We start from the raw sequence: 72,089 nt of genomic DNA, 5'->3' as shown, positions 1-72,089 counted from the left end.
CTTCTTATCTAGTCTTGGACGGGAGACTAAGACTAGTTTAGGTAACCTTTTGATAATGCTGCCCCAAAGCCTCCTTCCTGAAAAGCCGGAGCACATAGACCCTGTAGCTGTCAAGCAACAAATTAAGGACGCAAGAACCTGCTCAGAAGAAATCAGATGCATTGCACAGCATCTGCATTCAGGACCACCTCAAGGTGCCTTACACAAACAGGGTACTGGCACAGACTGCCTAGAAAAGCTGCAGATGCCCCATCCTGGAGGGGCTCAAGGCCAGTGTGGATGAGGTGCTGGGCAGCCTGAGCTGATGCAGCAACCAGCTCACGTCAGGGGTTTGGGAATGGGTGGGCTTTAAAATCCCTCCCAACTTAAGCCATTCTACAATTACACAGGGCCAGCAGGAATATTCTGCAAAGAGGATAACAATTTCACACAAACTCAAGTATGAGAAGAGATCCAAGAACCAGACCACTAGCTATCTGCCAATCTAAGAGAATTCCCCAAAAACATTGGTCAAAAATTGTGCTATGCTCAACAAAGGACACATATTTCTTTGGGTTGAAAAAAAATATTTACATAAAATTCAGCCTCCAAGCTCTATCAGCACTGGCACTGAGATTCATAAAAAACAGATACTTTATGATGAAGATATCCTTGCAGTAATACCTTGGTGGTTGTTGTGCTTTTTATTATTTTTAAGGCACTGAAGCCTTGCCTGATAACTCCTCCTCACAGAGACAGCTTGCTGTATATCAGGCCTGGGCTGCAAGCCATCCGAGTGGTTAGTGGTTACATAACATTCTAATTCAGTCATAGAATCTCTCCCTCCCTGCGTCAGTATTATGACAATTTCATACAGTGGGTTTCCCTACCACTCATTAAAACAGAGCTTCGTGTATACAAAAGCTGCTCTGAAAGCAATGCCTCCTATGCTGGCCCACAGTGTCAGAGGTAGATGTTGGTGGTACAACAGCAGAGGTTGAACTTTCCCACCAATACTCCATTACATGTCACTGCCATGTAACAAATGGCAGCAGAGGGGCAGTCTGATAGAATGGCATCTGACACAGAAGTGTGTATGGAGCAAAGGAATGGCCTCGAATTCCTCCAACCAAAAAAAAAATGGCACCCACTGACACTCATGACACATGCTGAGTGTTTCTGGAGAGCAAACAGCAGATGTGAGCACAGTGAAGCAGTGGGGGGTGCATTTCATCAGTGACTACAGTGACAACAAATCACCTATGCTGATTTTTATTAGCACAGCATGAAGGCTCATGTTCATCACTGACAAAAATGTATAGCTAATGATGATTGTGTTGAAAAAAATGTTTTGAGAATTTACTCTCTCAAACAGCATTCTTGTGCTTTTTGTATTGGTTGTAATTTCCATGGAAATAAATAGAAAACATTATTTTTGGAGTATCCTTTGTGCCTTGCTTGTAAACTCACTGATACTGAAGCACTTCCTTCTAAGAAAGTTCATGAATAAAATATGAAGATTATACGTTTATGAGTCTTTGATGTATTTTCAAGTATTAGGAACTCAATCAGTTGAGTTCTCTGTTTGATGTTGCAACTGAGCATTTTCTTCCTCAAAAAGGAAACTGCCTGTCCTTTCAAAGGATGACTTGCTTAAAGATTTAGTATTTATTTCACCATTATTCTTGATAATTATTTAGAAATCAGAGGCTAAAACAAAAGTCAGGAAGGGAATGGTATCTATTTAGTAAAGCTAATTTTGGGATAATCACGAGTTTACAAATCTACAAGGACCCTCTGATATATGCCATTTTACAGGTATTGAAAGCAGTGCAATTCAACACCAATCTGGAACAACACAAGATGAACAAGGATGAGGCTCATGCAATGCATGGCAAACATCATCCCAAGGAAGGGCTCTACCTCTGAACTTATGGAAAAGTTAATTGAAAGAGGAGCAGAAAGACGCAGGAAAATCGCTAAGTCCTGTCCCTGCTTGAACAGAACTATCGCCTTTCATACTCTCTTGTGCTCACAGTGTGTTATGCTGCTTAGTTTTCTCAGATTTCAGGAATGAGATGTGACTGTTCAGAGCCCGAGCTGCTCCCTCAGCTTAAACACCATCTTCCTTGAAGTATGTGAATGCCTTGCAGTGACATACATCAAGTAGTATCGTGGAGCTCAGAGAATACTTTACCCAAAGGGATCCTATGCAGCCATCTTAAGAACAATAGTAAAAATCAATTTTTTTTAATTTCCTTTATGCAGACATCCTTGTCTGTCAGGTTTTCTTGAAGAATGCTTCTGTTCTACACAGTTTGCTTATACAGAAATCTTAATCTCTGTCAGTTGCTTAATTCAATTAACTTGGGCAGTTTCTGTAGCTGTGGTCTTCTGTAGCAGTGACATGACTCCAGTATATTCTAATTGAGTCCAACCTAGCATTAAAATAGCTTGTAATAAGCTGCACTACTTTCAAGACAACAGAGCTAAAAAAAAAAAAATAATTAGCAAATCCTGAGACATCGACTTCTGCTGGACTTCGAGTCTTCAGCACAGCTGCCACTGCTACCAAATGAGGTAGCTTTGTGCTACCAAATTTCAGAATAACATCCCTTTTGCCTGTAAGATGGTTAATGGAAGCTGCAAGAGAAGAGAAAAGAAATCCCACAAATCTAATCTGAGCACCTACAACCAAGGCTTTGTAAGTCAAAATGGCCAAACACATCTTGACTCCAAAGGTGAGGTTACGCTTTCACACACCTACACGCAGTAATTCGGCACACTTCTTCCTAATCAGCTCAATAAAGATGGGTTTGTCAAAATGGCTGCGAATGCAAGTCTCCTAGGTTAGGAGTCTCCTAACAACACATATACTCAACTGCAGAGCAATGCACCATCTCACAGAAGGTCAGCCTCTCAGTCCCCAGACTGCTGTGACAATACAGTGCCTAAAACAGCACAGAAAACAACCCTTGCAGTACACTCCAGATCCAATAGGCTAATGTCTGTTCACCAGGGCAAGCCTTCTCACACCCTCATCTTCTTTAGTTTTCCTGCACTTGCATCTTAGCAACACAGTTAGTGGGCACTGTTGAGATGGCTGGACTAGATGATCTCAGAGGTCTTTTCCGACCTTCGATATTCCATCAAACTCAGTTTCAGGAACTCACAGGTTCTCAGACCTTACACCAACACTGTGTATTTTGTTGAACTTGGCTCTTCCTCAGTCAAATGGAAATATAAAATAAAGCAAACCTTTGGGTACACTGAAGAAACTTAGATCAATCTAGTATTAGAATGTTAAAATGTAACTTTTATTTTTTTAAGCATCCCCAGCAAGAGAAAAAATTATTGCAGCTTAAAAGGCATTCACAGTATTTGTAACAGGCTGTAGGTGTGAAAACCACAAGGGAGATCATCAGCTCCACAACAAATACTTGAATAGTTCAATTAGCAAAGAGGATGTTGCATTTCTGACCCATTTCTGCTTCTTCTGTGAAGGTGGGTGCCAAACTGCACTGTGCAAATAGCACACTGATCATTCTTACGCGACCAAAAATAATTTAGAATGTTTAACAGACCTCGGTGTTCTACATTTTATCAGTAGTTAAAAAAAAAAAAAAAAAAAGATTTTAAGTACATGATATTAAGCAAATAATAAATAAAACTAAAGACTGCTAAAAGATTATTTTCATAAGTTTTAAGCATTGTAATAGTCTAGATATTTTGGTAACGACTCTTAAGACAATTTTCTTAACTCTTTGGATCAGTTTAAAGGAACACACACATGTAAATCTCTTCAGGCATAAATGCATTTAAAGTAGCTATTACAGCTTCTACGAATTGCTGTTATTTTACATGCACTTAGCTGAAAATAGTACTCAAAACATTGTCAGCTGAATCCCAAAAAAGCACTGGACTCCTGTTGCTGTGGCAACACATAGTTAATGGTCTGCCTGTCTGAGGCATTTTTTGCCCTCTAAAATATTGAATGGCTTAAATGTATTTAAGTCCAGCATTTAGACTGCTCTACCATGTCCCAGATGAAAGTTGGATTATTTCATTTCCACCTAGCGGAATCTCTTCTCTAAAAACCAACCTATTACTTAACATGCTCACTGAAAGCAAAAGGCTTTCCTGGTGCTAAGAAAAAGGACCGTTTGATGCTGCAGAACAGCACTACTAACAAAAACAAAGAAGTGGGTTTTGCCTTCACCATTTGCCACCACAACATCAGGAAGAGGCATTGCTCCAGGGAGCTGGAGACTTTCTGTTTGGGAAAGATAAATTAGGAAGTCCATTCTTATTTCATTTGTACTGAATCATTCCACTGACTTCCATTTACTTCTGAACAAGCAAGTTTTGGACACCCTCTCTGCTGTGCAGCAGAACACCCAGGTGTCAGCAGTGCTGCTCTAGCAGCTGCTTCCCTTCTTTTCACAGCAAAGCTTGCTGGGCAATGGTGCAAAACCAGAAAGATCTGTCCCCTTCAAAGAAGCACATCTTGCTTTCTGGCACCAGCACAGCCAGCTGGTATGAACAATATCATAGCAAGGAACAAGCAGAGCAACTATAGCAATAAGCAACAGCCTTAAATTGGACGTGAATGGCAGCTTCCTGAAAGATGAAAATGAAGAGCTATCATTTGATCAGAAATCAGCTCTATAGAGAAGGGAGGTCATCCCTCTACAAAGCGCTCATGGTGACCTTGACTTAGCTCTCACGTATCTGGAACAAGTAACGCCTAGGTGCATGCACAAAAAGCAAAGAAGGCTTCCAGAAAATAATTTGGAACACATACATGTTTTCACTAGGCAGAAATTTCCTTTCTGTTCGGACTAATGTCAGAGAAGGCTCCATCTCCAATGTAAACATTTCAAAGGGAAGAAAAAACTTCTCAATTTCACATCTTCTTACTCATTCAAAGCCATTTGTATATACCAATGATGAAGACAAGAAGTAATATCCACTGAGAACAGCAAGGGGATCTCGCACACTGTTTAATTTCCTTCTATCAATTGATCATGAAAACATCATTTCTTACGACAAAGAATGAAGCACGACAGGATTTTTTTTTAGTCTAATGTTACTAGTAAGCATCTGTTATAGAAAGCTCAAAATTGAAGGGAAAACATACTAACAAAATCAACTGAAATCATCTAGAAACGGGTCAATTTATGTGAATATCACTGTGTGGTAGAGGGAACAAATAGGAAAAAAAAAAATCCAGAGAAAAAAATCCACAGAAATACTCCAAATGAAAACAAACAAAAAAAGCCTTGAGGAAATCTTAGAATGAAACTCTCAGATTGAGTGTGCTGGAGAGAGCTCTGACATCTGCACCATTTAATTATTTCGCCTGCTGTTTGATTCTTCCTCTATTCAAGCACTGTTCTTCCCAGAAAATGGAAAGAAACAAGGCTGAATCAAATAACTGTTTCAACCATCCATTCATTCTCCTACCTGTAACAGCCTGCGAGCCACTGAAGTGTACTCAAGAAACATCGCCACCTATAACTGCTGTAAAATGGAGAAATTACCATAAAAATTGAGAACTATAGCTTGGATGCGTGTGTTTTTTTTTTTTCTCCCCTTTTTTATTTTTATTTTTCAAAGCAGTAGAGGCAATCATTCTGCTGAAGATGTCAGTATTGTAATAGTCCACTGATCCTACACTCTTCCTCAAAATACAAGTACTTTTCCTAAGACCTGGAAACCACATCATATTAGCCTGTAGCTGTCTCCTAACACCAAAGCTCCTTCTAGACTTTTCTGGGCTCCTCTCCAACTAATTAGCTCAACACAAATCATACCTGCCCCACCTGCTTGCTCCTCCTCAAGTCATTATCCAACATCCACCTCTGGCATTGTAGGCCAACAAATCTGCAAAATACTCCTATTGTCCAATGAGATTGTCAAGGCAGTGCTTATGAATTTTGGGGTACTTCAAGGGCACAACAAAAAAATATCATATTACAACCTACGTTCAAAAGGCAGAACTTTCCTGTTCTGACATCACTTTGACTTCCCTTCAAGAGAATTTTGTGTTCAAATGCTATCCAAATATTTATATTTTGCTTACACTGTTTAGTTAACATGAAATCACTACCAGCTTTTTTCAAATAATGAAGTCATTCAGAATAGATTTTCAATAAAGCTTAGCTTTCATTTTTATGCCTTCAAGAAGCTGCCTTTTTTTTTTTTTTTCCCCCCAATTGCATTGTTTATGGCAATCGTTAGAAGCTGCACACTTTTCAGAATCCAATCTTCGGTTTCACTGCTCCAATATTTCTACAGCTCACGTGCCCAGGGAGTAATATCGGTTTCCTCAAGTGAACATATGATCAACTATTTAACTCCAGTAGTAATATTACCTAGCAGTCTAAATTTTAACATTCTGAAAATAACAAGGCAAGCATTCTGTAACTTTCTTTTAGTACTGCAATAACAACTAGAAAAGGTATCAAACTCATAAGAATAGGTTGAGTTTTGTTTTGTTTTGTTTTTTTCTTTTTCCTTGAGTCTTTTCCCATCTCTTCTCCTGGGAAATTTTTCAGGTATCATTTAGGAATATTAATGAAAGACATAAGTTCTACAAGTGCACTGGGATTTAGAGATGGCAGTTATTTACTGATTTAGTTTCCTCCAACTCCAGTTTTGACAACCAAGATTTAACAATCCATTTTAGTGCCTGCAAAGAGTGCCTCCAGATTTTTGTCATTCTTCCTGCAGAACAGAGACTTGCTCTTAGGTGCCTTTCAAGACAGGTATAGGCATACTGGAGCACATCCAGCAAGGACCACACAGATGGACAGGGAACTGAAACACCTGAAATAACAGGAGAGTTTGAGAGAACTGGGTTGGTTTAGCCTGGAGAAGGTTTACACTCATGAACACTACTGTTATCCAGTAACAAAAAACAAAACGAGTTCCAATGGAAAAAGAGTAAAAAACTATTAAAACACAAGAACAAACTTTTGATAGTCAGGGTGACTGAAAACTGGAACATGCTGCCTAGAAAGACTGGGGAGTCTCTGTTCTTGGAGACAGCTGAAATCGAGTTAAGCAATCCCCAGATAACCCTTACAGCCTCAGCTGTTTGCCAGTTGTGGCTCATTGGCTATCCTGGCTATTTACTTCAACATCACCTGTTCCTCCACCCCAGGAAAACAAAACAAACACATAAATCACTATTTTTGATGAAAGACACCTTTTTCATGGTGAGAGAAATTACCTTCAGAAAAGTATCAAAAACTAATTTTCTTGAATCCAAAACCTGAAACATTCCTATTCTCAGAGTACAAAGAGAAAAGTCAGCAATAGGAAAAAAAAAAAAAAAAAAAAAAGCCAACAATGGAGAAGCTGATACTGTTTCCAGTAACAAAACCTATTTCCCTGCCTATTTGCATATTGGTGGGTCTACAGACATTTGCCATTCAACTCGTTTTAATCTTACATTTCACAATTTTCTCCCCGCTACAAATGAGAGAATCCCTTCAGAAAATTCTTTTTACAGACACCCAACCCACAGCGCTCATGCCCAAGAGCTCTGCTGCCTACTGAACATTGCATACAGGCAGGCTGTCAGACCTTACTCACAACTTTCTTCCCCCACAGCACCTTCAGACCAATTTGCTTTGCAGGAATAGCTAAGGCAGTACAAGACTCAATGATGACAATTTATCCCATTTCTGTCTATCCAGATGTGAGAGGTTTGGAATATATACTTGAAAAAGCAATATGCTCACGGGTGGAGAAGTATGAGACTGTTTTGTGATGCAAATTAAAAATTTCTTGAAATAGCATACTTCTTGTTCCAAGTTTTAGAATAGTAACCGCAGAAAATACAGAGAATTCAGACTTCTCAGTCTGTGCTAACCTGCATCTCATTTAACTCCCACTGCAATTCCTCCATAGCAGACAATTCATGTTTTGAAGCTGCAGTGTGATTTTTTTTTTTTTTAATAAATCTGAAACAGATACAATCTCACCCCCAAAACAATTTTTCCCTAGCAATTCCTCTCATTTACCACCTGTACCAGGTCAGTATTCAGACCACTCTGTTCTTAGTGTGTGCAATGCAAAATTGCTGAAAATTCTGATGCTGTTTCAGGTTCCATTATTTTCAGATCTCATTGTTTTCACTTTAAGCATCCAGGATTTTTATGCTCTTAGATGGCGTTGTCACAGAAACATTAAATTCTAGCTAGACAAGGATTAGATTCTTTGCTCTCTGTGCACACCTAATACTCTGTTGCTTTGGCATTTGTGAGGCTTTTGGGATCAGATTCTTAAAACCAGCTGCTGATAATTGCCTGGTTCCTAAAAAACTATGAATACTTACAATGGCATCATGTCTCTTGTGAAGCTTATGTAAATTCCTGCTCTAGCTGGCAGAAAACTAGTTGGTCCTTATGAAAGGACTTCCAATTCATCTTTTGATTCACATTGGAATTAGGTGATAAAGGCTTCTATCCACAATCTAAATCTTGTTCTCTCTTGCAAACACCAGACCATGTATCTTGTCAGTTCCAGATTGACTATTATAATTCCACACTGGCAGGTCTCCCAGACAGCTCTGTAACAAAATGTCAGTTGGCCCACTGCATTTCTACAGAGTTCGTCATCAGTCCAAAATGCCACCATTCTATTTCCTTCCTTCATTTACTGGTTTTCCTTCTCAAACTTTTAAATTAATTTTTAAAAACTAAAAGACAATCTCTATTCCACCAGAGCATAAAAACAGCTTGGAAATGAGTAATCCAAAACTACAGAGAGATACACTGAAGCCTGATGGTAATACAAAGCATACAAAGCGACCTGCAACAGCAAGTCCAGTAAAAAGTCTGACCTAAAAACAACATCTGGAGCACCACTGCAGTCAATCACTTGTTCTCATGTAAATTTTGTGCTATAATTTTTTAAAACACATTTGCTTTCCCCAAATCTACAGATGGGGAATGCTATTTGCAAGCACTTAGAATCCTTAAAAAGCAGAACGATAGAGCTAAAAGATGAGTTCTGAGGTGAACAAGACAGTGGGATAGCTCTCCGCTCAGAGCTCGAGTCCTCCCTACATTCCAACACACAAGCAAATGGTGTTTAAGTGAGAAGTGCCAGCTCAAACTCATCTTCAAACCTATTTGTACACAATTTTCACACACGAATGAACAGAAGTGGAAGGCAGTTGAAGCACACATGTAAGTTGAGGTGCTCATGTAGGCAAAGATTTTACAGTGCCGGGAACCTTCCCATCATCTGCTTCGGTGTCAAAAGATCCCTCCCATCTCCAAAGCAGGCCAAAGCCAAGCATTTCAGAAAAAAGTTACCTAACAGCATACTATGTATTAAAAGAATTTTTGCAGACATTCAACAAATTGCTGTTCAATACTCAGTTCAACAATGGTGCTTCTCCTTCCAATCCTTTCCAAGTAGTCCATTAGAAGCACTTCCTGGGTAGTAACAATCAGTACAGATTTCATCACTGTGTATCAACAGGTTTGAGTTGCCTCCTCTCCCAATATCCAAGTACTTACCTATTCACCTTGAGCTAGTAACATCATACAATGATTCATAAAATACATATCAGCATAAGCCGTGTGAATTTAACTATTCTAGTGTGCTGCAGTGGGTTTAACAGAAAAAGAATAAAGCTTGAAGAGAATAATCCTGTTTCTAAAGGTAGAATCACTTTCACTTTTCCAGTAGTTTAAGTGGTAGAATTGGTTATATCCTCAAGATACATATTCTTACAAAGAAAAAGAATACAAATATTAAGCAATAAAATTTTTATATTCACTTACTCACTTGTTTACAGAAAAATTTGAGCGAAAAATTTCTTCTGAAATCATTTTTGTTCCCCTCTTGTAAACAGTAAATAAAACACACAGTCAAATCAGTTAATAAATCAAATTGCTTTCATGCTGCCTTCCAGTCAATCTTACAAAGCTGTGGTTGAGGTGGGCGTCTGGTAGGCATGGGTTTGCACACCACAAACTGAAGGGACAGCTGCCACAGTACCAGAGCTCAAGGGCTCACTGATTTAAGTGTACTGCTCTGGGCAGAATGAGGCCAGCAGAGTTCTAAGTGCTGTCCCCAGGCTGGGTAACCTCTGGCATATGCACCCCCCAATTTCCTATAGAGCCCACTGACATTTCAGATGCATTTGTCTCCAATTCAGCTCCATCTAGCAGGGATGTTTTGAAACAGGTTTAGGGAGCTGCAGTCCAAACATCAGCTCATTCTTAATCCTGCATCTCGATGCTGTAGTTCCTGTGTCTCAGAGCGCTGGCTGAGGCACAGGTCATTTGTGTCATTCAGAAAGTATGAACTCTAACACAGCCTAATGTTAGAAAAGCCATTTGATCACAACGAAGATCAGAGAAAACAGCTCCATTTGGAACCTTTTGGGAATATTGAAGCATATTCCTAACAGAGACGTTCTCCTACGTCTTTTTGTCATCTCATCTGTAAGATGAAATCTCAAGTAAAAGGATAATTATAAGATTGCTTATTGTCAAGGGTAGGCAGGTGAAAAACATGTTCCCCCCTCCAAAAAAAAACAAATATTAAAATACAGAGAATTAAAAGTCAATATATCTGCTACCCTGATGGAATCAGTTCAATTAAGTGAAATAAGCATAACTGAAGACACAATAGACACATAAGTATAATATATGGCTTTTTTATGGGAAAAAGTCTTACCTCACAGATCCGCTAGCTTTTTTTGTTGCTGACATTTTTTAAACAAAGGTGTTGAACAAAAATGTGGAAGTCTTGCTAATAGAAGCATCTAGTCCAGAAAGCAACCCTAACAGTGGAGCAGAGCAAAACAGAAACAAACAACCAATGTCCACTCTCAGTTCACTTGAAATGGCTGCATCCCTGATTATCCCCTCGAGAGATTCCTATCCTGGTGCCTATTCCATAAGCCTTTGTGCTTTCCCACACCTACACACAGTATTGACTATAACTAACCCCCCCCAAAACGACATACTCAGGACACAGGCAACTTCTTGGTAGCATCACTGAGCCAAGAGGCGGGAGAGCCTACACTTCATCCATTTTTAAAACCCTTTACTCTGATCATTAACCATCTGAAGCAAACCAAAATATTTTACTGCTGCATGTGGATAAAGGGTTTGAATTGGGAATGAGAAATGCTGCACATGTGTTTTCACATGACAGTTATTACTGTAAGGTCACTTGAAGCAAACCAAATAAGTCAAGTGCTCACTGCTGGTGAGCTTTGTCTGATTTGATGTGTCCAACACAGTGCAATGGGAACAATTGCAGAGAGCTCAGCTACTGTCTCATCCACTTCGGTTCATGCCTGGGCTAGGTATTTGACTGTCATTGCCAATTTGTCTTGTCTTTTTTTTTTTTTTTTTCCCTCCTCCTATTGTCAAGAGGTCTGGAGTACATGAGAGTAAAATGCAAGCCCACCTATCCCAGTCCATCTGACCTGTTCTTCTGTATTAACAGAAAACACAACAGCAGATAAAGGGAACTAGGTACCACACATCAGCAGGCTATGCCAGCAAGCAGAGCATACAGCCCAAGGGACACAGCTTTAGTTCAAGTGTCCCATGTCCCTAAATGACTTCTTTTCATTTGGAAGGAAAATCCTTATGTATGTACTGGGATGAAGGAATAAAAAGCAGCTTCAGTGAGTCCCCAGCACAGGAAGATGATGAAGCACCATGAGCCAGAATACAGCTGCCCTGAAGCATGGGAACAGCCAGGAACACTCCAGATGGCCCAGAAGTCTATACAACACCGCAGAAGTTGCAGTGCATATCCTGGCACTTTCCAGAATGGGGCTGTAGGGTAAATGTGTCCCATGAATGAAGCAAGCTCTATCAACTACTGTGTTTCTATAGCAGCATCATTCAGTTTCTTTCAGCACTTACATGTTTATGCCTGTGCATATAAAATAATTATTACAGGCAGTTAAGAGCTACTGTTAAGGTTGCCTACAGTTTTCTGCTTCATACTGTTATTTACAAGAACAAAACTCACTAGCTTTACTTTAAAATGGCTGTCTAATGCAGGTGCATGCTGGAGTTTGTTCTCTGGGGGCCTTTGTAAGGGAGCTCTTCATTTTTGTCAAAGTAGCACCTGGAATTTGTTTAGGCTTAGTCAAAGGATACACTGTGAAAGTACCTAGGACCCCAGAGGTTTAGCAGTTTTATCCACAGCTGGTACCCAAGATCCATCTCTGGGAGCTCACTGCCAACACCAGCTGCTCCTAAGTGCCCTTCTTGCCCATAGCAAGCCTTCTCCCTGAAACTACGGCTACCCACACAGCAATAGCAGTCACCCTTCAATACTCCTGACTTGGTGAAAGATAAGTATAAGGGAGCAGTGCTGTGAGATCAGCTGGATGGGACAAGGTGTAAGTAGACAACTTCAAAGTTCTAACTGAACAAGGTTAGTTTTGAGAAGATCAGGGAATCTCAGATAAGGAAATGCAACTGCTATCTTCAACTGCCTATGTCTTTCTGACAGATATTGCAATTTTTAAGAACAAATCCATTTGTAAGTTTTAGGCTGAAATTCTAGGCTTACCTGAAAAACTAACCGATAAAGAAAAAAAGAAGTACATTACAGAAGTAATATACAAAGGGGAAGAAAAAAGAAAAAGATAGCCCAATGAAGAAACGACCGAAGTTTATAGTACATAAGTATTTAACCACGGAACAGGGTAGGACAAAGGCAAGCCCCACTAAATAAAGAACTTACAACACCGCTTCTAAAAGACTCAAATTGCATCTTCAAATTGCAAAATGCGTACTACTTTATTAACTGCAGCCTAACGAAGATGGAACCCGTATTCTGCAAATACATTATTTTATCTCTAAAATTTCACTTGCATTTACAGTTCTAACTCTAGACAAGCCCTGATATTCCCATCAGCTTGATGTTTCTTTAGCTCTTAGCAAGCCATCCTCTGGCTCTACTTCTTAAGAGAGCTGACCTCACCACAAGCCAAAGAAATCAACTCCCTCTCTCAGACCACTGCAGATTTTTACCTTACCAGATTTTGTGGAAAAAGTAGTTATTCTTCAAGTCAGCGGCAGAAGGATTCAAACAAGCAGGACCACTACTAGAAGTGCTAATTACAAGACTGAACTAAGAAGCAGCCACCTGCATGCCAGCACTGCTTGAGGAGACTGTGTGGGTAACTTCCACCAAAGAGCAATTCAGTTACTCTAAATCAAAGGTTTCTCGGGTAGCACGTTCTTCAGACAAAGTAAGATTTTTATGATTAAGTGCATTCTATTTGATTAATTGCCTTCATCTCAGACAATATGACATTATCGTGTCAACAGCAAAAGCTTTCAGGAAAACTCACTTTTCATGAAATAGATACATAAAAAACAAAGAGGTGCCCTTCCCATCTATGGCAGGACACTAACTAAAGAATGCTAAAAAAGATGCAATAAACACAAAGTAAACATTACAAACATATTAAACATTACAAGCATATTATAAGCATGTAACCTGAAAAGTATATATTGCTTGCATGAAATTAAACTGTGATACTAAGACAACCTAACTAGATTATCTAAAAGTGCACTAACCATTTAGCCCCATCTCTTAACTCACAGGAAGGAAACCAAATATAAAGAACCACTGGATTTTTATCAGAAATGAGTTCTGGTTTAATACTTCAAAATTCCCATATACTTGCTTTAGAGCTAAGTCTCTTGAACAGAACAGCCTGAACAGTTTAGCACTGATAAATACCTGGTGACACAAAGCACTGCTCTTTCCCAAGTCCTTGTTATCGCTACTGTAAGAAAAGAATGGATACCAACCGTACCCCACATTTGGGAATATCCAGGCCCACCCATGGGCTGGGCCAGCCAGACATCAGCAGACAACTCTAGGAGCTCCCAGCCAACAGCAAGTCACCATCCACACACACTCAAAAGCCAAATGTTTGATTAAAGATTCACAAACGAATAATTAAAAAACAAAAATTGAGAAAGGAATAACAAAAAGCAGCCTGCCCCAAACCATGTCTCCCTTACCTTGATGACGTAGCTATGTTCTACGCACACCACTCCACACGTTCCCTGCCAAAAAGAGAAGCAAGCCCCACCTGTTCTCTCACTAATTGAGAACAGCTGCAGTGTACCCACTCTGCTTCCTTGCCCCACTCCACCTCCAGCAGGGTGGCTTTTACAATTAAATTCCTTTTTCTTTACTCAAGTATTCCCATATCACATCAAGTGTGCTCATGACAACTACACAGATTACTCTGAAATTAATGCCTTCTATTCATTTCCATAAAAGCTACATGCTTCCCAACAAATTGAAGATTCATTCTTCTCTCTCGGTACCTTGGTGTTACAATCAGAAAGACTAACACAATAGAAGGGCAATACAGGAGCGTGACAGCAAAAGGATGAGCACAAACAAAACAGTGTTACAAAGGAAAAAGAAAGGTGCTCACCTAATCCTGAAGATCTAGGCTCCATAAAGGAGGGATCTCCAACCAGAGATCCTTCCCCAGTAGCATTCAGCCCTTGAATGGAGTCCAAGAGAGGTACAGCCTGGTTCCACCCCTTCCAGTCACAGCTGAATTGCCTTCACCTGTGCTACCAGGGCTGACCGAGTCCTTTCCCCAGGTGCTCAATCAGTGGTTCAGGGCGTGACTCAACAGTTTCCATACACTTAGCCTCTGCTTCCCTTGCAGGACACAATTGCTGGTTTGAACATGGTGTGTGCACACAACAGTTGTTGCACACAGCTCACAACTCCACTTGGAAAACCACAGCCTACCACCTACAACACAACAGATACCGCATATACCCTTCAGCAAACCCTGAGCACAACTCAAGCAGTAGACAAAGGAATGCAGCACGTGGCTGCTGGCCATGGCTAAGGGCCAGCTGCTACTTTTACCAACGCCAGATCCAAGTGCTGGGAAGCTGTACTGGACCCCACTGACACCCCAGGTGGGGATTAAGTGGACAGTTTTCAGACAGAAAACTCTTAGGAGATGTGGTTGGAGAGATTTTTAGGCTTTGGCAATTGTGGAACAAGGGGTACACTCAAAGAGTCAACAAAAAATTGGAAATAAATCCTGGATAATGAACATGACTATAGGTTGGCTAGCTGCTCCATAGTTCTGGGTGATGCATGGAAGGAAAATGATGGTCAAAAACCTTTCTCCGAACCAAATGTGTTCTTAACAGCCACTGCAGTCACTTGATAGTTGCCATGGCAATAATGCCATATCACCTTTTCTCACTCAAAGTTCCAGCAACAGAGAACAAACAATATGCTGCCTGAACCAGAATCAGAGCTAAAGCTGCAAAGCTGTACAGGAATCAAAAAGCCATTTACCTGAGCTCTGCTTTTTTCTATCACTTAAATTGCAAGTCAAACATTCAATAACTGTCTTTCTTAGCCTTGGAAAACAAAAAAGCTATTGATTTTCTGCACTTTTTCTTCTGTGCTGACTTCTTGCTCCCATTAAAAAGCCACCAGAAAAGCAAAAGGTTTCTCACTGAGTTTGTATCTAGTGAGAGTTTGCATGGAAGCATTAATGAAGAGTAATAAAAGACCAACAAATGATGTGTGACAGGACTTGCAAAATGTCAGCTCAAGTGACTTCTGCTACTTCTGTCTTCTCCCGGAAGGTGGAGCCAAATGACTAAGTGTCTGTAGCCCCACAAGCTGCCCAGCACTACTGGAGAAAACTCTTCCCAATAAAGATAAAATTAATCTCACTCTTCTGCTCCCATTGCCAAGGTTGGCTGGAAAGACAGTCAGGTTTCTTGCAGACTTTTTTTTTTTTTTTTTTTTTTTTGCATGTCACAGGTGTTTTATGCCCCTTTGAAAAGAAAGGAAGGCAACAAGATCAAGGTCAAAAAGCCTCACAAAGCTTCTTAAGGCAAATGAAAGGAAAAAGAAAAGTCTACACAGAAGAAAAGGAACCTTTACTTCTGACTGGCAGCATAAAGAACTCTTCATCAAATGAATTTCAAAGTTAAAAAAAAGGCAACAAAAAAACCCCACTAAAATATTACTGCCTCTTGGCTTGTATGTTAATTACAGTAACTAAAAACTGGGGGAAAAAAGCTGGAAGGGAATGCTCTTAGTATAGGTGCAAGAACTGATAGGCACACCTTGTCCTCAAAATCTGTGATCGCCTGCTGGGAGGAATTGAAAGGCAGGCTGTCTGGAATGGCATTTAGGTTTGACCTAAATCATCCATAAGTCATTCAGAAGGGCTTCTTTCACTTTGTACAACACGCAGTGACCTTGTTTCAGAGGCTAAGCAGCAAGAGATGAGCTGAGACTTGTGCAGGAAGCCAAGTGATGGCAACGCATCAGAAACACACTTTCCGAGCACCTCCTGCGGATTCACTGAAGAAATCCCCTATCTGACTAAAATTCATGTAAGGTCCAGATTGAGGCCCACCATTTTCAGAGGCAGATTTGCTACTGAATTCACTGATATCAGGCTGGGCCCTCATGGCCAGTTTACCTCTTATGGATTCTGTACTATTATGTTGTTCTCCTTGCAACAACTGTGTGCCAAATTTGCTCATCTCCTCTGGTAACATCAAGCAATTCAGGACAGTGTAAGGGAGCAAGAAATGCTCAAGGAACTGTGAAAGAACATCTAAGACTTGGTAACCTGGCCAATACAGTGTCAGATAAAATAATGCACACGGAGAAAAACAATAATCTTAATGTAACACAAAAACACTGATTATACATCAGACTCCGTTTTACACTCAAGTTTTGCAGCATATGGAAGAGCTCTAACTACATAGTAGGACAGTCGTGTAACTTTTTTACCTAGAAAGTTAGCAGATCTGCAATAATTGGACTGGTTGGGGGAAATAAAATACTAGGATGATGGTCTGGCCTTGGAGTCAACTGTACAGAGAGAAGTATGCTCCTCTAACAGCAAAGATCTCACAGTACCGATATATTCTCTAGAAAAAAGAAAAGATCTGCCTTCTATAAAATACGAGTATTTTATAGCAGAGTACAGATTTAAGACCTTTGTTTTACCAAAAATTCACCAGAAATGCAATTTGATAACTGAATTAACATTAAAATGGAAGCAGAGCAGATCAGTCATTTGATTCCCCACTACCCTTATCACCCCACTGGATATTTCTCACATTTTGCAGCAGCTTATTGCCAGTAAAATCTGTCATTTCAACTGTCAAAAACTATTTTCAAAATATTTTTCTTGCTTTTAAAATGCAAGCAAAATTTTTTTAAATGATATATTTTTTTTCCTAGAAGGAATCAGATTACCATTTTAAATCAGTTTTAATGACAGAAGAATTTCAATTAGATGACAACACAAAATTTATTTCCAACTATTTAGGGCCACAATTCATTGTTTAGAGACCGAAATCTTACTTGTTGCCCTACAAACAAACCAAGGGGTTGATGTCAATAACATTTCATTTGCTCTTGGAATTCAGAGCTTCAAGATAAGATCACATCACAGTTCAGGTAAGTTGCACCTTCATGATTTAATCAAAAATCATTATTTTGACTTTGTCACAAAATGTTCAAACTTTGTCACAAATTACGCAGATATTTCTTATTACAAGAGACTTAGAATTGAGCTTGAGGTTTGTACAGGAGATTCCCCATGCTCTGTATTAGCTGAAAAGGGCTGCAAAAGGATTAAAATTTGACAGTTGTCAAATATTGGTAGGATATTATCACATGGAGGTTTTAGATTTATAAAGAGGAAAAGACTAACAAATGAGCACAGTGAGTGAAAGCCCAGCTGCATCAATAATGATTCTCATTTGACTTAGATCCTCAGGCAGCATCTGAAGAACAGGACAACCTAAAGAAGACATTTATGTTGTTTAGCTGAGACACAGCCTTGACTGAACTGCACACCCATGGTCCCCCTTTGGGTTCATGGTACAGAGGAAGAAGGAAGCCTGTCAAAGAAAAGCTCTCTTTTGTTAAATGGAACAAATGCAAAACATGAACTCTGCTGAGCTTGGCATAGGCACATAGTTATTGATAAACCCAGACCAAAGACTGAAAGGATCCATTTTTGCCCAGTCATAGATGTATGTGAAAAAAAAAAATTGGGAAGGGAGAGAGCAGAGGAAACTGGGCAAAGAAGGAGAATGCCTGCTTGCCCATCTATCAGCATCTGTATGTCAGACGTGAAGCAGAAGTACACCACCCTTGCAGGAAACAGACACAATAGAGCAGAGAGTACAGAAACAGATTGATTTCTTGCTGAATTTGCAGATATGTTGTGTGACTAAGTTCAGGCTTTGTATTGCATTCTCCTTGGGCATATGGGATTTATAGTGACCCCAACCCTCAGATATGTACGTTGCTTCAAGAATAATAACTCCTATTTATTCCCAGGGAAAGAACAACTGATGTAAAGAGTTCAGTAACACTACTTGTTAGAGCAAATTCTCAGCTACAAAACACTACTCTTCAACGTAGTCACCACTTTCAGCTATACGTTTTCACCAGCAATGAACAGAAGCCTACATGCCATGCTCCTAAAAATCTGTATAATCTGCATGGCCATCCGGAATGCAGCTTATCTTTCATGTTGTTATCACTGCTGAAATGCACCAACCACTGCCTCACTGTGCTGATTTCCACTGTTTGATCTCCAGAAACAGTCAGCAAGCATCAATGAATGTCAATGGGTGCCTTTCTTTTTTTTTTTTTTTTTTTTTTTTTTTTTTTTTTTTTCATGGAAGAATTCACTGAAACCCCTTTGCTTCATTTGCCCTTCCACATTGGATGTCATTCCATCAGACTGCCCCTCTGCTACCATCTGTCACAAGGCAACAACATGTAAGGGAACAATATTGGGTACATTCAGCCTCTACTGCCACACTACCAACATCTGCCTCTGATATTTGTGGGCCAACATCATAAAATAGGAGGCATTGCTTTCAGAGCAGCCCTCGTATAATATAAATACGGCTGAGGAAATCCCAGGCATGACAGAATACAAGCAAATAAATTGAAGATGAATTTAAACAGTCTGACTCAGAAGCAAGTTTGGTTTGCTCCACACCTATGGGAAGAAGTAGAAATGAATATACTGCTCAACTTCATGGCTTCAGCCCGTTCAAGTCACAAATCAGGCAACTGGTAAAAGGAGGAATGTTTTTAAATGATAAGAATGGAGATCAGGTTAGATGTCAGGAGGAAATTCTTCACTCAGAGGGTGATAAGGCACTAGCACAGTCTGCCCAGAAAAGCTGTGAATGCCCCATCCCTGGAGGTGCCCAACGCCAGGTTGGATGGGGCCTTGGGCAGCCTGATGCAGTGGCTGGCAACCAGCCAACAGCAGGGGGTTGGAACTGAATGGGCTTTATGGTCCTTTCCAGCAAAACCATTTTGTGATTCTATCACTTTCAATCACAGTCCTATCCTTTCCAGCAGCTTAAGGATGGAGAATGACTTTTCAACAGGATTACATATGCATATATCTCACTGTCAAAACAAAAGCAAGCTCTTGAAACCTCTTGAACTCTTCTTTAAGAAAATACAAGCCAAAAGCTTACATTTATACTTGGAGAAGAATACATTTTAAGGAAAAACAAAGTATGCAAATGAGATTTAAAATCATTGGTGAGAATACTTACCACAACTTCTTTACTCCAATAGCTAGTTAACCACAGGGTTAAATTTTTATATCTGATCTCTACTCCAAATTTCAATTTCCAGATACTGGATTTTGTTATTTCCTGGGGTCAAGCTCAAAGCTGTCAATTATCAATGTTTTTGTTCCCCTCAGAGGTAATTATAGCCTACAAGGAAGTTGCTCATTTATCTTTGCTTTGATGAGACAAATACTGAAAGCTCCTGGAGTCTCTCCGTATAATGTATTTTTTTTTCCAGCCTGTTTAACTGTGTGTTTTCTTTAAACATTGTCCAGTTTCACAAAACTTCTTGCAATAAAGTTTAGAATTAGACTGGTTTCACATGAATGCAGCTGTGGGATTAGTGACATCTCACACATACAGTGGTACTCTAAAAATCACAGAGGCTGTTCACAAAAAAGGTTAAAGATAGCTTTTGCCCATTACTGCTATTTAGCTCCATTGGCAGAAGATGGCAAAGCATGTTCAAGAGAACTAGGTGAATAGTATGATTTTATGCATAGCTACTTTAAAGTAAAGTCATTCAGACTGGCAGGATTCCAGTTCAGCTCTTTCAAATCATCAGAAGGAGATCTGAAGAAGAAATGCTTGAGATTTATTGAAAAAAAAATAATAATAAAAATAAAAAATCCAACAGCTTCAAGTCAGTAGCAGTACACTCAGTACTCCTTCACTCCACCTCCTTTGCTAGTTTCATTGACATGCACCTTTCCCCTCAAGAAAAAGAGAGAACAATAAAAACACATTAAACCTGTATGTGGTAAATATCACTTCCTGTGAATGGAGGCAATGCCTTATGAATTCCTAAATGAAGAGTCACATAGCACATGTTTGGTTTCTATAATTGGCCCACTGCTGGTGCCCTTGATATGAAGTTGTAACGGAATATGGCGAGAGTAAGAGTTAAGAAAGCTTCCTCACAGAAGCGATGCTCAGAGTATGTATGCTCAGATCCACATCTGCATTATTCACAATTATAAGTCATAAGATAGCAAAGAATCTTCAGGACTTGCATTTAAACCACACCTTTATATGTCCTGTTTCAGTTTTAGAGATGAGATTATCTCAACATAGTCCGGGAAGAAATTTCAGCTTCACTTCTTATCTGAAGTTTTTGGTACAAGTTTTTAATGGCAAGATAAAAATGCCTTGCACACAGAGTGATTCTTTTCTGTCAGATCTGGGAGTTAGTGATAAATTCTGATGCAGCACTGTAAATAACTGTTTCCATTTAATGATGCTGAGCATGCTAGGCTATGTCAATCATCCCTTGGAAATGAAGAGGAGATGTGATTTGAAATGGCAAGCTGCGGGTGTCTAATCAATAATCCCATTATGTGTCAAGCAAACTAAATTTGATTATCACAGAGCAGCTACAGCTCCCCTTGGTGAAGTCACAACTCGGTTGCCAAATTCCCAGTTTCAAATCCATCAGGTTAAATCGGTGGAGAATTATTAAAGTTCCAAATGCAGAGATACCAAGACAGAGGGTACGTGAGAGACAGCAGTCCCATAACTGATGCCAACCACAGGAAATTCGACTCTAGTGGAAACAAGGCGAAAATTTTAGTGCTTCCTTCCAAAAATCCCTAGCCTTTCACCTGTCTTTAAGATATCAGTTTCTCCAGTCTTCTCAGTGGATCCTTTTGAGTTTTAGGTAGTTTCAGATCAAAGGTAGCCTTGTCACTAGATCTCTAACACCAGCAAGATCAGTTAGTCCTTTTAGTAGTGCTCTTCCTAGCACTCTATAGCACAGTCCATCTTGTAGATTGTTCCTTTTCATTGATATATCCACAAGGACCCATGCTCAGTCTAGCTCTTCAACCTTGCAACTCGACAACTAAGCGACCTGCAAATGAGTAAGCAGTAAATCAAAGGATATTGCAAGATCTAATAGCGTACTCCTACTAGGGACCTGTAAGATTTCATGACGTTGGCCCAGGCCACTTAAACTTTTCCTTGGTTTGGTCTGCACACTCACAAGAATGTCAGCTCAAAGCTATGTTCTGCTTACTTAGCATCTACATATATTCTAATAATGTGTTCTTCTCATTCAATATCTACATATACATTGATGACACTGGACCCCTTGGGAGATGCAAATGTAGCAGTTGTGTCAATGCCACTGTGATGCATTCATATACAAGTAGCAGCTCAGACCTGTTATGATTCCACTCAAGTCAGTACAAAAACAGATTTTGCTGCAAGCTACTATTTGTGGTGAATCTATATTAAAAATAATGCTACAAATTGCACAAAACAGTGTGCTTATAGCTCTAGGCTGGTTTCAATACACACATGGTTTCTTCGGAAGTGATAATAGAATTATTTTTTCTCCTCTTCTGTAGTGGCAACGTGGTGAGAGGTTTGTGAAGATCAAGGGATAAAATGGTCTCATTTACATTTCAGAGACTCCAGCTGGAAGTGTTTCCTGTCTGTGAAACAGCAACACTGTTTATAACCCTGAGATGAAGTTTTCTCATTCCTTATGTAAAGCATAAAGAAGTTCTGACCTGTATTTACAAAATTAATATTCTAATTAATGCTGAAAGTTTTACTTCAAGATAAAAAAAAAAAAAGTCTGTTAAATTAGATCCAAGATTTTAAAGCAGTGATGACTAACAGTTACTTTGGAATATACAAATCAATGCCTTTTGAGTCTTAAGTACCAGGGGAAAAAATAAATAAATAAATAAAGTGTTCAAAGATGCATTTTTGTAAAACAAGATTACAGGCAATGTTATCAAGCACCTGTCTTGGATCATGATACCATGGAGCTGAGGGTTAGATATCACACACGAGCAGGTCAGGGTTTTTAGGGAGCTCCGATTCCAGTTAGGTACCTACAGACAGGTTCTAAAGCACTTGGCAGAAGCCAGTCGCCTCTGTCAGTTTCCTCTGAAAAAAAAATCTAAAAATCCAAATCACCACCAGAGCTATTTACCAGCAAAGCAGGAACCTCAGGCATATTGGAGAAGCAAGCAGCCAGCCAGCAGTAGGGGCAATGCCACTCTCCCCTTCCTCAGAGTCCTCATAAAAATTCATGTTGTGGGTCTGCTGTGGTTTGAGACATGCAGTACCCTTTGACCCCTGTGCACCACAAAGCCCAACAAAAAGGTCTCAAACATAGCCAAAAAGGTGAGGCAGCCCAAGGAGGCAATAGAGCAGTGGTAAGGCCTTAGCTGTAATTCTCCCGTGACTTGTACCGCATTTCGTTCTTGCTACCATTTGTTGTTGTTTTTTAAATTATTTTTATTTAAAAATTCTCCCATCTCTCTTTTGCCTTCATCAGAAGAGACATTTTCTCTTATTACTTACAGAACTAAGGCCCCAGATTATTTCAGTTCCCGAAGACACCAGCTGCCCTCAGCAAAGCAGGCAGTTCACTTACGTCCTGATTGCAGGAGCTGATGTTACTTTTTATAACGAGGGATATAGAGAAAGTGCAGAATGTGTTTGTTACTTCATTCCTCTACCTTCCCCCTACAACCCTCTCAAACACTAAGTGCATCTCCTTTATCCCTTGTCATCTTCCTCTTCCCTAACAACCTAGTTGTAACAATCACAGCTAAACCTTAAAGATCTGAATAGGATTACATTCCGGTGACTCCAGTTTGGTGACATGGGACAGAATAGCACATACAAGTCTGAGAAAGGTAAGAGCTTAAGGAATTAAACCTTTGTTCTGCAGAAGGCAAAGAGCATCTGCTCTGCTGTGCTTTGGCAGAAAATACAGGTACCAATTTTAAAAGCCTGTACATACTGCACTTCCATAGCAGCATTCAGGGCATCACATACATCCTTTGCTGGTATAGAAAAGAGGGCAAGACCGGACATCTGCAAAGTTTGATATCATTGATATCAGTAAGAATCCAGATTTCATGCACATTTTTGTTTCACTGTTCTTTCTTATGTAGCAACTGCAAGCACTGATAGTGTTTTAATTTGGATTGGATTACTCAAAATTATCTTTTCAAAAAGCTCCAATTCCACCCTTCATAAGCAATGGCCCCATGTGATGGGCCTGTTAATGTTCCTGGAAATGTTGACTGAATAAACTTGATTTCAGGGCCAGTGAGATTCTAAGGATTCAAAGGAAATAAAAGCTGTATTTTCCTCATGCCACATTCATTACAAGGTTCTTCATTTAGTGAAGTACCATCCAGCTTGGAGTACAAGAGCAAACCTCCTGATGCTAACAGGATTATTCCAAGCTGGTAAGGCACATACTTATGCATCTTGCTGAACCTTAAATGAGACATGAGGTGATTGAAAATTCTCCAGAGAAAGCCCAGTTTGACCAGGTGGCTTTTAAAGTGAAGCCAGATTTCAACGCACACAGAGTTCTGCCTGCGCTTCAGGGCTGCATGAGGAAGGTCTGTCCCCACATAGGAAGTCATGCTAGAAAGAGCTTGTAGGCTCACTCGCTGAAGGGGAATGGCTGTTTATTGAACCATATAGAGTGCTTTCTGGAGAAAAAGCTAGCTGGGATGATTCTCCCATGCCATGCAATGTGAAGAACTTGGGAATGTTACTACACATCAGCTGCTACAGCTCCCATTCAGTTCCCTGCACATTCTCACCACTCCTTACAGACTGAAAACACTACACAGAAATCTTCAGAACAAATCAAATTGCAGAGCTGAAGCATGCTCACCTCATACCAGAGAATTCAGAATGACCTGCTGCACTTAACTTAAAGGAAGCCCGGAGCGATGTGAACGATATGCTCAGGCCCTGCAATGCTGCTCTGATCCTGCCAGCTCTCCCACTCTCCCACTGTGCTGCTGTGAATCAGAGAAAGCAGATGAGCATGAAGCTGTGATGGCTCTGATGAACATCCTGAGACTAAAGAAGTTTTGCTGCTGATTCATTGGCACTGCCCTAAGTTAAGCTAGGTATACGAGATGCGCTATACTTCAGGCTGAGGTTCTTTGCAGCATTACTGGTCAGTAAGGTCTGAAGGAAGGAATTGAATTATTGTTTTCAAAACAAACAAGCAAACCAAAAACAACAACATTTGGAACATCCTTATTTTATGTTTTGTATTCTTTCTCTGACATTTTCCATGCGCTGTACTCAGCTCTGCCAAAAAGATACTGGCAATCCACATCTCCAACAGGACAGTTACCTTACGTTTTAATATCCTTCTTAATTTAATAATTCTGTATTTTTAATGCCAGTTCTACTATTTCCAAGCAATGACTACAACACGTTTTCAGAAATTTCCATAAAGAACATTGCAGGTATAAGATTTACAAGCCATTCTATTTAGTATGCTTAGGAAACAGATAATCCTATTCATCTAGCTTTGCCTTATCAACTTAAATACGTTCTCACATACTAGGTATCTTTAGTATTTGAGCACTGAGCAGAGTACATACATTATTAATGCTTCTAGGAATAGACATAGCTCTTCATAAAATATAAGGAGTAAAATTTCAAGATGTGGCACAACTTGCTTTTAACAGCAGTGAAAAACCATACCCAGGAATCTAAAACAGCTTAATGCTCTACTGAATAGAAAGAAATACCAAGCTAAGCTGTACATAACATGACATTATCTCAAGCCGAACATTTTGAAGAAAGAAAGCTCTTTTTGAAAAAACTCTGTAGTTACAGCTAAACAAAACGTACAGTACCTACAAACACGATGGAAGCTCCCCAGTATGACATCTTACCTCCTCAGCGCACTTCCAGGTGAGTTACTCTGGCTAAATCCCACAATCACAAAGCTGAACTTTTGCACAGTGGAAGTTCTCTCAAGTGCAAGGGTAAATTTCTCAGAAGTGGAGGTCAGGCTTGTTCCTTATGCCGAAGGAAAGAAGCCGATGCCTTCTTATAGCACATTATTAAATTCTTAAAGAAAACGGAAGTGATGAACTCCAGAGTTCAAGGCAAGTGCATCTCCTGCTTGATGGCTTTTCTAACAATAATCATCCCAGTCATTCACCTTCTATTACAACTTCACCTACCAATGCCACCAATGCTGCTTTGCTTTTCCATTTAACAATCTGTATAGTACTTTCTCTGCCCTAGAAGCTGCTACCTTGTATCTCCTCTGCATTAAACACTTCCAATTTTATTCTGAGATTTCCAAGAATACATAGTGAGTTCTTTTGAGAATCAAATAGTTGGATTCCATAGCTGGTTTTAATACATTGAATGCACAGTACATATAATACTAAAATCCCTTTTTTAATGGGTAAGAAAGTTTAAAACCACACAGTTACAGCACTCTCATGAGTGAATCTCATGACTACCTTTCAGCAGCATTATTTACTGCTATGGGAACAATCTGATGTTTGTTGAAGTTGCGTGGAAAACAAGGCACAAATCAAATAAGTTGCTCAGTGAGCAGTAAAACTAATGGACATGGGTATCCTGTACCCATAGGCTGTGTGTCCAACAACAGCAACTCATGAGCTTTTTATATTTTCTCTTGGAGTATTCTGTGTGGAAGGAGTTATTATATGCCAGGGCTAATCTACAGCAAATATCACATAAGTTGCATTGGCCATTATGGGCAAGTCAGCAATCAATCTAGCAGCTGTCTAATGATCTTTAAGAGCCAAGTTTTGTGTCCTGCTTTCAGCAAGGGTACTAATCTGCATTGCTGACTTCTTCCAGCCACCAGAACACAAATGCATTAGATAGCCCTCTTTCCAATTTGAATAAGAGATTTCTGAAAGTACTGAAGGAATTGCATAATAATGTAATTACCTCAGTCAATCTTCCTGGAAGACAAGGCTACAAAAATTCACAAAAAAATACATCAGTTGCCTGACAACCCACTGACAACCATTTCCTTCTCCTATCAAACCAACCTATCATTCCTTCATCACCTACTAACAAACATACACACATCCATTTCTTCTGGAATTTTTACAGTTAAATCATGCCTTTTCATAGTAAATGAAAAGGAGAACAAGCATGAAAATGAGAAAAATGAAAGCCTCTGCTATGGATGCAGAAGAAGCAAAACAACCTGAATTCAGACAACTGCTCTGAACAGCTAAGAAACAGCTAAAGGACACAAGAAAAGCCTCCGGAGGGATCTCAAGATGGCATGAGGGAACATAAGTTCTGTAAAGGAGGTAATCCTCACTACCCAAACAAGTTCCTTGAGTACTTTTAGAAGCAAAGTCCAATTACTTGTTTTTTTTTTTTTTTTTGTCCCTCTACTTTCAGAAATGAGCCTTCAAGCATTGCCACCTCCTCAGGAAAGTGGGCTGCTTTGTTCAAGTTCTTAGCAGTGCATAGGTCCAAGCCATGAAGAAGAAACCAGTGCTTTGTTTCCTGGCAACTCATAACAGATGTCTGTAATAACACAGGGTAAAATTTTCCAAAGCACTTATCTACGTTTGCTGCTCAAGATCCATTTCCAGAAGTCACTTAGGAGTTTAAGTTCTACTGAAGATTCATGTTTGACTTAAGAAGGTCTTCAAACATTGTTTTATAATTTCAGACAGCATTTGAAACATGGGCTTTGAACTAGCCTGGAAACATAACTAAGGATATAATAGGATTTTCCAGAATACCTAATTTGTTTCTGTGCTTCAGCCATCTGCATACTTTATTTAAAACCCTTTTTCACCTGACTTCTTATTGGCAAAAGCACATCTGTAAACTGTGTTACCTTGTTCATAAAGTCCAGTAGAGATCATCTGTACTACAAACTTGGGTTAGATTTGACTATTTTGGATGAAAATAAGTGTGAAAGGAAGCTGAATAGGGTCTATTCTGACATGCCAGTATATGATAGCAGGCTCCAGGTAAAACAATCCATCAGGTCGTTGCTTGTGCCCATTTGCAGGGATTGAAGAGACAGTGATGAGTTTCCAAAACGCAGCATGAGGCTTTAAAGCTGTATACTGAGACAGCTGCAGGCATGCAGATATGTCAATTACTTTCCTTGACCAGCTTGTGAAACAAACCTTAATCCCTGAAGTGCTCTGACAGAATACCTACATGGTTCCTGCTACGGAGAAGACAGCCGGGAACATACCTTCCTACCCACCTGATTATTTATTGTATAATTGGCAGAGTGCAGCTATTGCAAGAATGGAAATGAGGAGTACGCAAATCAGCTAATCCATGAAAATACTTCTTTCCAACTACAAAATTATTTGTAATGCAATTTATTAGGCCGGCTGGAACAATCTACTCAGATTAGGAAGTTACAGGTCGGACTCGGTGACATGAAATACGGGCCAAGCTAAGCCAAGAGCAGGTGCTCCTGCATGTACCCCATACAGGAGCACCTAAGAACAAAGAATACCAAAGTATCTGATGCCTACCCCACCCAAGACCAAAGAAGCACTTGTTTTCCTATTTAACCATTTCTAATACTTGATCTAACAAGCAAAAAAAAAAACAAAGAGTTTTAACTCTATCAATACCTGCTATACTTTAAAATTAGTTTATCTCAGAATTTGAGGAAGATGGCAAAATAAACTTATTGGGATGGATGGCAATAGTGGACATATAGTTAAGAGAAAAACTACTGAGGGCTTCCCTCTGCTTGGCAACACAGACGGGTTGTGGAAGCAGCAACTGCTAAAATTCTTTTTCAATATACATAATGCTCCATCCATGGCCTTGTGTTTCTCAAGTAGCTTTTAAGAAGGAGTTAGCTTGTACATTTAAGGTCTAGATCTCCAAAAATATCCCAAGGGCAAAGGGGCTGGACACAGTCATGAGAATTTAATTAACAGCAGAGTGAAGGGGACAAAAAAACCCAACAACGTGATGCCAAGATATTTGCCAAGTGCCCAGTTGTAGTGAATGTTCCTTCTTTCTTGCTGAAGCTGATAAACACATAACAATGCACCATAAAAATGAGCAAATCTCCTTCCCTATCCAGTTTGACATCTACATGCAGCTGCAAAGATAGATAGTGAGAAGGCTTAGGCCTAGCTGGCAGGTCTTTCAGCTCTATATCTCTATTATATCAAATGCAAACAGCATCAGCTACTAGCTGTGCCAGTTCTTGGGAAATGCAAGTATTTGGATGTAGAAGAGAGATTGGATAAATCTAAGCCCAGACATGGCTAGAGAAATTACAAGGAAGCAGAGTGAAAGGAGCCAGAAATAAGTTTAACAGGCTTGCTTTCACTGTGTATCACCAGCTCTCACATTTATCTCTCCTTTTACACATGCCTGATCTCAAAATCACTGTAAGCTGCTTTATGGCCCCTTTATTAATGGGCCCCTCTCCCATATACAAAGAACCAAGACAGAGTAGACAAGAATAGCTGCCTACTTCTTATCTGAGACCAATTAAAAAACAATGACTTGTGCAATTGTACTTTCTTTGCAGCTGCTGGAACCAACACTTCCTACAGCACATGTCCCCAGACACAAGTCACCGTGAACAATTTGGGAAGAACAGAGTGCTTTTTTTTTTTTTTTTTTTTTGTCTTTGTATTTGAATTTAGGGTGGAACACATCTTTCATGGACTCCGTTCTCTTGGAGAGATCATGCTGCCCTCCATGACCAGGTCAAGGGGGTTAACCTAGAGAAGCTAGTACTGATTCTTCATACATCAGCTGTTGTTAGAAGAGACTTGCTGTAAATATCAAAGTTTCCTTGGCGGTGGGCTAATACCTATGAAACTCCCTGCTCAAGTTAGCTAGAAAGACCACAATGCTCAAGAAAAGCAATTCCTTTCAGAGCTCTCTCAAACTAAGAATTAAGAGCTAAAAAAAAAAAAAGACTATCCCCAAATCCAAATCCTTAAAGATGAGCTAAGACGGTGAGCAAAATAGTGAAGAATACTCACACGGAGGTTCTGTATGAATGGTCAGATATAACAGTGCTGTTAGGAGGGTACAGATAAAATTGACAAGTGTCTGTCTTCCATCCAGGCTGAAACTAGAAGTTTTGTTTTCTGATACCCTGAATAGAGCTATGAATAAACTATAAACATGATTTTACAAGTAATTTTTTTTTCAATGTTATTTCTTCCAGCTCCAAACTTTGACATCTATGTTAAGCCAGAGTCCACACATACACATACATAGTATGTTTGCATGCTTCACCCAGCACAGAACGTGGAATTCTGATTTCAGCGACAATTCTGCCTGCTTCAGTATGAGCCAATAAGTCTCAGAATTCCACACTTGCACAGCTATAGATCCAAGAAATGTGATTACTCATCAGGCTTATGGGAGTCCTAACAGACTCCAGAACTGCCCTTGAGGTTCTGACTGATCCTGGGCAGCCAAGTGCTTTGGGAAACTCCTGTGACTGGCTTACACAGAGTTCCTGAGCCTGAAGTATTTAGCCAGTTGATCAGGAAATGGGTTTAGAATTGAAAGTGAAATTGAAATTGTTGAAAGATTTGGTTTTAAAAAACCGGAAGTTGTGACTCATTGACAAGTGATTCTCCTAACCAGCTCCAGAGCTCCTGTCAGAGAGTTGTTGCTGCAACCAAGCGGTTTACTTTCAGTTGTCTTCTGATGGCTGTTAAGAACATTCTTAACGCTAAAGTCTGAGGAAGACTGGCACTGCTTGGACTCATTTCAAAGACTAGAAGAATACAGAAGCTCAGCATTCTCCTACATATGGTCTTCCCAGATTGCAGAAAAGCGTGTTCGTCAAATAGCGTATGGGAAGTTGCTCATCTGCTGCCGAAGGTATTCAGTAAATTAGCAGTGAGCATTACTTCTCAGAGAAGCTGAGTACTAGAGCAGCGAGGAAACTGCTTGGAGATCAATTGTTGGTTCAGATGCTCTTCTGGAATGGCTGAGGCCATGAATTCTCTGTCATTTCCTCTCAATAGTAATTTTAAAAAGTGAAAACATCAATCCCTTAAATTCTGTATTCCTTCAACTAAACCAAGTGACTGACAGTAAAGCACTGTACTTTGCCCTGCAATTGCAAACATTTAAATGACAAAATGGAAAGTTGCGCTGATCTATAGTTTCTTAAAGAGCTTCAATGCATCCTTATCGAAACAATGCAAGCAACAGAAGTTCCTCCTGAGCCCAAACTTTGTACACAGAATTCTAAGTCCTCAGAGAAAAATGTCTGCCAAAAAGAAAGCAACATATCTCATTTGCATAACCTTCTTGGACTGTTGTCTGCCTTTCTGTTGCTTGCAAAATAGCATGGATACTTTTTTCTGTTTTCTAGGGTAGACACTTGACAAACCATTTGTTACTGGAGATGTTCTCCTCTGCATTTTTCAGCATGGCTGGATGTCACCTCTCATGCAGACTTTCCAGTTGGGGTTAATTCAAACCAATTTCCAGTTTGGGAAATCTTACAAATTTTCATCCCTTTCTATAAGACACTCCACTGAGAATTCAAATCAGTAAAGCCTAGGTAAATGACCAACTTCTCTTGCACTATACTCTTGGGCACCAGTGGTAGACAACTGTGTTTTACAATAGGGAAGTTTCATCTAACATTAACAATTTCTTCAGCAGGTCACTGCTAGTTCAGTATGACAGCCAAGATCAGAGAATTAAGGCAACACTTTCTCCTTCATTTCTACAGAAAAGCAAAGACATGGAACCAAACCAAAACAAAAAACTCAAATCTTACAGTATTTGCAAAAGGGCCTCCATGATACATTAAATAAATATGTACCAATCTACTGATCTATAAATATACAAAAGCTTTTCTTAAAAAGAAAAAATAATCCTCTGTACTTACAAGCCTCTAGCTGATCCCCACACCTAGAGGATTAACAATTTTCTCTTACAGTTACAACCTCATGGTCTCACAATAGTAAGGAATTTAGCAGTAAATTGCAGGCCAATGGTAGAAGCGATCATGTAGGTAAGCATTATAAAACAGGAAGTATATCCAAGAAGCCGGTTATTGATAGTAGACAGGCCACTTGCTTGAGCAGGTGTTTCATGAGTTTCACAAGTATTCTTGCCCATCTTTTTTTGTATTTTCAAAAGCAATCTGAAAAATACAGCTTTTTTTCACACCTATGCCTGTAAATGCCTCCCCCAATATCTAGAAGTTACAGGAGCTCATGTTCTTCATATCACTCAAAACAAGGCTTTTCTGCAATAAATGTAAATGTGCATGCACACAGTTGAACGACACCTTTGAGTTAGAAACTTTCTCCTCTAGTAAAATGGACATATTAATCTCTACTGAATCCAAATTCAACCTCCCCACCTGAGGACTGTCAGGCTGAAGAGTAAGACTTAAGCATAAGTCTTGAGAGGCTTCAAAGCTCCCTGACTTCATCTGTAGGCAAGAGGAGGTCTCTGTCTTGTTACAACACTAAGACCTATTTTGGGAAACATTAAAAGACGCCTCTACTAATCTTTGGAAATGTCCCTGTTGCATCTGTTTTTGAGGCTTCATTCAGTTACTTCAAAAGCCAACCCTTAAACTGTGCTGTGTTTGAAGATAACAACGTTTTATACCATTGACCTTTCACTCCCTTCTTTTCTCAGTATTAAATGGTTTTCAATCAGATTTAAATTTACTTCCAACATCACCTAGACTAACAAAATTAGCTGCCACTGCCTTAACTTGATATTCAAGCACGAAGCTATTTTAATAAATGTCAACGAGCAAATTAAATATTTGAATTTTGATGCTGTTCTCCAGAAGCATAAGAGATTTAATGCTCATCTAAGGAAAAACTTGATTAACATTCAGGTCAGACCCAAGCAACAAAACCTGCTAAGTGCTCAGTGCTTACACATTTCTAGTGACTTCTGGAAGCGCTAGTCATAAGATCTGTTTGCATATAAACATATGTGACAAGACTGACAAGCCAATCGTGTATAATTTAAATATTTGCAGATTACTACAACATGGTTATCGCTGGCAGAACTGGTGACACGGATGCTGTTGCTATGAGAGCTAAACTGATGTTTACATAATTCAGGATGTATTTGCCCTACTACACAGGTTAAAGTATGTATGAGATTGCAATGTATTAGTCAAGTGTATTTCATTTGGCTTGATCAAATTCTGTCCAGGACATGGAGGAAAACAAAAGGCCTGCCCTTAGCCTGCCTTTTTTTCCCAAACAGGTCCTGTGATGGCTGATAGTTGCTCAGATACAACTCTAATATTTGCAGGTGGTAACATGTTCTAGACTCTACCCAACTTTGGTAGCTGTGCTTGTGGTATTCCTGGCTTACTCAGAACCTTTGAAATAGTGTTGCATTTATAAACTAGCTGCATACAGAAACACAGCCTGGCCAAATGGGGTGCAGATTGCTGACACCCAGATCTTTGGCACTGGCCCATGGTATCTGGTTTCTCATCACACACAGTATGATACAGAAGCATCACGAAGGGCTAATACTGCAGACCCTCTGTGCTAGCTGTGATAAGAAGGAATTCACTAGGACTCTGGCATTGCCAAAACTGCAGTTTTCACTTTCTCAGACCAAGTGCTGTCCATAGAAATAATACTTATCTGAGAGGGGATGTGACAGTTTGAAAGAACAAGAATGCATAAATGGACGCATTTCAGGACACAGAAGGAAAATACGTTTGGGGTGAAGCTGATGATACGTTGTGTATACAGATCTCACAAACAGAGCAGCCCTTCTACTGCATTCTCTGTGTTATTCTTCTCACGTTAATCAGCAACATCCACTGTGTTAAGACAAAGAGACATAGATTTAACCAGATCTTTGACTGCCATTGACAGAAGACTCAATTCTGGCAAACACAATTTTGACAAACAGAATTCTGAAACAAGGTAAAACAAGCATGTGATTGACACTGTAAAAAAAATAACAGATGGGGCACCAAATTCCATTTGAGAAGTTAACAAGCAAGAAGAAATCACTACTGTCTGGAATCCTTCATGACCAAGGCACATAAAGAACAGCTGCTCACACTGTTAATAATACAGCAACCTGAAAGCGAGAAACCTAAAGAAAGGAAAGACTCAGTACAAGATGAGTGCTGGCATCCAGCTTACTCATGAGAGTTAAAGGAATCCACTCCCTGTACACCCTGAATGTGGCCTGTGGCCTTGCTGATGTTCACTGCTCCTGCATAAGTAACTGCTGGAGTGAGGTTATGGGAAGTGCCCACTATGGTGACAAGAAACTGGACAAGGAGGCAGCCACAGACAAGCCTTCAGGAAGATGTATGGAAAGAGCAAAGAGAACAAACCCAAACTCCGGCCCACAGTTCCACTTGAAAGAGGAAAGAAAATTCCTCTTGGCAGATGCACTCTGAACTTAATCCTGGTTATTGACAGGATCACCCTGAATATTCAGCACTGTGATTCACCATTCAAACAGAGCAGGCATGTGCAGAAAGGGGTAGGGCATGCTATGTACAGTAAACAGTTGCTTTCCATCTTCAGACAATCCTAGCAACGTGTCATTGAATTCAGTGCACAAAAAAATTCTAAATTTCCCATTAGAGCTCATATTGTGGGCTCTGAGGTCAACTTGTGCTCTTTGTTAAGAGACCGTAAATTCAAAGAACTCAATGAAGTCACCTCAGATTTATGAAAGCGCATTTGGCCTCATGACTCCCTGAACTTAATATCAATTGAGATAATTTTGTGCTTTAAAAAAAAAAAAAAGAGAAGTCAGGTTCTGACCATTTCAACACTAATCTATTTGAAAAGTCCTGAAAAGAAGCCTAGCATTAAGACAGCATTAAGGGAGCTGAGAAATAAGAAAAAGAAAATAAGGAGTTAAAAGGTTGTCAATTAAAGAAACAAGACAATCTGAATATAGGCTTGTCTATGAGGTGCCACAGATGGAAGTAGTAGGATCAAATTGGTAGGGAAGGCCTTCTAAAGAAGCATGGAATAGCAGAGCCTGATAACAGAGACAAATTCTTATACTATTAACTTTAATTCATTGAGCAGAGTATTAATTGAGGTGCAAAGTTCAGTAAAAGCAACATTGCCTCCTAACCTCCTGGAATGAGAAACATCTCAGTGCTTCAACCTCAGAAATAAGGAGAGTAATAAAGCCTAAAAACAGAAATCTAAGAAATACAATGGTGAAAAAAAGAAGAAAAAAAAAGGATATTTATGTCTGAAATTTGCTTCACCTATCCCATTTGAGAGGTGTCACAAAGAGACCCTAATCTATCCCTTTTCCTCCAGAAAGAGGAAACACGGAAAATAAGCAGAATTATTACAAAGGAAATATCAGGTTAGTTTCTGCTCAGCCTCCATGCCTTTTTCCAACTCCTGATGTTACATTATGTGACTACCAGAGAAGTCACATTTGTTCATTGTTTCTCATGCCAGAAATTTGGAGCTGCTGGGCTGTGCTGCTAGGATAGATATGTTTAGGGCCCAGAACTGGGAATGGCTGAAATCACATAAAGTGCAGGCATCCCAAGGTATCCCTTCTTACATGAGTTCCCTGTCCAGCTCTGTACAGCCTCTAACTATTGCAATAACTAAGGCAATATGCCTCGTGAGCAAATTAGCTATCGAATCTGAGAGGCAAAAATAACACAAAGTGCCTTTTATCACCTTGTCTTTAACCGGCAATGTTGAGCTTCATCTAAGCAAAATCATAAGGAATCAGAAAACCACGTTCAAGGGTGCAGTTATGGGGAACCTAAATTCAGCATTCTTTCAAGAAACTAAGAAGTTATGAAAAGAACATCTTAGTGTTCTCCAATTCTGACTAAACAAAACACATCGTGAAGCTCCTTCCCACCTGATTTATGTGACACTACATTTAAGACTGCTTCCAACTCAGGTGTCTTTTCAAATGAACACAGCTACATAATAATAACCCAAACACGTCAGCTGCTGGGAAATCTCAGAATGGCTTGTCTATTTTTACTTCTTTTAGTATCCTCACTAATTAAAACACCATCATTCATAACAGCACGTTATTCACATCTTAGCAAGAACAACTCCTGAGAGGCCAGTATTTGGTAAGATTCTGTCATATCCAATTTTCTTTAATTGCACAACAGTAATGATCACTTCCGGGACCTGGGATACAACAGGAAGGTGTTTGAAATGGAATTGAGCATCTTATCTGCTTGCATTTGTTAACAAACAAGTATGATCTACCTGGTTTATTTTTTAAACTCATAATAGTAAGTTTGCATCTGAATGTTTTTTTGCCAGAGGAAAGCATCCCTGGGCAGCACGTTTAATACAATTGAGCTTGTTGATTTGTGATTTGTTATTCTCTTTCTTTGTGTTCTAAGCTTCTCTGCTTGCTGGTGCACTGCCTCCCCATGGACAATGCCCACTGAGTACAGAAACCGGTGATTCAAGGTTCTTGATAAATGTCAGTTTGATCCCAGGATATTTGGTTGAAACATCTGCCACACTAAAATAATTTGCATCTTTTTCTGCAGCCAGAAAAAAATCTGTTACTGTGGAAGCTGAAGTATAGCCAACCTAGACATATCCAGTTCAACAAAGAACAGAGAGATAAAGCAAGGTTAAAACAGAATCTGTTCATTTTCACTGAAAAGAGCAAAAACCTTGGACTTCCTTTTTCAGAGTTCTTTTTAGCATCCTGTGCAACCAGGTGCAGCCAGCAGCAGACCTACTCAACAGTTTCCAGGGTTCTCACACACTTCAAGACAAGCTGCAGAACTGGTATCAGTCCTCTCTGACTTTATCGGCTCGTGAAATCATGCTAAACAATCCAGGGGTGTGGTGGAAATTGAATATCAGAGTGAGGAGAACAAAACTGAGAAAATATTCTTAAGTGCTTGAACATATTAGGGCAATGCTATGTAAGGTCAAGGGGCTGGATTTTAAACACGCCCAGGAGATGTGTAGGGCATGCCAAATAGGAACTTCAAAGGCACTGGTAAGCCCAGCTCATGCTGATCTGAACCTTCTGAGTGAGCTGGTCCCATCCAAGAACACCTCCATCTCATTACAATACTGGACAAAGAGCTTGATGAATTGTGTCAGTGCTGTGCCAGAAACCCACACCAAGATTTCTGGGGCCAATTTAGGTATTCAGGTGCTGAACTGCCCATGCTTTTGAATGAAAGGATTTGCCAAATTCCCAAAGGAATTATATATCTCGGCACCAGGTTCCACATCTTCTCAAACCCAAACCAGTTCTTCCTCTGAGCTTCTGGACATTTCTCCAGAGCTTGCATCATGCCAAAATACAACATGTACCACATATCCACCAGGCATAATCAAAGCATACCTTCATAAGATGGCAAGCATTTTCCTCAAGTGCTATTACTATCTGCATCACATGCTGCTCATCTGGAGAGTTTAAGAGGGTTTCTGGTCTCCAGAGAAAAATTAGCTGTCAATTAAATGCAAAGATGAAAACATGAAATTGTGTTAATATTGTGCCCTATGTAGTAGAATTATCTTTGAGGGATTAAGTATAGCAACACAGCACTTATATGCACTAGTAGCTCACTTTTGCAGGTTTTCTATCTTTCATCCAGCTCTGTCAGGCAGAAAATTCTTAACATTTGGCACTTTGCATAGGTCAGCATTTACCGATTTTCTACGGCAAAGTTAATGGATTTTTTTTCCTTCCATTTATCTGAAATACTGTCTGCTACACATTTGTCAGTTCAGCCATTAAAAAAAATAACATTCATCCCCACACCAAAGAATTACATTGTCATTACAACAAATGAATTAAGAAAAGATTGGAGGCAGGGAGTAGATACTAGATAATTTGGGGATATTTTTATTTGCCATTTCAGAAATCAAATAAGATATGATGTAAATGCATGATTTTCCATGTGCAGCACTTTAGCTATAGGCCTCTTTACTCAGCAGATTATTGTACTACAATTATCTGATTCTCAAGCATCTACTACAAGAGCTGGACAGGGTCTAGTGCTCATAGTAAAACACTAGCACCTGATGAAATAATGCTGTTAGAAGCGTTACAGTAGTTTCAAGACTTTAGGTCAAGGGCCCTCAAACACTAAGGGCTTTTCTTTGTTGCAAATATATTGATGAAAAGTCTACCAAATACTTACAAATAAGATTTCTCTCACTTTGAGGCAGTGGAAATAAAGTACTAGTTCTAGACTGCATCTTTAATTCCCATGGTTTTTCTTACAGTGGGATCAGTGTGACTATAAAGAAATATTTGCAAATATTCTGCAATAACGTGTCAGCTATTCCCCTGATGTCTTCAGTCAATGCCTAGGATCTGTTTTTCAAAGCACTGTATTTCCTCAAATGTGCTCTCAAAGGCAGAAGTTCCCCAAAGGTAGCCTGGGCATCACTTGCAGAGTAAGACAACTCTCACAGCATAGGGCAAACTTGCCGGTGTTACAGTCTACTACACACAAGGGACCACCAGCCCTGACAACAGAGACTGCGCAGCCACTTCTAAAGAATCATCTGGCAGAAGGAGCCCATTTATCATTGAATAATTATATTCATCACCCATCAAAATCACAGAGAGTTCTGAGGACTGCGTAAAATCACTGCAGGCATTAACGTCATTACTGCTTCAGGCAGTAAGATGGATTAAAAGATGCCTCCTTTCCCTGAAAGTTTCTCAAGTATCACTGATCTGCTAAACATTCTGTTTATAAGCTGTTGTGTGACATAGCAAACTTCAAAACATCAACACTCCTTAAAGCATTAGAAAACTGCAGACATTGTTTATGGCAGGACATGGGACTCCTGACACCTTTTGGTTATCACCACCAGAGGATCTGCTGCATACCAACACACAAGGCATGACAACATCTACCCCTGCAAGTTGTTGGCTAACTTTCCCCTATTCCCAAATACTCTCATAACAAGGCCTTGATTTCTGATTTGCCCAGTTTGTCTAAAGACCATTCAAAGTGAAACAGGCAAAAATATGGTTAGGGCACTGGTGTGGGATACAATCAGTTCAAATTTATATTCCAGAGCCAGAATGAGAATTAAACAAGTTCCCCAATCCCTAGAGATAGACCTATTTCAGAATATAGCCCCCTTTCCTAGCCCAGAAAGCATCATCCCCTATGCTAGAAAGTATTTCCTCAAAACATTTTTGTCCCTCTAAATATGCATCTATCAAGAAAGTATTGCTTGCCTGCTCCTGAACAGAAAGATTCCCAGCAATAGGATCCAATCCGTCCAACTGAGAGATCTACCTTATCCTGTCATCTATTTCACACTGCTGGTTTCTGAAAGTCTCACTGCCAGTATTTGCTGCTTCCAGATGGTCAGTAAATAGCACACAAACAAAATAACCCTTGAATTTTCACATTACCATCTCTAGAAACTATTTATCCTGCACATCAAACATGTCTTTGATTTGCATTCTCAGAAGGGCAATAAAATTATTGCCTCTTATTAAAATGTTACGATATACACAGGGAAAAAAAAAAAAATATATATATATATATATATATATATATATAATTACACTGCCTATCTGTTCAAGAACCATGATAAACTCATCTGAGGCAACTTCCAAATAGGACTTAATTCCTGAAGGAAGAAAGCAAGTCTGTCCATGGCTTGCTGTTCAGAGGGCTGCAGCCCACAATATGCAGTATTTTTAAGAGTACTGGGCTACCCCATAGAATACTTCCAGTCCCCACAGACTTTTTTTTGTAAAATGGTGCTCCATCTGGAGCAATAAATTTCTCTTGCCTCAAACATTAAACCTTCTTTAATCCTACAGACTAAACAACAGGTGGTAGATTATTTTTCAGAATTAGCAGCCAACTGCTAGAGCATTTTCAGCCCAGTTACTTCAGTATGAAGTTTAAATTTCATAGCTTAATGGCAGGCTACGTTTCTTAGCATTAGAAAACAAAGTTGATCCCAGTAAGAGACTATTTCTGCACCTTTGTCTCAAAGCTTGCTGTTGGACAACTTCAACAGATGGACAAGTCCAGGCATGCCTTGCACAAGTCCATGAAATCTTTTGTCTGAAAACTTGCAGACCAAGGGTGAGAAGAGATAAGCAGCCACCAATGAACAACCTTTTGTGGGCACATCTCGAGGGAGATAACCATCCAGACAACCTGCATGCCCACAAGTGCTGCATGTGACTCTAGTGCCCAGGAATGCCATGCTGGCAGAAGAAGAGGATAAAAAAAGGCACCTGCAACCAAGGAGAGATGTGCCTGATATGGGACACCTTGTGGCATAATATATACCTGCTGCCTGATTCTCCTAGGCCTACTAACTGAGACCTGTCTGTTTCTCTTGGACCTGCTGTTGTTTGCCTACTGTTTACCTGCTTGCTGCCCAAGGTTGGCCATTCTGCCGCCGCTTCCCCCTGCACCCTTACTTCTGCATCAGCCCTGGACCATCAGAGTGGAGCAAAATGGGACTCTGATGAATCCTTAGTGGTGACTATCCTTGCTTTGCATAACCATTGCTCTTTTCCTATTGCCTGCCTTTCCTTCCCCATGGCCCTAATTTATAATAATTGCGCACCTTTCCCTTTCCCATTGCTTTAACTGATAATAAACGGATCAGACAACATTTGACTTCACTTAGGTCTCCCTTCTTGCTCTGATAATCTGAGACAATCCTATGAGACGTGCGTCCCCATTTCTCCAGCCCCCACAAAGTAAAGGAAACTTCATAGTCTTTCTTTGAAAACAAAATACACTTCCTGCCATTAAAACTTCGAACAGAGTACTGTGCTACTGCAAGACATAAGAGTAAGATTTTCAAACGCATTCTGAATTTTCCTAACATTTTCTCCAACCGAGCCTCAGAAAATGAGCTACCCTTGTACTAAAAGGAGACAAGTTTAAATCAGCATTCAACAAAGATAGCACATTATTTTTGTTCCTAGCAGATTATACAAGATATGAAAAACATTCCCTGTGTTGTTATGAATACTGAGAATACAAAAACACACCCTGAACTCTACACAGTATCAGCTGAATTCAGTTTAGTACTTCATATGTTTCAAATAGTTCTGTTCTAAATTTAATCGATAAATAAATTAGAAATCACCAAAGTAGCACACGTTTTTGAAAAACTTTTCACACCAGATGACAGGAACGTTTAATTCCCATTGCCATGATAATACCTTAAAACTGGACTTTTCCAATTTTGTAGTTGACTTCTTGAAGGCAGACCTTTGTCCCCAAAATTCCTATTTCAATAAGCTGGCATTTTCTGATTAAAAACGTTTCCTCAGGAAAATCCTGACAAGCTCTAATGCTAAGCACTTCTGAAAAATTCCAGTGCTGAGTGATTTAAACCATTATCTTTGAGTTGTATAGGTGTGTATTTTTAGAAGCGTCAGTTTTTACATGGATGGCCATTATGGGTGCTGCCATGGGAACAAGCTAGCAGCAGGCTATCATTAGGTACTTGAGAGCCCAGACAGCAGCTCAGCCAGAGGCGTCTCCCTGCTGTCACACAGTCTTATGTACAAGTTGTCAGGTGAGCTGCTTAAGGCAGTTGCCTCCTTGGTGCCCGCTGAGAGCAGAAGCCTATGGAGAAGCCGATGGGGTGCTTTGGGCTCCTCCTCTCAGCTAGGGGAGGGCAGCTGCTGGTCTGAACAAAAGGCTGCAGCGTCTCCACAGCTCACCGTAGAGGATGTGGATCGTGGTAATTAGCAGAACTATCAGGTGATGATAGCCATGCTCTCTTGTAGACTAGCTACCCCCACGGCTAGACTGGGGGCAAGTGGTTGCTTGAGGAGCGCTCAGCATTAAAGCTGCCTAGGTTATCTAAGGCCAAAGCTTTTCATCCAAAGCTACATCTCAAAGAGGGTTTTGTTCAGCTTCAGCTCAATTTACCTTCAGTCTACCATCAAAAGCAGAGAGAACCATCTGCCTTGTAAAATTCACCTCCAGAATTACAGATTTCTTTTAAGTATATTTAGACACAAAAATAATTAAGGCATCACTATATATTGAGTGTGTTAATTGAAAAAAAAAAAAAAAAAAAACCCACCAAATAAACAAGGACTACACACTTAACTTTAATTAGCAACTGCTGAGAATTTACTTTGGAGCTTGTCATGCTAGAACTTGCTGCCAAGGATATTTTGCCACACATTTTCCACATTGTTTTGAAATGAGGGGAGGATGTGGTCTATTGCATGAGGTTATATATGTTAACACAGTAGGTGTAACTTTTGATGTAATTCTAGAGAAGAACAACAATGGTGGTGACATGATATTTTTGTTCTGCTTAAATAGATGATGGACTCCAAGCCTTACCAGGGCTGTTTGACAAACACATTACACCTCTCCTGCCTCATACTCTCAAACTGCTGAAGTAACAGGAGCCTCTCCAGAGCTCAGACCCACTCCAGCTGCTACCTCTGCTCTGTCCTCCTGGCTGGCTGTGCTGGCAGTCCCCTAAATACCCTGGACCCTGGCCACATGGACAGCAGCCCTGCTCTGCCACAGAGCTCTTTGAACTTATCGCACACATCACACAGACTCCACCCAATGTAAGGACTTACCAAGCTCTTTGGTCATCTGTCTGCCATTTCTTCAGGCATATCTTTGCTCTGTCCCTTATGTACCCTTATGTATCCAAGGATATATATTCATAACAAAGTCTTCCCAGTCACTGATCTAATGTTGTGACCACTCAAGCAGGCAGATGTCTGCTTTCTCACATTTAGTGCTATTTTCCCTGGTACCTTTATTTTCTTTCTTTCCATCTCCAGGCATTTTATGCTCCTATTGCCAACCCATCCATCCATTCCCATTACTCATTAGACTCCTTTTTTACAACATTTCCTTTAGCAGCTCAGCTCAAGAACTGCCAAAGCTCTTCCTCTTCCTGTACTATGTAAGGCTCTCCTCTTTTACTCTAAAAACCCCATCTTGTATGGTTTCTAACAGGATTCAGCTCATCAGACCGGGCTCCTCACCAAACCATCCAGGAAGGGAGATTGAGTAATTTATTCCCCCAGTTGTTCTCCACAAGGCCTTGCTGATGAGAATACAAATGAACTGCTAATTAGTGATTTATTATTAGAGCTTGATACCTGTAATGTAACATCAATAGCAAGGCAGGGCTATAGAATCTGTTAGTTTATAGGTCAGACTAGGCTGCAAGTCTGCTTACACTGAAAGACAGAAGAAGAATAGGTCACACGCCATTTAAATTAAAGCTCCAGAGTTACTGCATTTCCTTTGTATAGTCAATTCTCTAATATTAGCGTGTGTGTATTCTTAAAAGACAGAACTGCCACAAAGACAAGTTATTCAACACCCACGTCTTCTACCTGTGCTTTGTCTGCAATATTTCCAGACAATAACAATAAACACTTTAATTTTAACCTTAGCAATAACAAAAAGACAACAATAGTCCTAAAAATTGAATACAGACATGAAAACCCACAAGCAAAATTTTCAATTAAATTAAGTACCATTTCTTTTTTTTTTTTTTTTTTTTTTTTTTTGGTTCTTGACAGCTCGAAAGTTGATGGCAGGAGGAAATTATTCCTGGTTGAACACTTTGAGGTAAACCCAAACTACCTGCTCTTTTTTCTTTTGAAGCAGGCTTTTCTCAAAGCCAGCATTTGCATGAGTGGGATTATTAACTTCTAAAAGGCAGCCCCCATTATCCCCTGTTCTACCCTGTTCCCCCTCTACCCTGGGGGGAAGGTGAGATGATGTAAATGAAAGATAGTGCTTGTGCAAAATGAAATTTTCTCAAATTGCAGAATTTCTACATTCCCATGGTATGCAAGGAAGATAGGGTCCAAATATACAGAAGTTGTACACAAAGTAGGCAAGGGGAAAGAAGGTTTAATCCAAAGGAATTTTCAGAATGCAGCATTTCAGCAGGATCTTCTCTATCTCATTACTGGAGCGGAAGAAACAGAACTTTCTTGGGCTACACATGCCTAGCAAGTAAGTAATGCTACCCTGTTTGAAGAAGGAACAGTGGACTGCTAGTGTTGAGAAAACACTGAAATACTCAAGCCAAGCTAGCCTGGTCACTCATGTGTTGCTACAGGGACATTTTCAACAGCACCTTTGAGACAGCATGAGAGATGTCATCAAGCATCTTATGAGTTTAGGCATATTTGATACCAAGTAATCTGCCACGTGTTCTCTTGTGCTCTGATCCCAAAGCTTTAATAAGCCTACTGAAAGCCCAAATACCAGAAAGATTTGGATATTTTCACTGCTCTCATAGTAAATAGTCTATTTTGCCACTCGTTGCTACTGCCACATACACACCTTCAGGTGAGGGTTCGAACTGCCATTATGTAACTTTATTACCTGGTAGGAGATAAACCATTGGACTTATTATCCATTACTGCTACCTGGATATGTTTCCTGAGGGAAGCACTCCACTAATTCACACTCTTGTCATGTTTGCTGTATAGTATCTAATGTCGTTTTTCTAAATTAGATAAATAAAATATTTATATTCAGTGACCTTGAAAAGAAATGCAGGCTACCAGCTCAAAGTGAATTCCATTGAATTTAATAAATATTAATAGAATACAACAAGCATCAGAGCAGAAAACGAACGACTGATACACTCCTAATGAGTGCAGAGGCATTTATTATTTAAATGACCATTAGAAACACTCAGCCTTTTGTGGAATTCAGGAAGGAGTTGTAGACAGATGCTGCTGTATGCAGGAGATTAATCATTCCTTCTGTGCAAAGCAGGACCAATTAATTTATGTTGAGTTTTTGTTTGTTTGTTTGTTTGCTTTGTTTTGTTTTCTCCTTCTCCCAATAAAGAAAGGCAAATTCAAATTAAAATCTGAATCTTTTCCTGGGTATCTAACATGCAGTAGGAAGTACTGCTATGGCTGCTGTGTAGAAAACAACACTTAACACACACACTACTGTTTTACTAATCTTTGCATCTTGGGATAGCAGCTCTGATCAAGAATGGAAACTGCTGGGCTTTTCATCAGCAGTGTAACAGACACATACAGGACTGGCTTTTAGCAAGGACTGGCAAGGAAGTTTCATCACACTGGGACCTGGGTAAGACTTGTTTCTAACACTTGATTAAAACCAACAAATCCATGGTCATGGATATGGAAATAAGGCCATAGCACACAGTTTTAAGCGTTGAAATATAAATGGGCAATGATATGCACAACTATTTGCTTCTTATCTACTGTGACTACTCCCAGCATGTATTAAACACCAGAAACTTAGAGTGGTCCAATCCCACTGTCTGGCCAACTGTCCTTGCCCTAACACTGACCTCCTATACTGGCACCAAAGGGTTAGACAAGCTGCTTACTTATCAGGTCTGCACCTCATCTCCCCAAATTAGAAACTGAAGAACACTGTTCGGCATACAACAACAGGCCAGAGGAAAAGGTTTCAAGTTAGCACTGGCATAAACAGACCCTGAAGTCAGACAAAGGCTTTAAGTTGCACATTGCACATTTTATATTAGACTGAGCAATCACAGAGATCTGTCACGCTGAAGTTCTGATGCTGCTTTCAATGTAATTCTGATTATTGCCAAGGAAATTTGGAGATGAAAAGAGAAACAAAACAAATCATGTCAAATATCGTGCTCACTAGGATACAGGGCAAATAGAGAACACTGATTATTTTTTCCTATTGATATAATCAGTACTGCTTGGCATCCGAAAACATAACTTCCAAAATGAGAGAATGCTATTGAACATGTTTTTCAAATCAGACAAAGTGAAAATGGAAATAAAAATTAACTTTTTTAAGTAGGTAAAGCAGCAGTGTTAAAGGCTTAGTAGCATTTGCTTCTGGTAAATCTTAGCAAAAGATAACAGAAAGCTGAATCTCTTCAGCGTCCTGTTATTAAAGATAAATACAGCAGAAGAGGTGCATATCTTATCTCTCTTGCAACTGTATGTCCTTATTTTCACACCTTGGTTTGCTCGCTGTTAAATGAGAAGCTCTTGCTTTATGGCTGACTTATAAGGATTTGTTAACTAAGAAAATTTTGAAAGGTTATAAAATTTTGAGTAGCCCGAGTCTGCTTAGATAAGACTGGAAAAATAGGTAAGATATTTGATGGGATAGCCACACTACTCTTCCCTGCTGATGGGCAGGTTGCTCACAAAAGGCTGGGGACAAGAGGCCTTCTGCCTCTTCTGCCCCACCTAAGCCCCTGAGTATTCACTGTCACAACTGGTGCCACCTGGTGAATGGCATCATCCCTGATATATAAAAGGTAAGCTCACAAGATTTTTCTTATAAACTTCAGAGTTTAAAAGCGAGAGCCTCATTTAGCATAAATCAGCAAAGCAGCACTCATTGCTGGAGATCTATTTCAATGAAGATTTGGCAAAGAAATGACCAAGCAGAGGGTAGGCTGGCACTGTTGGAGTAAAAGCTGGGGGAAAGGATGACATTTAACTTTAAAGATTGAATTTGTAAAGGTCAGATCTCCAGATGCCTGTACATCATGCTGGTCAAGTTATTTCACAATTGTCTAGATAAAATCAGATGTTTACTGCAAGGCAGATAGTAATCACCTACTTGAAAATCATGGGAAAACTTGCTAGCAGCTTAGAAGTCCCTTCTAAGAATAAAACTGCTGCTAAAGTGTTTCTTTTTCTTCTTTTTTCTCCCCCTACATCTCCAAATTCTCCACAACAGCTCATGTGAATTCAGTGTTAAGGAAAAATACAGACCTAGATCTTCAGAGACTGAATTAGTAAATTAATCACCAGCACAAATAGGACAGGTAGTAGCCGGACAACTTGTCGAGGGTAACTTCTCAATACTTTCCACGATGCCACAACACAACCACATGTGCAAACAAGAAAAGTTCTGCCATTTAATCCTCTTGCTGCTAAACACAACACCAGAATCTGGCAGCTTTTGCCACAGTTCATTCATATGCAAAGCCACCTTTCAGCACCCACTTAGCATTGAACAGGTGTTTACAGTCAGTCGACTTCACTGCTTTCTATCTCCACACAAGCACAAGCAGGAACACTTTAGGCTTTGTGGCACTGAGCAGAAGCAGGTGTCTTGGTGCTGAATATTTGCACGCTAGACAACAAAAAGATCCTCTCCAGCAAGGCTCTGAAGGCTTTTCTATCGACCCACAAAGACATTAAACAGAAGGCAGGGACATGGCAGAGATTAGAGTGCTGGCATAGCTTCAAACCCTGGTCTGCCACTCACCTCCTCTGATCTCAGACAAATGATTTAGTATAATGGCACTCCTTTGCTTCTCAGAGATGCTGCAAGAAGCACAGATACAATGGAGATTGAAAACCTTGCTACCACCTACAAAGAGGTGATGGGTCATCTCTGCATCTGAAATTAAGAGCTATTTTGGGGGAAAAAGAGCATGAAAGTAAAGCACACTCAACTATCTTTCCATGGGTTTGAATCACCTTGGTATTTTCACACGTCACAAAAGAAAGCCTTGCCAAACACAGATATAACTCTCCATGTTAATAGGAGATAAATTCACGTTATACAGCAAACATTATTCATTCCTCTTCAAACCAGAAGGTAGCTTAGCAAATTCTAGGTAGATTGTAAGGAGAAAAATTAATAGATAAGTATTTTCTTAGCTAAGTAAATGGCAAAATGACAACTTCTACCCAAGCATGAAGTATTTCCATCCAATTATCTCTTTCAGTAAAATCATTTGTCTGCAATACAAACTGATATTTGCTTTGCAACAGAAACTACAAAAGCACTCATATGCATCTTTGGAAGAGCAACAAAACTTTGGGCCTCTTAGTCACTAGGTATAACTGCACAGAAACATTAATACCTCTGAATTTTATAGAGCTTACTTTACACCCTCAGTGTCACTCCATGTATTCCTCCTCAAGAAGACAGTAAACACTGCTGAAAACCTGCTTTTCTGACCAGATAAAGGGACATTCAAGCCCCCTGTGGCTCTCACTCACAGTTTAGTTGCAGACAGATTAGTTAGTGGCCAAAACACTTCCAAACTACCCATGATGCGCATTCAATATGGGTATTCAACATCCTTAAATTTCTCTTTAATCAATCTGGACTCCACTTTTGTGTATCCTACAAGCATAAGACTTAGTCTATATGAACAAGCACATTCAGGTGAGCAAGTACCTGAATATGAGAAATTTTTCTTCACCATCTGATACTAATTAACAGAGGCCAGGATGAGTTTCCAGTGGAGTTTTGAACATCTAGTTTTACTCAGGATGAAATGCTGTCATTACTAACAGTGATTTTCACTATGGCATCAGAACTTGTAAACAGTCCACAAAGTCCACATAGTCCTCTGCACTTGAACTATGAAAATAGGCCTGCAGTGACTAGAAAATATTTTCCAGTCTGTCGGTTGACTTCTCACTAGCATCAGAAGTAGTAGAGCCATATTGTTATGATCAACAGAAATGGTTTTTTGGACCTCCTCAGCTCTAGCTGGCCTGTGACAAACCAAACATCAACAGAAGAAGCTGCAGAGAGCTGAACACCAGGGGTCTCAAAACAGTGAAAAGCCAGCTTCAAGCAGGGGCTTAGTTAGGCAGACACCTGGTGCTGCTCTAATCATCTCAGCTGATGGCCACTTCCCATCATTACAGCTGTACGAAAATCATAGAATCACCAAGGCTGGAAAAGACTTAAAAGATCATCCAGTCCAACCGTTCACCTATTACCAATAGCTCACACTAAACCATGTCCCTCAACACAACCCTGAATCCCTTCTGAATGATCCCTTCTGAATGATCCCTTCTGAATGATCCCTTCTGAATGATCCCTTCTGAATGATCCCTTCTGAATGATCCCTTCTGAATGTCACAGGCTGTGTGTTACATTGCCTATCACTGCAAAGATGGCAAACATCACGGTTCTCCCATTCCTAAAGCAAAGGGTTCAGATGTGCAAGAGTTTAATCTCTTGCAGTTGCTTTTCCCAAATATTGCTCGGTGGAGTGCAGTACACCTCAACTTGCAATGCCTGTTTAACCTATCTCCCTTTCAATAAATAAAGAACAACTTCAAAATAAAGAACAACTTCAAAAGAATCCTAAAATTCAACTCACTATTCTGGTAAAAAGAACTTAACCAAAATAATATGCTGTAAAATAGAAGGCAGACGGAATGCCTCCTATGTTATATGAAGGAACATAATGAATTTAAATGTTTAACAGATGTTTTTAGTGTTCTGAAAAAAATATATATCTGGATACTGTATATGGTTTTTCAATCTTCTAATCATTTCCACATTCCAGAAGAAGCTAATCCCTGTGACTGGCCATTGAACAATGCTCTAAATTACAGGTAAGCATGTGATACCATAGAGAAAGCAGTTTAAAGCCTTTCTTTATAGAAATCATTCTTGATTGAAGCATCTATGATTTGGTTTATTCAATTGATACTAAAACCAGTTTCTCGACGAATACAGCTTCTTACACAGTTATTTTATTTCAAAGCTACATGTCTGACCTGCATTTCAAAGGACGTTGGGCTAAACATGCATTAAGACCTTTGACTCACAAGATCATTTTTACCTGTGCTGAAGTGTAATTGGAAAGGAAAAAAAAAACATAAGCTAGAAGCATGTTTCCTGCATTAAAGAAATCATACGTAGTAGGAAAAAGACTCCGCTTCATCCCCACTCTATTTTCTTTTTTTTTTTTTTTAAGTGCAAAAAAATATATTCCATATTTTATGTCAATATCTAATTAGGCATGTGTTTAAGAGCTTTGTTTAAAGTTATGCCTGTTCAGCAAAAGCAGAAGAGTCTCACAGAATTCAAGAGTACATAAGCATATACTACAATACTTTGAAGAACTGCTTTTGATTCCATGGAGAAGAATTTCAGAGGGAAAAGAAAGTCTCCCTGAGTTATTAAACTGAATTGTATTTATGATTTCTGATTTACTGGAAAAGAGTCCATCTGCAGCACTTAATTTCTAACAAAGAAGCTCTGCAATTACCTCTTGGATGTTGCCAGTGTAAACACAACAGAATGCAAACAGCTGCTTTGCAGATTAGGATTAATGCAGCATACGATATATCATTAGAGGGCATGTATCACTAAAGGTTAACCCTCTGCAGCAAAAGATACTAAATAGGCTTTCTATTGAATACCCTAACAGCAAAGCTGAGGAAGAAAAATCCTACCTCAGATGCATGATTATTTATACTGTATACACAAATATCCAGAATTTGATGGGGTCTTTACATTTCACCTCTGAGCACCACATCAGTAATTCACAACAAGCCACCACCAACACTGCTTTTGAATGCAAGCTGCTGTGAAAATTAAGCACTAATGACTTGCAAGGTAGGATGCCCATTAAATGGGTAGACACTTCACAGGTCATCCATATCATTTGAATGTAAGTGATGGAAGACTGTGAATCAGCCCAGTACAATATTTCACCACATTTCTAAAAACACCAGGAATAGCAAGAATGGCTAGACAGGCACTGTGTGACTTCCTACAAACTAAAATTCACAATACCATTACTAAGAAGGAATCCTCCAGAATTTCAAGTTATCCACACGAGTATATCTTTAATTCAGTTATTATGGTAAGCCTAGTCTGGAGAAACAGCAAAGTATTTTATGCAATATTAAAAATATCAAGCACTGATAAAAATTACAAAACAAATGTTGTTACAAAGTGAATAACACAAAAATAAGCTAATACATTTTCCCCTGACAAAACAACAATTAGGCTGTCTATAAAGATGCTTCAATACAACTGTCTTTCCATCTTACTTTGCTTTTAACCTTTCACCCCTCAAAATACTGGATGAAAAAAAAACAGAAGCAACTTCAAAGAACAAGACAAACCGATGGGCTCAGAGTTTCCCCACTCTTGAATTTAAATACTTTTTGAGTTGCATTACTGCTCTGCAAGATCACAGCTTCTCTCAGAGTCCATGTGAATAGCCCCGTGGGGCTGTAGTAATCCACACCCATGCAAGATATGATCTACAGTACAGATAGAGAAGGGAGATGTGATTTTTAGAGTGATGCCTTCACTGAAAGCTGAGCTTGTAGACCAGAGATGCTTCTGGCTGCTTTGATTTTTGATGAGTGTGAAGACTAACGGAACATGTATTTAGAATCAATAAGCCTGAATTTTAGCATGGTTGAGTGGTAAAGGCATACAAGCTGATATGCATTAGAAATAGTGAAATCAGATAATTAAAAATAGAGGGACAAAAGGGAGAAAATTACGTTTTCCAGACTTACAGAGCAGCTCTTTCAGTGGATTCACAATATAAAAAGATGTAAAATAAATAAATGGATCCACATACAGATGCTGTAGAATTAGATCAAATGCTTTGTATTTTACTGTAGGCAAAAGAAACACGTAGTCGCACCCTTTGCAACACACTGAGATTAATCATGCTTTTCAGGTCTGGCAGAAAACAAGAACAGGATAAAAAGACTGCTGCCATCAGAGTGGCACTCCCTGAATTTAACAAGGTAAACCTCCTGTTCAGCTGAAATAATAAAATTATCAAGGTCTAGGAAGCACAGGACAGAAAAAGCATAAATGATTTCCAACAGACTGAGGACTGCACCTCTGCACATGTCTCAGAGCTATCATTTAACCAATTCAAACAGGAGAGTAGAGCTTGACCATCTCTCCATTGGGAACATCTCTCTCCACAGACCAAGCAAGATGCCCAGGCACATGCGTACCTGTCTTGCTCCAATTTTAGGAGGGAGAGGAGGTTCTCTGATACCTGTATACCCAGACTGAGATTAAGAAACTACGGTTCAAATGTTGGTCCGACCAGTTTATTACAAATCTTAATCAGGGAGATGGGGAAGGGGAGGATAGACAGTATTACGAATTAGGGTGATGGTGAAGGGAAGAAGGGCAATAGAAAAGATAGAAAAGAAACAAGAAGTCTTTATAGGAAGCAAGAGGGAGATAGTCACCACTATGGATCCAGCGTGGTTCATAGTTCAGTCACTGATCTTCAGTTGTGGTAGGTCGTTGGGAGTTGCTGTTCCTATGACAACGATGATAACCATGGTGATGATGGTGACTTTTCAATGGTAGTTCCAACTCATTTACAAGTCCAAAGTGGTCGAGTCAGCTCTCTTGGGAGTGACAACTCAAATCCAAAGTGGTTGAGTCAGCTCTACTTCGAGTGGTAGCTTCTGGTTCTGGGATCTCAGCAGAAATTCCTTTGTTCCCATCTTCTGGGTCTTGCCAGCAGATAAGAGGGAGCAGGGAGGCACCAACTTGTATCTTGCCTTCAAAGGATATAATGGTATCACCCCCCAGTGTCCCATAGCAAACAGGAGTTATTTGGTCATAGGCTAGATCTTCCGCCAGTAAACAGTCCTGAGCACTACCTTCCGAAGGCAAACAGCTCCAAAGGAAATGCTTTCAAATGTAAAATTGTCACACAGTGATGTTGATTGCCACATGGCAACACACCTATCACTCATCTCCTAGACAAGTCAGTCTTATCACAAGAAATACCACAGGAAGCAAGCTTTGAGCCACAAACAAAGGGATTCATACAATACCATAGCCAGCCTACATAGCTTTGAAGGAATTATTTCCTGTTTCACAGAGTATATGTCAGACCTGCAAAGACTTGCCAGTTCTTTGCAAGACCAGCAGATCTTGTCCATTTACTACTACGCCAGCCTTCCTATCAGAGAACATACATCCCCTCACTCAGAGACAGGAGTAGCCATACTAGGCAGCCAAGCTAAAGCAATCTGTTGCCTAAGCTGTAACCTCAACTGCTGAAGGTATGACACTACCCCTGAACGTGAGGAACGAGATTATAGCTAAATTAACTGGAACCAAAGAGACAGTACAATGCACACAGCAATAGACTTGGCACAGAAATGACAAAATATTTTTTTTTTGCTGATGCTGAAAATTCTCAGACTTTAATATACAAAATATAATCCTTAGTTTTGGGATTTAGGTAGGCTATAACCCCAGGATTTCTTTTTTTTTTTTTCTCCTTTTTCTGAAGCCAGCAGTTCTGCCTTGTGTCAGCCTCATGTTGTCACTCTGCTCCCTGCCAGTCTTGCTCAGCAAGCATGTGGTCTAGCTACGTGACTAGTGCCATGCTCCTGCCTTTGCCTCCTCACAAAAAGGGATTTGCAACAATCTGAAGTGGAAATACTACTTTTCAGCATGAGAACTCCACTTGCTTATTGGAATCTTACGTTCATATATATTTCTCTTTTTGCATAAGTGAAACTGGAAGAAAACAACATTTGAGAAGTGCTCATAACCAGCTGGGGAACAACTCCTGAGAAAATTGTTATGCAGTGGTTAGTGAATTACCTTTCACAGAGTGGCAGCAGCTAAATTATCAATATCCAGCAAGTGGCTGTCTTGATTACAGTAAAACCTAAAGGCAATACAGCCTCTTCTTCAAGGGAAGAACCAAGTGCATTGCCATTTGCAGAATAAATTCAATTATTTCATGTCAAGCCTTTGATTTCTACGTGCTTTTTTTGGACTTTGAAGGTCAAGTTATACATCAAAACCTGTGTTCCTCAAACTCTTCTCTGCCTCAAAGAGAAGAAAACTTAAACCATGATACTAAAGGGGGAAATAATGTGAAAATTGATATGTAAAACCTGCATAACCAGCCATATTGTTCCAGATTGACCTCAGGGATTCAGCAAAAGTCAAGACTAAGCTTCAGTTTTTGTGAATCCAGACATGGAGCAACATTAACCAAAGAAAAACAAAAGCCAACCCAAAAGATCATCAAATCCAAGAACTAAACCACATCTTTGTTGCACTTGTCTACAAAGTCTCATTTAATCTGTCTCAACCATCACACCTAAGTTTTCACTATTTATAGGGTAGTCACATTCCAATCTCTATTTATTGTGCTTCATTATAACACATTTCAAGACAGAAGATCTCAAGGTTGTGGCTGACTACTTATGACGTGAAAACATTTCACTTACTTTAATAACACAGCCTCAAGCTTAGCACTGTCAGCAGAAGCCTTCATAAGATTCCCTGCTATTTAGTCATTCCATTATGTTGGATTTTTTGGGAGAGTTTGGGCAAGAAAATCTCTGCGACAGAAAGTCAGCTTGAAGTTTTCCAAACACCTTTCTCTTCTCACTTATCAAAGAAATTTTTAAGAAGTCTTTATTTTATCTAGTGATGGAATTTTCAGACAGATGATAACTAATTTATTAGATTTGGACCTTGAGTCTTCCCTAACACTAGGGTGCAAAACCCCAAACACTGAATTAGGTGAACAGCTTCCTGAGAAACAGCTGGCTTACTGGGAAATGAATCTGGGAGACTCAGATTTAGATATGAGTGGGATCAAGCAGAATCATATTAACTCATGTCTAAAAAACAGGTCTGTGCAAGGAAACTACAGATAACTCAAGTTCAGAGTCCACACGAGGAGCTAAAGACGTAGGGGAATGAGCCTTTCGGAGGAAGTGCTAGATGAGACAAAACCTCTAAGAACAAAAGCAAATGATGTCTGGATTTTACCACTATCTCTAACCCCACAGGTAGAGTGCAGTTTACTGACATTAAGGAGATGTAACACATTTTCTCTGTGGGTTGACAATCACCCTGTGATGAAGCTTGGCATTAATAAATAACATTGGCTTTGTATTTAACTATTTGAATGTTTTTTTCACTAAATGCCTTCGTGGGGTACAGCACAACCTAGTACTCACCAGCCTTCCTTATCTTCCATCTGCAAAGTCGGCTTTGGCATTAGGAAGGAATAGGTAAATCCCAACCTGATTTCCATTTACTGATACAACATCCTTTGAAAACTTGTCATTACTTCAGAATAGAAAACTGAACAAAACAGCAACTTGTTTCTTATGTAGGAGAGAATTTTATCCTACACAAAGTGGCAAGAAGCCAAGCATGTAGCCTAAACTAGTTACCTTGAAATCAAGCACCATTTGCAGACAACTCACCCTTTTCATCATACCATAAGGTGCTTAAATCACTGCTTAGGTATTGCCTTGCAGATGGGCAAATTACTCCTTCCCCACAGTCCCCTCTTTGCAGTCGTCTTTGTTTTCCTGCCACAGCTGAAATCACAGATCAGTAGTAACAATTTTTTATTTACAATCAATACGTTTCAGATACTGAACTGTAACAGTTTCCGAACTATTTCAATAGAAGTTTTCCCTCTCTCCCCTTTGGGAAGCTGCTGATTTCTTTCAGAAGAAGTATTATGAAGATGTTTTTTATGCCTGTGGAGTGACCTAATCTCTTTTGAGCAGTCTGAAAAAAAATTCACATGAAGGCTGCACGTGTGCAATAACTTTATCACTACTCATCATAAAGGTTGAGGCAGTGTACAGCGTTCACTACTGATGGGAGAGATGGAACCATGTTGGCCTATTGTACCAACAATCTGTGAGATTGAATGCAGTAGTGAATCAGAGTTATAACAAGTGACCAGAAAAAGCATCTTTGCAGCTGGTCTTTTGTGCCTACACTTTTTATTTTTTTTACAGAATCAGAGAGAAAGCAGCTCAAAACATGCTCAGAATTGCTTTCAGAAGGCCTATGAAAGAATCTCAATTCAGACACACATTGGATTTCCTAGCTGTCCCAAATATTAGTTCACATTCAGTGCTGCACAGTGTTTGGAGCTGGTTCTACCTCCTTCAAAAAACAATAAGCAATAACCCTCCAGCATGACTCCAGTGGATTTAACAACTCATGGAGATCTTCATGGCAGCTCAACTTTCCAACACAGACATCAAGAGATGCAGTAATAGAAAACCTGCAACACAAAATGCCATGTTCAAACCAATAAATAAACGAAACAGAGTCACCAGATGCCAATTCAGAGGAGGAATTCCCATAGAAAGAGAAACAATGGGAAGCAAACCAGAAAAAGGTTGGCACAAGAACTCAATTAATAACCTTTGTAAAGCCCTCTGTGCACACAAAGACTGTACTTTTTGGTTCAGTCTGAAAAGGATTTCTTTACAGATTTCAACAGTGCAGGTGCAGATAAGTATACAGAAGGCCAGGCACAAGGACAGGTACTTGTGGAGTGACAAGAGATTGGTTCAGCCTCTGGTTATTAAGTCAGCATGAGTTTCATGCTTACACCATGTATGGGAATCCCATCACATGGAGCTGAAGTCAGAAGCTGGGGTCTCCCAAAAGTGGAAGACAGACTGCTCAGTACCTCTTATAGTACCTCCTTTGCCCTTTCCCTTTTAGTACTTCTCATCCTCATTTACAAAAGTCATCCATAAGGGATGGGAGGGCACATCCTGGCTCCCTCATATTAATCACCAGATAAGCATAAGCAACACATCACTTGCTGAAAGGTGGAAGGAAGATGTGTGGTTCAAACCACCGCTTCTGTTCCTGGTTTGCTCACATGCATGGAGAATTTATGTTCTACAGCATAAGTCCAGGAGCCTGGTGACTCTTTGTCACAGAATTTGACATAGATGGTCCTTAAAACTCTGAACACCATACTAACTGGGAAACATCTGGTGTAGCAGTGCAGCATAAGGAATCTAACTGTCCCCTCTCTTCATCCATCCAATCTACCTAGCTAGATTCTCTTATCTTCCTATGGTGTATGCTCTTGTCTCTTGAAAGTATGCCAAGCATCACAGAACCAGTGTTGTGTCTAGCACACAATTATACTTAAGCAAAAAAAAGAACAGAAATAGCTGTAGACTTAATAATTTTACATGCAAAACAGCATATAGAGCTTGAATTTTCTTTAAACACACAAGTAGCCACACAAGAGTTCACCAAGCCCAGTGTAAAGGGGCCAGGCATTTGCCATTGAATGAACAGTCAGCAGTGATTGAATCAATAACTTAGTCAAGCACCCTGGGGCTAAGTGGACTGTCGGCAAAATGTATGCTGCAAGTGCACCTTGATATTGGAGTTAGCATTTACTGAAAGGAAAAAGGAAAAGATAAATAGAAAATATCACATGAAAGAATGATTAACATAAGAAATTGCATTACGAATTTTGAGCAACATTTTAAATGTAAAAAAATGTATGCATTACATAAATATATATGAATACATTTTAATTCAGAGAGTAAAAGAGTTACAAATCAGAAGAGGACATCCAAGAAGCTTAAAACAAGTTTAATTTTGGAATTCTATTTCATGTAAAACTAACTACCTTATTCCAAGGATAAAGTAGAATCCCTGAGAAGACATTGTTAGCTCGCATAATGCTCCACCATAGGATTGTCACCTCCAAGGAGACATTTGGGTGTTACCCAGTTTGTTGGCAGTTAATGGTATAAACTGTCAAGATCCGTGACCACATTCTAGTTCTGACAAAGCTTCAACTTCATCTTCCACAAGTTACATATCTCTTAAAATAAACCCTCAGGATCTGGTTATGTTGCAAGAAAGACCAGAGGGCTTCATAAAATGCTGCTCTGACACAAATTTTTGAAAAGTAATGTTCTTCCATGGCTTGTTTGAGACATGCTATGAAGCAGAACATCACATTTACTGCAACTTCTTACAGCTCTGCCTATACACAGTGATGCAGATATGCCTTTGTTTTTTCATTCCAAAATCAGAACACTAGAGAGCTGATGCTGTTGAGGGAGATTTTAATTATTTATTTTTAGCCTGGGAAAAAAATAATATTAAAAATTAAAAAAAAAATAATAAAAAAAAAAAAAAAATCAACCCAACAGCTTAATTCATCTTGTCCTATCCAGTAAGAAGGCAGCAGTAGCCTAACAGAAAAATATTTTTTCCCCTAAGCGGATGGGAATTATAACTTAAGAGAAAAATCCCTAAAAAGCTGAAACATGAGAGCTGAAAGTCTTTCATTCAGAAATACTGCAGCCAAACTTCATAGGAGCTATAGCCATCTTTAAGAATTTGCATATGACACCTGAATCCAGTCTACCCTTGCTGGACTACATATCCCACAAACCTTCACAAGCCTGCATTGTTCCTGGGGTGGAGATGAGTAAGAGCACTTAGCTTGAAATTTACCCTGCAGCCTAATGCATTACAAATGCTTTTCTAGTAGTAGATGATGGCTTGATGCAGTTATCATCTTTGCTGAACTTTAGAGCTGGAGCCTGAACTATTTTCATATGCCAAAGAACTAACAGGAGAAGTTCTAAGCAAAATATTTTGAGCCAGGACAAACTCCAGCCATGCCACTGGTTTTCCTTTACACGTTATAAGATCAGATGAGGTACGATACAAACTTTAAAGGAGGAGTTTCATAATCCTTAAGCGTTCTACATAATCTCAGCAGTGGAATTTACTATAGACAAAAAGCCTCTATATGAGACAAATGTCAAAGTGAGAAAAGAGCTAAGAAAAGATAATAGTTTGCTTTTAATAGCATGCTGGCTCTTCATCACAAGGCAAATGTCTAGCTAGAGATTCAGTTGTAATACAACAATAGTTTGCAAAAATGAATGTAACAGCATTGTTAATGCTGAGCTACTGTTACATTCTTAAGCATGCATGGCTTACTTTTAACAGAATGCTTCAGTTCACATTTATTATACAGAAAACTGCAGTACATTGAAATACCATTAAAAAAAAAGTTCAAATATCCTGAGAAACATTCAGTATGTCAGTAACTCACAGGATTTTCAAAACTCACTTTCAACAGAACACAGACTCTTCCAGTAAGGCAAGAATGCCCTCCCCCCTCCTCACCTACCTTTTAAAAAGTTTGTCCGTATGAGAGTTGAAGTAAAAGGAAGAATTTCATAACCATTCCTAAGAATATATGAAAAACATCTAAAGCAATCTCATTTAATCTGCACGTGCATCCAGAGAACATATATTTCACTGGGTAGGAAAGATGAAGATATCGTCAATCAATGTTTAACAGCCTACTGTTTACTCAAGGCAGACAGAGGGAGCTGTTGCTATTCAAACTAGGGATGATGGCCTCAGACAGACACATGATGATATGTAATAAAAGTAGTTTGAAAAATGACTGGCACTGGAAACCTCATTTACTAAGGTCAAAGAGAAAATACATCTGTAATTCCCCTCCTCCCTCCCCCCCCCCATTTGTTGTTTTGGTTTTCTTTATTTTTTTAAAAAAAAAAAAAAAAAAAAAAAAAAAGCACCAACATTAATGCAAAAGTGTTACGTAACATAACAAGATAGTTTTTCAAGGCCACATCAATTACAGCCCTTTATCACAGCCAAGCAGATTTGAAAGTGTTTATCCCCAGATGTGCCTTACACCAGCAAAAGCCTGCACTCAGCAAGTACCGATAGAGCGGGCTGCCCGCAGATAGGACTGAAAGGGGCAGCTCCAGTCCTGGCTTGAAGCACCACAGACCTGGCTCCAGCTTGACTGTGTCAGGCTGGCCACATGTCCTTGGCCAAGTCATGTCTGTCTGAAGCCTGGATAGCTGACATCTTCTAGTAGCAATTATTTAGATCAAGTCAGTGTAGATCTTGAGCCCACTATACCCTTCCAGTAGGGTAGATAAAAGACTAGTGTTCCCAAGCAAGAGATTTTTATCTTGAACATCAACTATTAATGAATATTTAATGTGTCCATTAACTTGGCTAAATCTTCTGAGGTTATTCTAACACTCTTCGCAGCACCCTGTGACAGTGAGGTCCACAGGCTAATTAAGAATAACAAAGGACAAAGTTGAAAACTCTCCACCCAATAACTTCACTTGCTGCCTTACTTTCTTTCTTGTGGGAAGCTTACTCTCCACTCCACATCACTCATGAGGAAGGCGAAACTCAAGTAGATGAACAAAGCCAGAGTGCAGCTAAAAGCTATGGCACTGACCACTAGCATCATTACTATCCTCCTCGGACAAGAGTCCGCCAGACATCCAAGGAGAGAGCCAAAGCCTCAGAGACACAGCCAGCAGACACCAATTAAAGTTACTAAACCACACAGCTGCTCGAAGGGTTTAGCCATGAGTAGACTAGGCGTATAATTGACCGTTTTTGTTGCACTTCTTTGCTTTTGCTTTCTATGAGCTTTATATAATCCATTAACAGATTCCCCTATGCAGCACAGCACTGCCCTTGGCCCCCAAAACTGATGGGACTAGCAACAATTAACTTAAAATGGATATAAGAAAACCTTTCATTAGCAGAGTCTAAAGCAATAGCCTGAAACCCTCTTAAAGGAGGGATCTGAACCATGAACAGGAAATTTTAGGAATGCAGAAAACACACTGAGTTATTAGCCTGCTATATTACTTTTATTGTCAAGAGCACTGTGTTGTATGGAGTTCAATATTCACTGGGAAAAAAAAAAAACAAACAAAACAAAAAACCAACAAAAAACCCAACAATTGATGGCATTTTAACTAGAGCTGAATGAAATAACCAATAAAACAACAAAGCACAGAGAACAAGCTAGATTTTCTGATTCACTGCCAGCACCATGCCCTTGCTAGGCTGTACTCAGCTTTGCTGCTAGTAACAGTACAATAGGAGGGCAGAACTTGTCCATCATATCTAGCAGACACCCTTTCGAAGATTATTAGAGATACCATTTATTCCTTTTTTCCATGTCTCAGCTTTAAAAGAGGCATATCCTTGTTATTAAACAGGGACCGTTATTGAAATGTCCTGTGGGATTTAATGACTGATATCTACTCAGTATCAGAGCACAGGCTTCCCACAGGGTACTTCATGCTAAAGTCCTACAGGTGGGATTTCCCCAAGTACTCAGTATAGATTAAGCCCCAGTTTGCAGCTTGCAGCAGCCTCCTACCTAGGAGAGTTCAGAAATGCAACACACTAACTGCTACCTCCCACCTTTACCATTTTTTTCCCCTCTCTAGTGTCACAGTTCCATCAATGCCAGTAAAGTTGTTAAATCCCATCTCATGTAAGTATCAGAGAGACATGCATCATTATTCTTCTGAGCAAAGCCTGAAGGTATCCACTCCACAGGGGGAATGTGATTTCAGACTACAGTCCAAAATTGTACTTTCTATCTTGTTTAATACTTTGATTTATATCCTCATTAGCATGGGAGAATAGCTCCTATTAAAACTATTAAAGATAATTTTAGCAATAATATCAAAGGATGAGTAGGTGTAATGATAGCACTAATGATGAAAATTAATAACCATTCATTATTTTTAATCGTATGTACAGTTGAAATGAATATTCAAGAAAATAAACACAACATTTTAATATGAGCCAAAAACTAAAGGGAAGTAAAACCACTATGAATTATACTCCAAATTATCAGTTGTCCACTGACAAAATGTATTATGCTACACTTTTACAGTCATGAAAGTATTCTTCAGGAGACCACACATCTGGGCCCCACCAAGCAAATGTCAGTTCACCTCTCACACTTGCATCCTGTGAGCCTCACTTTGACACACTGGGCATTTGGCATCTTAATTCCAGGTATGTGAGGGAACACTGGATGAGGACGCTACTGTTAATGTAGAAAAGCACCAATTATAACATTTATTTCCTTAGTATCTACATCTGTTCCCTTATCACCGCACTGGCCGTGTCCTTTTAGATTCATTAGCTCTTGAGCACTGCACCATTTCTCATAGGGACAGCACTATGGCAAATGATTCTATGGACTTCAGCAACTACATATTGTGGCTTCAAGATTGGCTGTCAACACAAGCAACTAAGAGAAACCCCTGCATGACTTCGCAGGGTGTGAAACTCACTTCCAGAAAACAACAAGCTACAGTACTTCCCAATCCATTTCAACAATTTGAAAACACAACTTATGTTAAACACTGCCTCCAAAGTACATACTTGATGATATTTGCATGGCTTCAAGTCTTCAAGGGGAGAAAGATTTCATCCTTTCTTGGAAGGATGACTGTCATTCAGGTTTTCTTTAAGGGCAAAGGGGCAAGGGGTAAAACCAAACAAGAAATAGAACTCCTAACTGATCGAGTTATTTTCAACAATAGAACTGCAATTTTGTCTTTCATTACAGGTCACCTTAAAGGTTTTGCAAAAGCCTTTGCTAGACATTAAATCCCCCAGTGAAAGGTACAAAAGTCATTTGAAATTTGAAGTGATTTTATCTTAAGAATCAAATGTAAGAGCTTCTGACAGCAGCAAAGCTGTGTTCATGTCATCTGAAACACGTCCTATCTTAATTGTGAAATAGCTGATACTGCTTTTGGTCTGCAGACAGGTTATGTATTTAAAGTTTTACTTCTCTGAAGTTTCAATAACTGCCCTATGACCTCAATAAAGAGGGCTTTTTCAAAAAGGATGCATGAACATTATTCCTAGACAAGGTTCTTGGACAGTTAGAAAAATAGTGCCAACAAAAGGCTACCTAAAATGATCACTGCATGTTCATAGAACTCCATCTCCAGCTGATAAATTGAAGTCCCACACACTAATTGTCACCTTGGTGACTGGTTATGACATGCAAACATTTCCACGCTTGACCAAGGCTGCCACAAGTACCCCTTGCTCCTGCAATAGGAATTGCAGAAATAGTTCCCAAAAACACAAGTCACCTAGGACATTAAAAAGAACAACTTAGAACTAATTTCCATCAACCTGTCAGCCTGTATTACTTTACCGGGTTCAGAGAAACAGAGTTGCCCACATCTCCCTCCAGATTTTTTTTTTTAAAGCCATACAGAGCATTTTGCTGCCACAGCGAGCATGCACCAGCAACCAGGCTGCTCCATGTCAGTATTAGTTTTTGGTCAGAAAAAAAGAACCAAAAAAAACAAATAACAAACAAACAAACCCAAAACAATTGAAGTGCCAAAGGAAAACAATAATAAGAAAAGCCTCCTACCTTTTGGAGTACTTCACATTTGCATTCCACCAGAAGGATGACCATTCAGCCTCACACACCTGTGGATCTGGCACACAGCAGGTTTTTCAGGGTAGCAATCATGAGATCTGTGCCCTGAGGGAAGAAGTCCTTATAAACAATTTGGAGGGGAAAAAAAATAAAAACATAAAAATATCAGAAGCAGGAACGACGACGTAAGTTCTATTCCATCTCCTCAGAAACAAAGGCACTGTTGGTTGAGCAGTTGCATCACTAAGCACGTAACTCTTTTCCAATGCATACATAGCGGATTTGTATTTTGTGCCCTTGTCAATTCCTCTCCCTATCTGCCCAAACTGTGAGCCATGTTAGTTCATGTGGGGGATGGCAGCATCTTGCTGTGCAGGGATGCCTGTTGCCTGCAACAACACTCTTCTCAGTGTGATCCCCAGAAGACAACTCAAAGCAAAAGATAAGGTATTGGGGTCACAGCTGAAATACCACTGCTCCATACACAGGTGATACACTAAGTTAACTAAGTTAACTTCAGGATATTATTGTCACTAAGCATTTAATAATTGCTATGGAGACAGAGAGATGAACTGCATTTAACCACAATCTCCACTTCCCGCAGGCCTTAGTCCCTCAGACGTTTTGGGATGCTGGAAGATTCAAGAGCACTGCACATCTGCAACCAGACAATGGCCTTCTGCCATTTTGACTTAAAACTCCAGGCCAGCTGCAATTAAATTAAAAGCAAACAAAACCAAAACAAACTCAAGAACAAGCACCCCCCAAATATCAAACTCACAGACAAGCACTACTGAGCTGAAAAGAAAAGGCTCAGCCAAAGACCATACATACAAAAAGCAAGTAGAAAGTGATGAAACTGAGATACTCAGGAAAATATACCAAGCACACAATGATCAACCTACGCAGTGTAGGAGAGGAAACAAATATCTCTCAGAGTGTAAATGGAGGTCACAGTGGTGAGTACTGGGTGTGTGAACTGGGAGCACAGGTCTGCAGCTGCTGAAACTCCACAGCTCCCAGAACAGCTCTCAGGAAAGGAGGGAACTCTCCAGCCCATGTTGTATGGATGAGGAAATACTTAATTACAGTTGCTTTTATTCTGTTGTTGTTTTCTTCCTCAGAAAAATTTCAGTTCCCAGATATGAAGGCATTATATTGCTGCTGTCACTGGCTAGCCTCATGCCATTTCAAGCACCCTCAGATAAAGAGCAGCTTTCCTCTCCGTTGACTGACCTCTGACTGGAAACAGTGGCTGGAGGGAGAGGTAGTGAGTAAATCTCATGTGGTGACTGTGAGGCTTTAGTGGCCTTCAGCACTGAGGAGGTGAATGCCTGAGCAGCACCCCGAGAGCTGTTTTGTTTCAGTAGTGCCAAACTCATGTTTGTTCAGCTGTGTCTGACCAGGAGATTTGTTTTTACCTCTAGCTTCTGTTTGCTTTGGTTTCTTCTGCTTTATTAGCATTTCTTGGATGTTAGTTTTGACTTCTCTTGCCATTTTTCTGATCATGAGGGTCTCCAAGTGCTTTCCGTGCAGTGACTTCCAGAGAGCAGGAGGGTGACTGCTGCCTCTACACATGTCCTCACACAGGCCATGACTGAGCTCCTCCAGCAATGGCCAGGCCTTTCTGAGTGGTGCCCTAGGAGAAGTAAATCACTGTATCACAATGGTTGCTATTCTGGGACAGGCCCATGTGGAAATGGGTGTGGATGCAGACTGGACACTTCCAGGCACCCGCAGCCAGAGACTTGCTCAGAGCATGGTAATTCCTGCTCTTAACATCTGAGCCAAGTTTTATTTTTTCAATATTTATTAACTAATTAGTTCAATTTATAATTTTATTTAATCAATAAACCACTTATTATTTATACTATTTAAAATATATTAATTCTCAAGTTGTGACGGTGACTGATTCACAACCTTTCAAAGCCCAGACTGACATAACGAGCAGAAGCTTCAATTAGCTTTTGCTGGAGCTGCAAACTCCCTGTAGCATCCAAGGTGGATGTGGGGCTTGCTAGAAGCAGTGCAGCAGCTGCCAGCATCCTCTGCACAAGGCAGCCTGGCTTTATCCTCAGGGATTAACCAAACTCCCCATGGCTCTCTCTAGAGCAGACATCAGCTCCTTTCTTTGAGGAGAATCAGAAATGATGCAACCTACCACCTGCACGCATGAATCCTGCTCAGATCCCCACGGAGGGCCACAGGGAGCATGCTAACAGCCCCAGTGCCCTGCTTGATAAACCCTGAACCTAGGACCAAAATGGCTCTTTCATCCCTGAAGAGAAAGACACTTTTCAAAATGGAAATTACATTATGAATTTCACACTGTATTTATATAATATTTGCTGTATTTATTAACTAATTACTAGTTGATTATTAATCAGTCAACATTTGGAAACTAACAATTCATTACTAAATATTTGTAAATTGATTACTTGACACGCACTCAATTTTAAACTATGATACTTATGTTCAAGTGATGACGGGGACTGATTTACAACTGTGTTAAGAGCCCCCTGGAGCTGCAGCAAGCTGTTGCTGCACTCCCAGTCCCATGCAGGTGGCGGAGCTGGCAGTGCAGCCCTGCAGCCCTTACCCTCAACATTGGGCAGGATATGGCTTTGGGTAAGAAAGCCAAAGAGCTTTGTACCTAGGTGCTGCTCAGGTGTGGCTATGGTTATCTGAGGATTTTGCTCCTGCCAGAGGTGGTGCCACAGACTGATGCTGCCACACAACTGGTGGCTGAATCCAGAGCCATTGTGAAAGAAAAAAAACAAACCCTAATACAATAACCCAACCCAAAAAAGCCTAAAAATTTCACAGAATCATAAAGTGGCTTAGGTTGGAAGGAACCTTAAAGCCCATCCAGTTCCTCTCCCTGGCATGGGCTGGTTGCTACCAAAGACCTCATCCAACCCAGCCTTCACCATCTCCAGGGATGGGGCACCCTCAGCTTCTTTAGGCAAATCAGGAGGAATGAGTGGTGTGTTCACTATTTATATATATATATTTTATATGCATACACTTCTCAGTATGACTTCCTAGTATCTTTAAAAATAGTAAAATGGTGAATTAGTAAAGCAGAATGGAGAGGCAGTAACCTTGTGAACTAAAGGTTATCCATTATTCTTTAGTAACAGTAACTTGCAGTTTCAAGTTTCAAAAACAAAAATGTTCATTTAAACTAAGACTAAGGCACTGTAGAATATTTGGGCACCTATCAAAATAATGCAGAAACTTTACAGAGCTGTAAGCTGTAATGAATGTTATCCAAATTGCTACTGTTAAAGACAGGAGGAAGTTCTACAGCTTTTTTTTTTTTTTTTTTTTTTTTTTTTTTTTTTAACATGGATAACTGAGAGATGGGGAAGCTCAATATGAGTAGAATACATCAAAGCTGCTGTGAAAACAGAGATTAGTAATGCCAGCCTGCTGCAAAGGCTAATCACAAAAACAAGGACCAGAAAACAGCTGAGAAAGCACTGTTAAAAAGCAGGAAAAGCCTGCCAGTTCAAGAAACAAATAGTATCCCCCATTGAAGAAACCTACTTGAAAGCAGAATAAGAGGACTGTCCCAATTATGAAGTAATTGACGATACTGGAAAAAAATTCATACTTAAGGAATAGATGGTCTTAAGAAGTGATTCTGTCTCTAGCAATTGCCAGGAAAATGCTACAGAATCAAGTACCTTAGTGGGCTTGGTAGGGCTCCCTGGTTTGTTGTACAGGGTGGTCTTTCTAAACGAGAAGAGCTTAAAAATACAGCTGAAGCTGGTGCTGGGATTGCTCATTTCAGTCATCTTCTTTCAAGCAAGTATGCTTAAGTATAGGAAAAATCTCAAGGGATGGAATAATGAATAGTAAAATGTTAATTCTTCCAGAGGGGAAGTAAAATTGAGGAAAGATGCCATAGATTAGTAGAGGATAATCACAGTAACTGAGGCTTAACTGTTACATTCCATATTTCCTGAAGTTGACACCATGGTGCATTACTGTAAATTTTATGTTGAAAGCTTCCCTGTAAAGAAAAAATATGGTAAAATCTATGACTAAATGTAACAGCTACAACTTTAAGCTACAAACTTTACCTCTTACTTGTAGGCAAGAGATGGAACCAAGAAAGAACATACTAACAATCTGGTGAACAGCCCCTTGAAAAGAATAGGCAATAAATTGGATAAAAAGAAAAGAATCTGACTAGGCTGTTAGCATCAGGCTCCCATGGAGGAACAAGTTCTAGTCAAGATAATCACTAACAGGAGTTTTATGTTAATTTTTAAATCTTTCATAAATATCACAGAATAGCAAGAAATTCATTCTACCCCACAGACAGTGATAGCTACTTGCTGCCTAACTTTGCCTTGATCGCTTTCTGTTACAAATGTTTATGAGAAGAAAAAGATGCAATACTTAGCTCATTTCCTATAATTTTGTTAACGACCACAAGAAAATAAGCACAAATTCAAAGTGCCTCTTCAGTCCAAGCAAGAGAAATCCTGTTTCTCCTATTGCTAAATGTGATCAGAATGACCTGATTATGAATATATTTATGTACAAAGTGTATATATAAGTATATATAGATATAATTACATATATTTGCAAATGATATTGCAGTTGTAAGAAACAAGTGATTCAATTAAGTCCAAATGTTTCCCACATGCAATCTGGCGAAGTATAATTTGTTATCATTAAGCTATCTCTACAACTTCAGAAATGAGAACTATACTTTCACGTCTTGCAGAAAACCATTACAGAAATTAATGGTCCTTGAAGAGGTAAAAAGTAGGTTAAAAAACAACAGCAAACAAAACACAGTGCTTGGTAGACACCAGCATTTCCTTCATTAGAGATGTCAAAACACTGAATACATACTATGTAGATACACGCCAATTTGGAAAGCCATGGAAAGGTTTGTTATTAACTGATTAAGCAAGTAATTGTAAAAATAGGCATTTACTGTATTACTTTCTGGAAGGTTAGTTACTTTACTACTGAAATCCTTTGAAGTAAATCTGTAAAAAATATAGTGTGTTGCCTTAGCATTAAGTCCACACTTCAAAATTGTCACTCACATCGTACCTGCAGTACAACAAAATCCAGTAGATTCATAGCATCACAAAGTTGGAATGGACTGTAAAGATCACCCAGTTCCAATCCCACTGCCGTAGGTTGGTTGCCACCCAGCAGATCAGGCTGCCCAGGGCCCCATCCAACCTAGTCTTGGGCACTCCTTTGTATAAGGCATCCAAAACTTCTCTGGGCAGCCTGTACCAGCACCTCATTACCCTCTGAGTAAATAATTGTTTCCTTATATCTAATCTAAACCTATCCTCTTCTACTTGAAATCCACTCCCTCTTTTCCTATTACTGTCCGCCCTTTACCAGTTTAAAAAGTCATTCTCTCTCCTGCTTATTAACTCTTCTCATTATCTTCTTCCAATTCTTGGCTGATACAGAGTTATCCCTTTATACTAAGGAGCAAATAGAGCTTAGAAAATACACTAGTAGTTAACAGTCATTTATGTAGCCAGTAAGTACTTCTCAGTAATGCACCTGCAGAAAGCTTAACAATTAGTTCTGCAACTTCCATGCTGATGAGCATGCTCCCTCCAATCAGCACTAGTAGCATTGCAGGTGAGAGACTGACAAAGAGTTTGAGCAGACCCTGTTGAAACCAAGATGTTTTTCAGATGTCTCAGGACTTGGTTTTCAGTTGAAAAAGATGTTTAACAGCACGTATTCAGTTCTGTTTTGTGCATATGTTCCCTGATTTATAGGAAATCTGAAATCAGAATGCTATAGTTGGAGAAATCTGACTGTAGACTGAAAATGCTTTTAAGCCAAAACTGTTCTCCTGCAGCACAAGTTTTCTGCATTTGGGGTACTGAGTCCCAAATAGTTATAGAATTCAAATGTGGAGAAACAATGAACCTGATAAAAAATCCCATGTAAATCGTACCAAGCTTCTACCTAACACGGCTTCACTTACAGAGTTTGCAGGTAGCACTTGATGATGAAATGAAGCAGAAAGCGTGGGTCTGAAGAAGCTTTCTTATAGGATGTAAATAAACCAGAAGAAAGTGGAAACAAACAATAAGAAACGAAACAAAAAGTCTTTATTCACGTAATACACATTTTGATTACAGTAAAGGCACTAAGAATGAAAATTTCTATAGCCAGATTGCTCAGGGGCTTCCTCCAGCTTTTTGCACAGCAGGATCAGGATGTACGTACAAATTGCAGCCTTCAAATTATCAAGAACAGGCAAATCTCTAAAGCTTTTTCAAACAGAAATGTTTCTCAAGTTCATTTGAAAAAAAGAAGTATGAAGAGTATTTCAAAACAGTCTGTTATTAGAATAATTGAATTCCATTTTGTACAGCAGCCCATTGAGTGCTAGTGTGCCAAGATCTTATCTTAGAGAAAAAAACATCCATGGAAGCTCAAAGGGACCATCACCTCCCTAGGAAGACTAAGGACCTGGAGAACTGAACGTAGGCACAAACTTTTTTCTCAAGTACTTTGCTTTAGTGACCTAGTATACAATTAAAAGGTGTACAGGGGTTAAGCAAAGTAGGATTATCACAGTGGAAAGATAATAAATGAAAAAATGCTCCTGATATTCTAGGCTTACAATAAATTCCATGAGGACCAATCTCCAGAAAAAAGATCTTTCCTCAGTGGCAGTCAGCACTTAAATGGGGTCTAGCAGAGGTGGAGTCGGCTCCATCCTTCTGGTAGCACAGGTGAATTGCCTTCACCTGTCCTCCGGCAGCTGACTTATTGCTTGCCTCAGGTGGTTGATCAGAGGTTCAGGCTGTGATCAACAGTTCCCATACACTGGGAAAACTAAAAGGTGTCTTCAGGGAGAAGTTTATGGGAGAGAGCAAACAACATATTTAGGTCAAGAGCCCCAGAAAACATTCTCCAACTGGACTTCTCAGTTCTCCTCTCACTTGGGTTATGGTCAACCATATGTTCCCTTCCTTAAAGCACTTTTAAAATCAATATCTCAACTCTGAATTGAAAGTCATCCATTCTGTCAAATCACGTCTATCACCTTGTCTTTATATGAGCTTTTTGTGGGCCAGACCAATCCTAGAAAGATTTGTTTACTTATTTTTGCTATCTTAAAATAATACTTCCAAACTCAAGGAGTTACTCATAGCCTAAGTTTGAATGTTTATACAAGCCAGACAAATCATTATGTGTCCCTTTTCATTGCAGGGGAGTTGGACCACCTTTAAGGGTATCTTCCAACTTCAACAATTATATGATTCTATTAGGCTTAGGTATTTCTCCTGAATGTACCTGTGACTATCCTGCCATAATAAGATAAAGTTACTGATGTTATTCTTCAAAGCATAGAAAACCCAAACATCTTTTCCTGCCTGCTTTGTATTTCACTGAGTTGTCAATCTACTAAATGCAGTCTGTGTGTGCAAAAACAATAGATATCTTATGTTGTCAGCTGGTATGTGATTAATTCTTTTTTGTCACTGAAATGGGCTATGGTGGCTCAATCCACAGTCATTACCTCAGTGGCTATGCAAAATTGTGCCCCACCAAAATACCATAATAAGTAGCAGAGAGACAAGGGGATAGATAAAGTGTGGCCTACTGCGACTCAAGCAGCTAACTGCAGTTTTAAACTCACTGATTGCTCTCCAACTGGACTGTAAAAACCACATAGTGTGAATTTTAGCAGCCACAATGGGTGGTGAGAAAGCGTAGGTGCCACACACCCATGGCAATCTCAGCCAACTGGAGCTTCAAGAGCTATCCTGGAAAAACAGTACCAGTGTATTTCTCTCAAGAGGTTCCTTTAAAGCAGTACTGCTTATAGCAGAATGTAACACTTGCATTATTTGTGTAACAAATTCATGTTACAAATACCTAAATCAGAAGATTTCAGTGTAACACCAGAATGAGCTCACTCTATTGCCCTCAGTATGATGGCTCTCTGATTCGATCAAAGTAAATTAAACAAAACTGATCAAAACATGTAGGCACAATAAAATAGATTAATGCAGACATATAATATCCTGTGTCAGTGCTATGGAAATGTCACTTTCCAATGTTGCTTTGTCAAAGAAACAAGTGCAAAGATCTGTAGTCCTACCTTTTTTTTGTAATTATTGATGAAGCGTCATTTTGTATAGCAGAAAATGAACTTCTATGCTTTAACTTGCATTACACTTAGCATTATTAACAATCCAATATTGTGTACAAGGAACATGCAAATTATAGGAAATTAATTGCTGTGAAGTACTATGCACCTGCCCAAACCAGTATTTTTTCTCAGCAAAATATGTAATATCAAAAAAGAGTTGAGTCATTAAGAGACTGAGAGCAGATGAGACTTCAAAACACTCAGTTTAAATGTGTATCAGATGTAATAATATGAGTCCAGTGGGATAAAAAAGTACACCAAATTCTGCAGGGGTTTTTGGTTTCCATGGGCAAGTAACAGTTGAGATTATTAGAATCAAGATGAAATGAGTAGTTCCTGCACTTATACAGGTATACTGCAGACAGAGGATTAAGGTGGTGCCTGTGTTCTGTATCTGACCAAGCAGCAGGCCGTATATCCCTAAAGAACATTTTTCTCCTGCAGGTCATATTTCCTACCTGCTTTGCATATGATGCACATGATGCATAATGAAATTCTACACAATTTCTATGAGGAACTATTTCTATGCATGGAGTTGGAGAACTGCAAAGCACCACATTTGTAGATGCCCACCTTCTTGTTGACCCTTCTCTTACAAACAGGAACCAATTACACATTTTGAGAAACTCAAATCAGGATCTAACTCTTCTACTATGTTCACTTAACAAAGGGACCACTGATTACTGCATAATTAGATAGGTGATCTAAGCTATCAATTTTTTTTTTCTTTTTGTGCAGCACTTGAAAATTCTTTAATGATTTTGTATGTAACATGACATAGAAGAAATTTATCACACTTTTTCTTTATAGAGAGATGCTTGTGTGGCTTCTGGCTTACAAAGGCAATTGTTTTCTGGCTCGAGACCTGAACTGGATGTTGAGATTTGATGACACATTTCTGGAAAAAGTGTATGACTTGCAGGTTGTCACTGCAGCATAATTCCCAAAGTCAAGGGGATTCCCCTATTAGCAAAACCTGCTTTCTTCTCTGATGTACACCATCTATGGACTTCCTGCCAAAGACATGGAATTATGTTCTTGAAAGGGCTTGCATTACTGATACTACTTCTAATGATTTAAGTGTCTAAATTCCATTTCTGAAGCAAGGTGGGCCAGATTCTGGGAAGTATTTTGGAATCCAGAGTTAAAAGTAGCCCAGCAGAGGGACTATCAAAACAACTCATAAATGCTACAAAATCTGCACTGTGGGGCCATTCTGGGGAAACGCATGTGGCAAAAGCCTAGAGATCTCTTCAGTTTTCAAAAATACAGCAGTTCCTGTGCAAGGAAGGGAAGGTGTTTGAATATAGGCATTCAAATATAAACTTAATTTCAAAGCACTGTTTTTTAAAAATACAGTCTTCCAGTAGTAAGATTATGATTTCAAAGTGGGAGGAGAAAGGAGATTTTGAGATTTTACTTTCTTGTTTGTGTAACAAAAACATGTAAACTTTCACGCAAAATAGAAATGAAAATGAATTCCACACAATTGGAATACTACAATTGAGGGCTACAACTGTTTTAGAAGGCAGAGGAGGAAGTGCAGGAGAGTTGCCCTCTACATTGAGAAGGGGATGGACTGCAAAAAGCTGCCCCTGAGAAGCAGCTATGAACAGGTTGAGTGCTTGTGGGTTAAGATTATGGACCAGACCAATAAAGGGCATCTGGTAGTTGGGTTCTACTAGCAGCCTATACAGCCAGGTGAAGGGGAGCCTGTTG

General features: G+C 39.6%; 1 long non-coding RNA gene across 1 annotated transcript; it reads right to left on the bottom strand.

The window, feature by feature from the left end:
* Positions 1 to 62,233: 62,233 nt before the first annotated feature.
* On the bottom strand, positions 62,234 to 67,661 carry LOC122179532. Its single transcript, XR_006178724.1, has 3 exons — positions 67,580 to 67,661; positions 63,616 to 63,833; positions 62,234 to 62,299 (listed from the first exon to the last, which is right to left on the bottom strand). It is a non-coding gene; the product is annotated as an uncharacterized LOC122179532 (long non-coding RNA).
* Between the last annotated feature and the right edge of the window lie 4,428 nt (positions 67,662 to 72,089).

This window comes from Lagopus leucura, unplaced genomic scaffold, assembly GCF_019238085.1.
Source record: "Lagopus leucura isolate 7727_CA_CO unplaced genomic scaffold, USGS_WTPT01 Super-Scaffold_100004, whole genome shotgun sequence".
NCBI classification, from domain to species: domain Eukaryota; kingdom Metazoa; phylum Chordata; class Aves; order Galliformes; family Phasianidae; genus Lagopus; species Lagopus leucura.
This window is presented reverse-complemented; position numbering and strand designations above follow the sequence as displayed.